The sequence below is a fragment of the Coenobita brevimanus genome, chromosome 40, assembly GCF_032717465.1.
Source record: "Coenobita brevimanus isolate Jiangsu-jjx chromosome 40, ASM3271746v2, whole genome shotgun sequence".
In the NCBI taxonomy this organism is placed as follows: Eukaryota; Metazoa; Arthropoda; class Malacostraca; order Decapoda; family Coenobitidae; genus Coenobita; species Coenobita brevimanus.
The window spans coordinates 45718765-45790853 of NC_136993.1; the positions used below are offsets into that span (position 1 = coordinate 45718765).

At 41.4% G+C, this 72089-nt stretch overlaps 1 protein-coding gene across 1 annotated transcript; it reads left to right on the forward strand.

Moving 5' to 3' along the window:
- The first annotated feature begins 16368 nt into the window (after positions 1-16368).
- Positions 16369-56888, forward strand: LOC145397074 (glutamate receptor-like). Its single transcript, XM_080270282.1, has 6 exons — positions 16369-16520; positions 29752-29990; positions 31604-31788; positions 32127-32367; positions 55120-55131; positions 56722-56888. The coding sequence occupies exons 1-6, from the start codon at positions 16369-16371 to the stop codon at positions 56886-56888; spliced, it is 996 nt and encodes a 331-aa protein (XP_080126408.1).
- The last annotated feature ends 15201 nt before the right edge of the window (positions 56889-72089 follow it).

Below are 72089 nucleotides of genomic sequence, written 5' to 3' on the forward strand. Positions count from 1 at the left end.
GAATAATTTAAATAAAACAGGAGCAAGTTCTATCTATCTATCTATCTATCTATCTATCTATAGCCTGACGCCCTAATCCTGCAAAGGGTGACCGCAGACAAAATGCCTCCAAGTCGCTCTATCACCCACTATTTGACTACCCACCCCCCAACTCACTCCCTCCTTCCTCATATACCTCTCAACTCCATCACTCCACATCATCCTCGGTCTTCCCCTCCCTCTCCCATCCTCCACCTCACCTACATACACCCGCATAGTCAGTCTTTCATTTCCCATTCTCTCCACATGTCCAAACCACCTCAATGTATATCTCCTAATCTTCTCAACCACATCCACATCCACCACACAACGTTTCTTCACTTCCTCATTCGTCATCCTGTCCCTCCATGTCACTCCACATGCTCCTCTCAGGTAACTCATTTCCCCTGCTCTTACTCTTGACTTGTTCCCCTCTTGCAAGGTCCATGCCTCGCTTCCATACGTCAGGATAGGAATCACAACACTATCATGCAGTGACTTCTTAACCTCCAAACTCACCTCCCTATTTCTCATCACTGCTTTCAGTGAACCAACAACCTTCCTTCCCTGCTGTACCCTTTCAAGCACTTCATCTCCCAAATTTCCATCTTCAGCCATAACACTACCTGTGTCGGCTTGTATGAATTCCTCAACTGGTCACTAATATATCAGCTTATTGGAACCCCACAGCTGATCACCAATTTATATATCAGCTTAGACGTGACCTCATTGTTCCATGCAAGGTTAATAATGTTCCGCCTGGACGAAGTCACTTCCGGCTGACAACACTCCACCAAATGTCTTTCTCACACCCTGGAGATGGTGGGAGCTGGTGTAGACCCTATTGAAGGAATTGTAGAGGCAGGTAGCGTGTGCAGGTGAACTGAAAACTGAGCAGATTTATCTCTCTTTATTGGCCACAAAAAGATACGACTGTGAAACAGAGAGCTCAGAGTTAATACGTCCCTCTCGTTTGAATGATAAGTGCGTTCTGCCCTAGCTGGCTGGCATCCCCTCTGGAAGTGGCGCTGAAGTCAACATATTCAGAGGTGCCGAACTCTACAGACAACTGGGATTTATACAAGATTAGAAGCATCACAACTTTGCCATGCACATTATACACCTCAGTAAAGTAGTATTGCTTACATTAAAGTATACCAACAAGATAAATATTTCCCGCAAGACTTTAAACATATATACAATTCATATTTCTCTATCGCCTTCCCTTTACCCTCCTTGCTTATGACAGAGAATGCTGGGCTCTGCAAAATCTAGTGCTCATTTTTTTCCCACACCACACTACACTAAAGTGGTATTTGGTTTCTTATCTCAACGCTACAACACATTTTCTCTAAATATGAATAATATAATGTGTACAGTAGTGAGAGACATGCTCCAATGTGGAAAAAATGTCAGACACTAGAACATTGCTCGGCCACACCTTTTCGACGTCCCCGTCGACGATGTTGTCCTAACTACCGTGTAGCCTAACCAATGTGTAGGGTAGCTAACTATGTAGGCAAGTCCACTTGCGATCTGCGAGTACGGACCCTTGGTTTTAGTGTGTTTCTCATTCGGCCTCGTAGATAGTAGCCCCAAACACAAACAAAGGACAAGACCACAATAAGTAGAAGACCAACACCAGGACCAAAATAGGAAAGAGAAAGGTATGAAGGGAGATAGGACAGTACATATGGTTCTACATCAGTCTTGTTCAGGTGAGCGAGGAACTGTATCTCTTTGAGCACATGAGACAGCCTAGTCACATTCAAGGTAGAAACACTGAATGAAGGTAAAAAGGGTCGTAACTGGGACGAGAAGTTCACCAACAAGGCTAGATGGTGCTTGTTAGGTAGAACTGCTATCTCTTTACTGTGCAACTCACAATAATCGAGTGCAACATGGTAACCATTTACCGTCAGGAACTGGTTTTGTGAGGCACATGTGAGTGTTACATCCTCTGTCTCAGGAAAGAAGAAGTATTGTTTCGCATGTACATGAACATGGAAAACTGACTTCAGTTGAATGGGTTGGAAAGTGCAATGTTGCAGTGCAGAGGAAGTGTTTGTGTCCAACAAGGTCATCTTACACTTCTCTACCCCTGACGGAATGAAGACAAAATGGAAAGCAGGACATACATGGAGATCAAGAAATGAGGCCTTACACTTCTCAAATTCATCCACAGTCGTTTCAGCTATAAACCCTTTGTCATCTGACACAACTAGCACCTCTGGTCCCTCATTCAGAATGACAAGTGTATTGTTTGCAGTAGCAAAAGGGAAAGGAATGAACCGCTATGCATGGTATATTACATCATTCCTCATAGGTACGAATATCAGGATGCTATCATGGGTCAACTGGGCCTCTAACAATGGTAAGAATATTCCAGTTGACTCATACCAAAAAGAGGCGTAAATCCATGCTTCACCATAGCTACGTCAAGAGCATTGATTAAAATGTGAGTAGGAAGCAATAAAGCATTAAACCTATTCAAACTTGCATCGATTAAGCCGTCCACCATATTGGCTGCATGCGACTCTAAAGCAGTGGTTGACTCATTGAGAGCATGTAAGTCCTCAGTGATTAACACTAAGTTAGTCAGGGTTGGTAAGTTGGTTTGGATGTTCACAACTCCTACGAGATGGTTGGTAGTCTTAATTATCTCGTTGGCTTTGTTAGTGAACTCACCTAACTGCTCATAAGTGTGTACGATTAGCCTGTTATTTGCCTTAGCCACCAATGCCAAATCATGCATATGTCTACCCAATTGCACTACGTCCTTGTCTAGCGCTGTACCAAAGAGCTCTTGAGACGATACCTAGGAGATCCACAAGTCCTCTCTTAGTACGTACATGCACGTGCTTGAAAAGATCAGAATTTGCATTAGGTAAAGCGACATGCAATTTAGTGAGCCTGTCCGTGAACCTATCTATATGTCCAGTGTGAAGCTCGGTTACACCATGCAAGGTTTGTACCAAAGCTTCACTGTCCGAGGTCATCAACTGTGGGTGTCGGTTAAATAACTTGCCGCCTTCCGAAAGTTGCTGTATGAGGTGAAACAATCCCTTAGAGACCTCTTTAACAACATCTGGAGCTTGGAGATATCCTTCCATTGGATAGTAGACGCATACTGCATCCTCTACCACCACTACCTCTCCAAATGGGCTCTTCAGTGCTCCTGGCATCAACTCTTCGTGTCCGTGTCCGATGTCGTTCCATAGGTCCACTCCAAGCAACGCAAGAGGAGTCTAAGTGTGAGTCACATGTCTGTAAGAGAAGACACTCCCTTAATCGCTCTTACTTTGGGATCGTAGCTTGCTGTGATACTCTTGGTTAGGGACAGGTACAGATAAAGACAGACTGCGACGAAGACAGAGGGGACAACACATCAGATGATTGGTTACTTAGGTCTAGCTCTTGACTTGCTGGTTTGATCCTGTCAGGATGTACTGCCTCCTGAGTTCCATTAGCATCATTCTTTATTCAATAAGTATGTCCACGCACGTGTTCCACAATGGTATATGGTCCGCAGAACTTAGGTTTGAGCTTGGAAGTTCTCTCAGGATTGTTTATCATAACCCTCTGGCCTATCTCCAACATCTTTTCTTGACTACCTTTGTGTTGTTTCACCATCATCTCCCCTTTTGAGGCTTTTAATCTTTTTCGTACTTCACTATGTATGTGTTGGAACTTTGCAAGCTGGACTTTGGCATAATTCTCTTGATAATACACCGGCATAGGAAGTCCAGCCAGCAAATCGTAGGGTAACACCATCTCCTCTCCATAAAGGATATAATGAGGAGGTATCCCTGTTGAACTTTCTTAGGAGTTGATGGCCACCGCTACATGAGGTAACCAGTCTTGCCAGTCTCCTTGTGTATGTATCGCTGGTCTCAAGATTTCCAGTATCTTCCTGTCTGTCCTCTCCACCAGGCCATTGCTCTTGGGACTGTAAGGCCTAATAAAGACTTGCCTTACCCCATACGTACGACAGATTTCCTCTAACACTTGGTTGCGAAATTCACTGCCATTATCGCTGAGCAATACCTTAGGTGTTGAGTATGGACAAATCACTGAGGTTACAAAAACGTGCGCCACTTCCTCTGCAGTTTTCGTCTCTAAAGGTGCTAAAACAGTGAATCGTGAAAAATGGTCCACTGCCACCAGTACATAGCTGGAGCCTTGATGACTCCTCAGCAAAGCTATGAGATCAATGGAGACTGTATCCCATGGTTTTTCCGGTAGGGGATATTCCAAGATGGGAGTCGGTGGTCCCGTAGTTCCTCTCATTTCCGTGCACTTGACACATTGACTAACGTGGGCTTCTATGTCCTTCTTCATGGCTGGCCAATAGTATGTCTTTCTTGCCTCACATATGCATCTGTCATGTCCGGGATGACCCGCTTGAGGTACGTCATGAACCACCTGTAACACGGCTTGCTGTACTGTAGCAGGAACAACCAACTGATTGACAGTGTCCTTCCCTGGGGGCTGTTTATACAAAAGGTTCCGTTGAAGATGGAAGTGAGTCATCTGTACCGGAAGTTCAGGTAGACAAGACTCGTTGCCAGACTCCAAGGCATAGATGACTTGAGACCACATCGTATCCTTACATTGTTCCGCTTTTACTGTGTTCGAGGAATATCCAGAAAGAAGGATATCCTCAGATATGGCAGCAGCAATGTTTCTACTCAGTGAATCGGCAACAACATCTTGTCAGCCTGGTAAATATCTGACCTCTGGGTCAAACTCCATTACCCTGCTGAACCAAGGTGCGACCTTGCTATGCATGCAAGTTCTTCCCCTTAAACAAGTCGGAGCATGGTCTGTTAAAACAATTATCCGGTACCCGAAGATGATATCCCGGAAATGTCCTAATGCCCATACAACTGCTAATGTCTCCAAATGTGTTGCCGAATAATTCTTCTCTGGGGGTCTTAGTGCCCTACTGGCATATGCAGTGGTGTGCATTTTGCTTTCCTCATCCTTTTGCTGTAACACCGCTCCCGGTCCCAAACCTGACGCATCCATGCACGGGTAAAAAGGTTGAGTATAATCAGGAAACACTAACACGGGTGCCTCTGTCATGGCTTTCTTGAGGTCATTGAAGCATTTCTCTTCCGATGGTCCCCATTGCCTTGCAGCATCCTTCTTAAGTAGCGTCGTCAATGGTGATGCAATAGCAGCATAACTGTGGACAAAGCTCCTGTAGAAACCAGTGAGCCCTAGGAATGAGCGAACATCATCCTTGGACTTGGGTGTAGGGAAATTTACCATGGCTTTAACCTTATCTGGGAGAGCCTTGATGCCATCGCCATCAACTAAGTGTTCAAGAAATCTAACATTTGCCTTTAGAAAATCGCACTTCGATAGCTTGATTTTCAGACCCGTGGATCTTAACGTTTCCATCACTCTTTTTAACTCACTAAAATGAGTCTTTGCTCACAATTATTAAGTCATCTAGATACGCCAGGACGTCCTGCCCAATTATGTCACCAAACAACTGATCTAACCTCCTTTGAAATGTCAAAGGAGCATTACTCAATCCAAAAGGCATCCGGAGAAATTCAAAGTGCCCACGGTGAGTGCTAAAGGCAGTGATGGGACGCGACTCTTCAGTCAGTGCCACCTGCCAACACCCTGATGCTAGATCCAGGTGAACACGGTATTTCATTTACCCAAGGACTGCAGTAAGTATCTGAGATGCGGAATCGGGTAACAATCCGGTAAGGTTACCTTGTTCATTTGCCAAAAATCTACAACAGGTCTCACACCACTGTCCTTTTTAGGCACTAGAAAGAGGGGTGCATTCCACGGTGAGGAAGAAGGCTGAATGACTTCAACATGATGCCTCTTTTCAACTTTGTCTTCCACTGCTTTCCTTTGGCTGTGTGGTAGGCGATATGCAGGCACATATTTCGGATTTGTACCAGGGCACAACCCAATATGATGCTTCACCTTGTCCATCGTACCCAGCGGTTCTCCTGGAAGTGTCACTACGTCGGAGAATTCTTTAAGAAATGCTAGCAACTGCGTTTTATGGGCAACATTATCTGTTACCTTCACGTATTGTTCTAGCAACTTTCCTCTCCCAAACGTGTAGGTTCCGACTGAGTCGTTGTTTGTAATGTGACTATGGGAGAGATCACTGGTACATTTTTTACTTCCTTTTCAGGGGCACCATGGGACATCAAGTCGCCTATATAACAACCATCTCTGAGCTTAACAGTGCCACCAGTCATCTTTGCAATGAAGAGGGGTGTCTTCTGGTCTGGTCCGACAATACTCAGGATGGACTCCAACGACAATGCCTTATGTTTTACGGTCTCTGGTAAACATGCCACATTAGTTCCCTTCGACACATCATGTACTCGGACAGGAATTTTGCAGACAGTTCAACTGGGTAAGTGGTGATTCCCATTCACTATAGCTCTGACCTGCTTCCAATCCATACAGTCTGTTTCGTGTGCGTCCGGGGACTCCCTTGACGCTTCACTTGTCGGGGTCACAAATGGTTGAACGGCTCCTGATTGGATGCCAGTTCCAGCTTGTATTGCTGAGGGATTAAGGCCTACAAACTCCTTTCCATTAAAGAAAATAGAATGTCTCTGAGGGTGTATAATCACGTTATACTCCTCCATGGATTCAAAGCCCAATAACCCATCAGCTGGCAGAGGGAAATCCTCAACCACATAAAATGTAGCACGTAACACAGGAGATCATTTATCTACCCTCAGTGGCAATGGTACCTGGCTTGCGATCTTCATTTTACTCCCTGTCACACCTGTCAAGATAACATCAGGTGCTGACAACGTCCAATTAGCTCGAGGCATTTTATACTTCAGCCTCTCTAGCACTGTACTAGAAATAATATTTGCACATGCCCCGGTGTCCACTATCAAAGACACCTGGCCTTTCCCTATGATCCAAAGTATTGAGAGCAAATCCACCTTTTTAATAGCTGCCACACACGCATCAGTGGACTGTACAATTTTATTTACTTCTGGTTGTGGCACTGAACTTTTCCCGAATTAACATGGTTGCCCAGTTTTTCCCAATTGGCAAGAACAAGTGGGCAATTGTTCATAGAATGAGGACACTGCCCATGGATAACACACCATCGTTGTACCTTTGGCATTTTAGCCTTGGCCTGGTTAAGATAAGTGGTTGCCATATTAGGTTCATGACATGCAGAAGGAAAATTCACGTGAGTTTGCATGCCAATACTGTTGGTACTCATGCCCCATGGATTAGCAGAAGGATCCTGGGTTTGCATGCCAAAACTATTAGTATTCATGCCCCATGGATTAGCAGAAGGAACATTAGCAAATAAATGGTCTTGCCCTTGCTGTCCAAAGGTTAATGGTGTACTGAACATGCCTGAGGTGTAAGTGGGTGTGTGAGTGGTTGCATAGCTAACAGAGATTTTTGGACCTTGAGTATCCTGAGTGACCACAGATACTGTTGTAGCCTGTTCAACATCCACAGTCTCTTCACTAGGAGTACCCTCATTAGCAAGACTAATGGCCATTTTGGACCTAACTGAACTTTCAGGAACTGTAGAATAAGAATAACCAGAATGCAAATGTAAAGTGTTCAAGTCCCCACCATCCAGTTCCTCAGAAGTGTCTTGACTATCTTCAGCCCCAATATGTCCCTCACTACATAAAGTTTGAATGCCCTTGTCTAGAGTTTCAATCCACTCACACAATTCTGAGTCTGATTCACTTTCCGTCGTGGTTGGTTTGTCTGAATCTCCCCTTAATTTTCGTCCCCACTTCATCACTGTATCCATCTAACCTTGTCAGAATTTATTCCCTTCCCAGTCACAGGAAAAATTAAACTGACACAAATAAATTAGTTATGGCTTTTAGCAATACAGAATGGGACACAGACAAGACATACAGAAAATGTATATATTTAGGGGAAACTGAGAAACCTTTATTATTTTACACACATTACCTAACTAACACATGCTGCTTAAAAAGTGTGCCTGAAGGTTCACTGTGCATGCACACTATCTAGATGTCATATGATGCTGAAGTTCGCACCGCACCACACAGCCCACCACACACCACACACTCGCCCTGCCTCACTCCAGCCTCCGGGCCCAAAGTTGCCAGATGTGTCTAGACGATACCACCCTTCACCGCACTGGACTCGGTGAGCCAATATCTCGCACACCAGAGCGAGATAATTGCCAGTTCACACTTGAAGGTAGAGGTATCTCTCTCAGGCAGAGAAAGAGAGAGAACGAGATTAAATACTCAGATATATCTGCTCCACTTACTCGCTCTGCAATTAGTCTCTTTGCAAACAGGAGAGTAAGATTTTCTGTTTCACCTGCAGGATCACGAGCAGTTGCAAGGGTTTTCACTGTACAGATCCCTTTAGCACCTTTTCGTATTCCACCGCTGCCACCAATATTATGTGTCAGCTTGTATGAATTCCTCAACTGGTCACTAACATATCAGCTTATTGGAATCCCACAACTGATCACCGATTTATATATCAGCTTAGACGTGAACTCATTGTTCCAAGCAAGGTTAATAACATTCCGCCTGGTCGAAGTCACTTCTGGCTGACACACTCACACCAAATGTCTTTCTCACACACTGGAGATGATGGGTGTCGGTGTAAATCCTGTTGAAGGAATTGTAGAGGTACGTAGTGTGTCCACGTGAACTGAAAACTGAGCAGATATCTCTCTCTTTATTGGCCACAGAAAGATACAACTGCGACGCAGAGAGCTCAGAGTTAATACTTCCCTCTCGTTTCAATGATAAGTGCGTTCTGCCCTAGCTGACCGGCGTCCCCTCTACGAGTAGCGCTGAGGTCAACATATTCAGAAGTGCCAAACCCCACAGACAACTGGGATTTATACACGAATAGAAGCATAGCAACTTTACCATGCACATTATACACCTCAGTAAAGTAGTATTGATTACATTAAAGTATACCAACAAGGTAAATATTTCCCGCAAGACTTTAAACATATATACAATTCATATTTCTCTATCACCTTCCCTTCACCCTCGTTGTTTATGATAGAGAATGCCGGACTCTGCAAAATCTAGTGCTCATTCTGTTCCCACACCACACTACACTAAAGTGGTATTTGGTTTCTTATCTCAGTGCTACAACACATTTTCGCTAAATATGAATAAAATAATGTGTACAGTAGCGAGAGACATGCTCCAGTGTGGAAAAAATGTCGGACACTAGAGCATACCCAAGTACTTGAATACACTCACATTCTCCATACCCTCACCATCCGACCTCATGTACATTCTGTGACTTCATTCTCCTCAAACACCATAATTTTATTTTTGTTTACATCACAGTAACTTTCAGATTCCTCTTCCTACACACTGTCCCAAATTCATTCACCAAACCTTGCAACTCTCATTATCCTTCACTCAACAATACTGTATCATCGGCAAACAGCAACACTGGAATCTTTCAAATCCCACCCTCATTCATTAGAGCCATCCCCACATCCACTGCCCTACCTTGCACCTCCTTTACAACCCCATCCACGTATATCAATTTCTCCTTTCCCTGAAATCTCCATTTTAGGAGATTTCAATGTTCACCACCACCTTTGGCTCTCCTCTCCTTTCACTGATCCACCTGGTGAACAAGCCTACACCTTTTTTATCTTCAATGACCTAGAGCAGCTTGTGCAGCACCCTACATGTATCCCTGACTGCATTGGAGAGAACTCGAACATACTGGACATCTTCCTTACAACTAATCCTTCTGCTTACACTATTAATCTTTTCTCACCATTAGGCTCCTCCAATCACAACCATATCACCTTAACCTGTCCTATCACTCTGGTACAGCCTTTGTACCTTCCAAAGAAACGTCATCTGTGGCAAGTTGGAGCTGCGGACTGGGAGGCCCTCAGGCAGTACTTCTTTGATTTTCCTTGGAATGATTATTGCATCCATGGCCGGGAGCCATCTTAGTGTGCCTTGTGCATTACGGAGGTTATTCTCTCGGGCATGGAAGCATACATTCCTTTCTCATATCCCGTCGCTAATGCAAGAAAGCCTTGGTTTAATCATGCTTGTTCTAATGCTGTCCGCAAGGAGAGGACCTATAGAAGTTACTGGAGCCAAGCCACACTCGTATCACATCTTTTATACGTTTCTGCCTGGAATCGTGCTAAGGCTGTTCTTTACTCTGCTAAAAATCATTTCATCTGTACTAAAAGCTCTCAACACTCCAACTCGAATTCTTCCCGCTCATTCTGGCACCTTGCCAAAAACCTTTCAAACAACTTTATCTCATCATCCATCCCTCCTCTTTTCTATTCTGATGGCTCTGTAGCTATTTCTTCTACTGATAAAGCATATCACTTCGCTCAGACTTTTTCCTCCAATTCCATCTTAGACGATTCTGGTGCTGTTCCTCCATCACTTCCCCCCTCTGACTTCCTCATGACTGACGTTAAATTTTCTTCAGCTGATGTATTTTCTGCCATCACAGGCCTCAATACTAACAAGGCATATGGGCCTGATGGAGTCCCTCCTGTTGTTCTCAAGAACTGTGCTTCTGTGCTTACACCCTGCCAAGGCAAACTCTTTTGCCTTTGTCTATCAACTTGTATGTTTCCTCCTTTCTGGAAGTTTGCTCTCATTCAGCCAGTCCCAAAGAAGGGTGACCATTCCCAACCCTCTAACTATCGTCCAACTGCTTTAACATCCTGTATCTCAAAAGTTCTCGAGTCAACTCTTAATTGAAAAATTTTAAAGCATCTTTCCTATCACAACCTTCTTTCTGATCGTCAGTATGGGTTCCGTCAGGGATGCTCCACTGGCGATCTTCTCACCTACCTTTCAGACTCCTGGTCATCCTCCTTTCAGGACTTCGGTGAAAGCTTTGCTATTGCACTTGACATCTCAAAGGCTTTCGATCGATTCTAGCATAAATCATTAATTTCCAAACTGCCCTCTTACAGTTTCTATCCTTCTATATGTGCCTTCATCTCTAGCTTACTTTCTGGTCGTTCTATAGCCTCTGTTGTAGACGGCCATCGTTCTTCTCCTAGATCTATCAACAGTGATGTTCCTCAGGGCTCTGTCCTCTCACCAAATCACTTCCTTTTATTCATCAATGACCTTCTAAGATGTACGTCTAACCCTATCCACTCATACACTGATGACTCCACCCTTCACCTTTCTTTTCGGTTCCCGCAACGTCCATCTCAGCAGTTACTTCAACAAACAAGGGATGATGGTATGGCACACCTAATGTCTGACTTGGCTCATATCTCTGACCGTGGTAAAAATAATCTTGTTGTTTTTAATGCATCAAAGAATCATTTCTTACGCCTATCAACCCGACAGAATCTTCCACAGGTGTACCCAGTGATGTTTAATAATATTCAGCTTAATCCTGCATCATCCTTGAACTTGCATGGAGTTTCATTTACTCGGGACTTATCTTGGAAAGATCATATTACATCTCTTGTAAAATCTGCTTCTAAGAGATTAGGTGTGCTAAGCCGACTCCATTCCTTCTTTATCACTGCGCAATTGTTGACTCTATACACGGGTTCTGTCCGCTACTATGTGGAGTACAACTCTCATATATGGGGAGGTTCCCCACATACAGCTCTTCTCAATGGGTTGGAGTCAAAGTCTTTTCGTTTCATTAACTTTCCTCCTCTTACTGACTCCCTTCAACCTGTCTCTTCGCCGCACTGTTGCATGTTTAACTCTTTACTATTGCTACTTCAATGGTCACTGCTCCTCTGAACTGTCTGCATGTATTCCTCCACGACTACGACAGCCGTGGAGCACCCGTCTAGCAGCAAACTCTCATCCCTTTTCTGTCCAACTCTCTAATGCAATAGTTAACCGTTACTCCCAGTCCTTCATTTATGCAACAAGTCAACTCTGGAACTGTCTCCCTTTGTCAGTATTTTCTGTTTCCTATGATCTCCAGTCTTTCAAACGCAGTGTGTCCAGGCATCTCGAAATGATCAAATCTTGAATTTGGCTCTCTTTTGTATTTTGTTTTTCTGTGGGAGGGAACAGTTATTGTGGGCTTGTGGCCTTTGCTTCCTTCTTCCTCACATAAAATATTATATATATATATATATATATATATATATATATATATATATATATATATATATATATATATATATATATAACAGCCATGGAGATATCACACAACCCTGTTTCAGTCTCACATTGAGATAAAAGAACTCACTCAGCTCACGATCCACTCGCACCGTAGCCCTAGATCCTTCGTATATACTCTTCACAGCACTCAACTATTTCCCCTCCACTCCGTATATTCTTAATACCTCCCACATACCTTGCCTATCTATCCTGTCATAAGCTTTCTCCAAGTCCATGAAAGCAACATACACTTTATTTCCCTTCTCTAGATACTTCTCCACTAAACATCTTGGAACAAATATTTGATCTACGCACCCTTTTCCCCTCCTAAAACCCCCTTGTTCTTCTCCAACTAGCTCCTCCGTCATATGTCTAACCCTATCAATGAGTATTCTGCCATATATTTTTCCAGTCACACTTAGAAGGCAAATACCCCTATGGTTACCACAGACTTCTCTCTCCCCTTTCCTTTGTATAAAGGAACAATTATACCTGATTTCCAGTCCTCAGGATCCCTTCCCTCTTCCCAAGCCAATCTACACAACTTCCATACCCACTTCACAACAATCTCACCCCCATACCTCAGCATTTCACCACACACTCCATCAATTCCTGGGGCCTTTCCCATTTTGTTCTTCCTTGCTTCCACTATTTCCCATCTTGATCTTCGTTGCTTCCACTACTTCCGCCCGACTGACCTCCTCCTCCCTCCTCTCATCTATTCTCCCAGCCATTCCCCAACCACTTATACTCGCACTGCTCTCACTCTCTACATTCAACAAACCCTCTAAGTGCTTCCTCCATCTCCTCAATTTCTCTCTCTTCTTCACCAACAATCTGTCATTCCTATCTTTCACTGCCCTATTATTTCCCCTTTCACACTGTCTTACTTTCTTTACCTCCTTCCAAATCAATTTCTTACTCTCCCTCCATTTCACATTCAGATTCCTCCCAAACTCTTCATCCACTTTCTTCTTACTCTCCTTCACCAGTCTCTTCACCTCCATTCTCCTGCTCACATATACCTCTCTCTTCTCTCTCCCATCTTCTCCTCTACCTCTACTCGCTAGCCATTCACTATATGCCTTCTTCTTTTGTTCCACAGCTCGTTTCACCTCATCATTCCACCATGCTGTCTCTTGCACACCCCTGCATCTCCTCCTCACTCCACAAACCACCTTACACGGTGCGCCTATCTCTTCCTTGAATATCATGCATACTTCTTCCACCCCTTCCATCTGCTCTAACTCATACCTTCCCAATCTTTCTTCCACTATGCTCTTATACTCTGCCATTTTCTCACTGTCTTCCAACTTTTCCACTCTCGTCACTGGAGCTGTTTCCTCCTGTCTTCCCCTTCGTCTCTTCAGCCATTTTCTTTGCATGTTTACCTTGGCCATCACTAAGTGATGGTCCGAGATTTCATTTCCCCACTCTCTCCACACTCTTGCATCCAAAACTTGTCTTCTCATTCGCACATCCACACACACGAAGTCTATCATTGCCTTTCGTTCAACAAGTTCACCATCCATCCTCCTCATTACACTCTATGTATACCTGTGGATCACCGTATGCTGAAAATAGGTGCTAGCTATTGCCAACACCCTTACCAGCACAGATGTCCACCAAAGCACCACCATTCCCATCTACTTCAGCTGGCACACCCCACTGACCAACCATTCCATCCACTTGTACATTCCCAACTTTGCTATTCATGCCTTCAATCAAAAACACTCACTTGCTCCTCTCAATTTTGTCCATATATGTTTCTACACTCACCCAAAACTCATCTCTCACTCTTGCCACTGGGTCCTCTGTTGGCGCATGCGCACATAGTCACCCACGCTTTTATACCTACTTTCATCCTCACCCATAGAATCCTTGCACCAACTGTTCAATGCTCTCTTATATTCTCCTTCCACTTCTTGATTATCATCAGACATACTCCCTCTCTTGCCCTCTCATTCTCATTAACTGCCGTACATATTCCTAAACCACATTCCCATTCTCTCTCCCTCTCACCTTCCCATTTAGTTTTAGTCAATCCACATATATCCACTCTTGCATCCTCAAGCACCTGAACAATCTCTCTTTCACTGCATCAGTCACTCCTCTCATATTCCATGTCCCCACCCTCAGAATGTCCTTTGTCCATTCCTTAGTCGTCAATGTATAGTCCGTCCTGGTCCGAGACGCTTTATTTGCTTGTTTAGTTAGTTCTTTTTAAGGGGTGGGGCACTAACCCACCACCAACCCATTTAGTCACTAGTACGACAAGCAGGGATACTGGCGGAGAATTCTTGAAACCCCCCTACCCCCAGGGGTTGGAATGCCATCTGGACATGGTAGCCTTGTTGGTTGGTAGATTCTCTAGGATGGATTATTTTTACGGATCTAGTCTGTATCTTAGGAGTAGCGATTTCGAGAGAGTCAAGTTCTAGTTCGGGGACGTTCTGACTAACTTCCTTTAGGGTAGGATTTTTGCCAAACGCTCTGGCAGGGATGTTCGGTTTTCCACGCAGGTCATTTATAGTGTTTCCATCTGAAGTTTTTAGTGGGGGAATGTGTGATAACTTGCTAAAGTTACTGGAAAAACTAAGAGCTGACCAGAAAATCTATTGTTATTACGATCGTTTAATAGTCTGGATTCTTGGTTGTGATGAAGTTGTCACATCTTATCTTACTTTTGTCAGAACTTTCTATAAATACCTCTCCTTGTTACATCAACCACCTCACTGTTGGTCATAGGCCAACCAAAGTTGTCTCTGGTCATCTACAGATTAAATCCCCTAACTCCCTGTACCGTCTGGTCACTGTACTGTTGTCACAGGGAGTACATCCACATTCACCTATGATTTCTTTTTGGTTAAGGCACCGCCATGGACAAATGTCCAGTGACAATTTTATACCAGCTGTGGTACTGTGAGGTATTGCATGAGTTATTTTTCTGTGAATGTAATACTCTTTGAAGTACACAACTAAAGCATGAGAGGGACATACAGTGTGAGTCTTTTGGAAAATGAGAAGTATGGAGGGCAGGACACAATGCGGACAGTTATGTCGGCGAAGTTTTGTCCATGATTGTCCTTTCTTTCTCATTATCCCTTCAATTTCCATGCATGAAAAACATACTGTTTAACTGTGGCAGCCATTGATTGTAGAATACACTCAAAATATACCAACATATTTTATTTTTCAGGTGTGAGTGAGCCAAGAGAGCTGCAACAGTTGATGGTGTACCGCCGCTGTATGTACTGCAACGCTGGACAAGCGGGCATTCAGTTTCTGTTCAGAAGAAATTTAACTTCACTGAGGAAAAGCACATTTCTTCGGAATGACATCCCCTTGTTCGAATGTATGTTTTCACACATCGTGCAAAAAATCACGTACGAGACAATATGAGAATAAGAACCAGAAGGAGTGGGCGAAAATGTGTGAAACAATGAAGGAATAAAAAACTAAACAGTAGTGTAAAAATTAATGCATGTATAAGATTGAGAGACAAGTTAGATTATCTCCAAATATTACTCACGCTTTAAAAATATGAAAACAGTTTAAAATTACGGTGTAATTCATCTCAAAGTGAGTTCAATTTCAACACCAGATATGTATTAAGGGACAGATTTCACAATTAACTTATTATTACCAGTTTTAAGATAATGATTACCAACTTCATAACCAGAATTATCATTATCATTACATTTCCCACTGCTAAACAGGGTAAACAGTGTATCATTTATCATCATCACCATAACTATTACAAATACAATTCTGGGCAACGTAGTACATCATCACTTCTCACTGATAAAAAGGGTACGCCACCTCTCATCACCATCATCATCACAACTGTTACAACCACAGTTCTGGGCTACATAGTATATCACCATTTCCCACTGATATAAAGGATACGCCATCTCTCATCATCACCATCATAATCATCATAAACATTTACAACTATAGTTCCGGGAAAGGTAGTGCATCATTACTATTTCTCACTCATGTAAAGGGTACGCCATCTCTCATCATCAGAATCATCATCATTATCCTATTTGGTACTGCCATACCTAGTGGGGTAATAAATATATATATATATACATATATATATATATATATATATATATATATATATATATATATATATATATATATATATATATATATATATATATATATATTTTCTTTCTTTTTTTTCACAGATCAGTTCCCTAATATGAACGGTCATGGGATGAAGATAGTGACTGTTCGCTACTTCCCCTACGTGGACTACACTCCGGACACTGATGAACCATACAGCACTGCCACACTCAAAGACTCCATGGATGCCAGACTCATCAAGGAATTCTCAAAAAAGTTGAATTTCACGTAACTAACTCTTTTGTGTATTCGGCAAGAATGTTGACCGTGCTGGTTGTCTACCTGTCCTTTCTCTGTGGAAGTTACTATTCTGACTCTTACCGCACCTGCATTGCTAAATGGTGATTGGATTGTACTGAAGTGAAGTTCTTTTCTTTAAACTATTTACTTACATATACACTGTCTGTTCCTACTGGCAACTTTCTGGCCTGGAGTTTCATAAAAGATAATAGAGCTTAGATAGAGACGGCACAGTTCTTCGTAAATTATCCAGATGTTACATCAACATCTGCACTACCTGTACATTGCTTTTTACTACAGTTCCTTGGTGAAATTCCTTTGCTCTTGACCAAAATAGGTAGCTATTCCACAGTTAAAGCCCCTTCTTGTCTACTGAATTGTGTGTTTCAGTTTTCCTCATATAGAAGCTAGATAGAAACATTAAAAACGAATATTCATTCTCAGAATTAAAAGAAGTTATGCACTGACTTCTCATTCTTTCCTGTTGATCATGTGTCAGTCAAGCAGATCATGTGTCAACCATGCAAGAGCTTGGGGATATTCATATTTCCAGGCAAGTTTACGTCACTGCTGGGTCTTCGAGGCATCAGGGAGAAAACCGGTGCTAAGTAAATGCTGTCTCGGGAATTATGTTTCCCATCTTTACTCTCCCTAGGAACAGAAAAACAGGCAAACATTTTAATTCATCTCTGTCTATTGCCAGACACCTGAATCCCGTATGGGGCGGCCACAGACAAGTCGCCTCCATGTCGCCCTGTCCCCTGCCATTTCACTGCCCTGCTTCCAACTCACACCCTCCTCCCCTCTCTCATATACCTCTCCACTCCATCCCTCCATCTCATCCTTGGCCTCCCCTTCTCTCTCCCCCCCTCCACCTCACTCACACTCCCCTCGTCTAACTCTCACTCTTCATCCTCTCCACATGTCCAAACCACCTTAGTGTGTTTCTCCTAACACTTCCTATCACATCCACATCCACGCCACAACAGTCCTTCACATCCTCATTTGTCACTGTGTCTCCATGTGACTCCACATGCTCCTCTCAAATAACTCATTTCCACTGCACTTATTCTTAACGTTTGTCCCTTCAGGAAGGTCCAAACTTGACTTCCATACGTTAGAGTTGGTATCACAATACTATCAAGTAGTAACTTTTTAACTTCCATGCTTACTTCCCTGTTTCTTATCACTGCTTTCAGAGAACCAGCAACCTTTATTCCTTGTTGTACCCTTTTAAGCACTTCACCCTCCAAACTTCCATCCTTACTCATCACACTCCCCAAGTACTTAAACGCAGTCATATTCTATTTCCTCCTCATCCAACCTCATTGTACAATCATTGATTTACTCCTCTCGAAGACCATAACTTTACTCTTCCCTACATTCACCTTTTAACATATCTGTAACAGAATTTTTTTTTTTTTCATATGCTGGGAAGAAGGTACAAAATGCCAGGAGCCCGCAAGCCATTCCTTCCAAGAGAAAAATAATAAAAGCAGTACAACAGAGAGCCAAATTCAAGATCCGTTCACTTCGAGATGCCTGGACGCACTGCGTTTGAAAGATTGGAGATCATAAGAAGTAGGAAATACAGACAGAAGGAGACAGTTCCAGAGTTGGCCTGTTGCATAAATGATGGACCGGGAGTAACGGTTAACTCTTGCATTAGAGAGTTTAATATAAAAGGGATGAGAGTTTGTTGCTAGACGGGTGCCACGCACCCGTCGTGGAGGTGGAGGGATGCAAGCACAGAGTTCAAAGGAGCAGTGACCAGTAACAAAAAAATTACGTGTGACGTTTCTTCTTAGACTTTAATGCTATTATGTAAACTGGAGTGCAATCCAATGATATCCCAGTGTGTGATTTATTATCATCGTCATCATCATCATCATCATCCAGACCTCCTTTCCCACCCTAGGGCAGAGTGAGGAGTAGTAATGTCCTGACAGCCCAAATTTGCCCAAACCAATGGGCCATGCTTCCATTCACCAATCACTCAAGCCCCCGGAATCATGGCTCTATGGAGACGCCAAAAACATTCACCACTCTCTGGAACTTCACATAAACGTATCCGATTGAGTAAATCCGGACGCTGCAACGTTAAAAATACCTGGAAATATTTTATGAGTTCACCTACACCTTTGTGTACCTGGTTTTAATATTACGGAACTTTGAGTGGGGTATTTGGGGAGGGAATTGACCTAAGCGAACTGCCGCTTATTTCTTCTTCTCAGCTAATGTGATACGGATGATTTATGTCCTAAAAAATATAAAACGGAACCCTTTTGCCATATGCTATATACTCGTAAAATATTCCAGAAAAATAACGATACCAGGATCTTGACTGTAAGTGGAGAGGACTGACCTTTGTCCATGATTATTGTATGTCTCGAATTATGTATGATATTTATGTACTGACAAAGAGAAACAGACAAGCAATGCGGAAAACACTTCTAACCCGCTGTAGCATATTTGATTTCACACATTTGGCTCAGTGTTGTTACTCTTTCACCAACGCAGAAACAATAACCCCTTCAGCATCTCCAGCTACCGCTTTTCACTCGTCTATAAATTTTTAAAAGTTGTCTGCTTTGGAGATAAAATATGCTGTTTCTTATGGATTTGCAGTGCACTGAAATCAAATATGAAAAAAAAAAATACAGCTGATCTGCTAGTGTTTCGAAAATAAGTTTTATATATTACATTTATGTACATAACGCCGACAGTACACTGTTACTCATAAACTTCAAAGCAATATATTTCCATCCGTTTGTGATTCTACATGAATATATTTGACATCCCACGTATATAATACTCTTATTATTTGTCCGTACATAGTTCAACCATTACTCAGCTTCTGAACTGCGCATCTGGGCTTGTTTCATATGTTCATGAAATGGAGCATCCCTAGCAATAGCCCGCAAGCGTCGGTGGGCTTCATTTGCCCTGATACCGCTTCTCCATTGCTGCACTGTCCTGGTGAAATCGCTCGCCATGTTCGTCGCACACTGCTCCACAGTTTTGTGGAAAGAAAACTAAATGAGAGTGCAAATATATAAGTCTTGAATGACTTTTGCAGCCAAGGTTATTGTATGTCGTAAGGAAGTTTTACACCAAATCCCTGTAGTTGTCTGCCATGTCGTTTCCAAGAAATGTTGTTACTAGCTTGAAGGCTTGCCAAGTATCCTTTGCCACACATTGCGCTCTCAAATGGATACTTTTGAAGAAGTTAAGGAATCTGAGGACCAACAAAAACACATTTATTTTTTTTCGTTTGACTTAACCCTGGGAATTTCACACAGACACTTGAAGGCTTCTTTGAGTTTGTCCATGGCTTTGACAAGGTGGTTAATGCTTAACATTCTTCCTCTCTGGCTCCACTGACTATCGAATGAGTAACCAGTCTCTCTTGGTGTAGCGAGACCGTCTTGCATGACTATCCTTTTCACAGAGCAAACAGCAGTACTTTGTGTATCCAATCTACAGACCAAGCAAAATGGTAATAATTCTTCAGGTCACCGCAAAGCTGCCACTGATATAGGTCGTTGTTTATTGACCTCAACAGTTGTTTCATTTTGTCACAACTTTCCATTACATGGACTGCATGACCAACTGGAATGGATGGCAAAACATTATCATTGTGCAGCAAAATACCATTACCACTCGTCTTTGATCAATCAGTGGTAAGTCAATACTCAGCTGGATTATGGACGATGTTGAGTTTTGCCATCGGACCATCGATGTTGTTGCGGGCTACAAGATCATCCTCCATGGAGAAAAGCTGCACAAGATTCCTTTGACGGTCAGGAACATGGAATTCCTAATCATATGCTAGGAGTATCCACTGCTGTAGTTTGTAGCCCGACTACTCTATCTTGTTCTTGTGCATTTCCAAATCCCTAACAAGATCATTCACTTCAACTCCTGTTATGAGGTGGGATTCAGTGGAAGAGGGTGGGGCAAAATCTGAGTCAGGTGACGTTGTTGGTTCTGAGGTAGATGTTTTAAGGTTCCCCTCCTCCTCGTCTGACCAAATAAGAAGGATTCTGGTGCTAAAGGAACAGGCACCAATCCCCGTGGGGTACTGGGCGAATCAATCAATCAATCAATCATTTCCTGTGGCACCCTCGGGGATGCATAGGGCCTCGATGAACTCACACCACCACATCCTATCTTGTGCTAACCCCTCAAGATCTCCCCAACACTCATCTCCAGCTTCCCGTCTCATTGTCCTCACCCACGTCTCTTTTGGCCAAACCTCTACCTCTCCTACCAAGTGCCACCCACCCTGGTGTACCTCGTACTATTCCCTGTCTCCTATACACATGTCCTAGCCACTTCCATCGTGAGAATCTAACATATTCATCGATCGGCTGCACTCCCGTTATTTCTCTAATTCTACTATTTGGTATCCTTTCCCACCACTTAACTCCTAACATTCTTCTAAGTGCTTTATTTTCAAACACCAAGAATTTATTTTCCATAGTCACTGTGCTGTACCAAGACTCGTGTCCATAAATTAAGATACTCCTAACCATTACCTTATAAAGTTTGATTTTTGTATGAACAGAAAAATTTTTATTATTCCAAATATTTTTAAGCATTCCCATTGCCTGATTAGCCTTCTTTAACCTTTCCTCGAATTCAAAGTTCAAAGAACCATCCTTGGCTAAATAAGTACCTAAATATTTAAACCTATCAACTTGCTTTACAACCATACCTCCAATTACACATTCCTGCGCATTTTCCATATTCATATTGATTATTTCAGTTTTTCCACAATTAATAACCAAACCCACCTTGCGACCTTCACTCACCAAACAGTCCAACACTCTCTGCATCTCTTCTGGCCCATCACAAATCAAAACTATATCATCTGCATAATCTAAATCCAAAAGTTTCCTGTTCTCTCCCCAAAGTATACCTGCACCGGTTTCTGTTCCAACACGTTTCATAATGTAATCAATGACCAATATAAATAATAAAGGCGATAGAACACCACCTTGAATTACTCCGGACTTGACTTCAAACGAATCACTCAGACAACCATCAACCATCACTTTACAAAATGTGTCCTCATGCATGTTCATAATGACCCTCACAAACTCCTCTGGTATTCCATAATGTCTCATGATCTTCCCCATAGTCTCTCTCGAAACACTATCAAAAGCCTTTTCAAAATCAACAAAACAAAGACTTAACGGTACTCTCATTTCATTAACTTGCTGCATCAAATGCCTAACTATAAAGATATGATCATTGCAACCACGTCCCTTTCTAAAACCAGCCTGTTCATCCCTCAGAATACCCTCAACCACTGGCTCCAACCTATTTAACAACACTCTACTGAAAACTTTCAAAGCTATCGGTGACAAAGAGATTCCCCTCCAATTACCACATTCACTCAGGCCTCCCTTCTTCGGAACTTTAACAATTACACCATTCTTCCAAACTGATGGTAGTAACCCCGTCACCCATATCTTATTGAATAGTTTGGTCAAGATCATTATTAATCTATCCCCCTCCACTTTAAACATTTCCGGAAATAAACCATCCTCCCCTGGTGCCTTATTATTCTTTAACTGTTTTACTGCTTTCTCCACTTCTGCAAGCCTCAACTCTCCTGTTTCTATATTTAAATCTTCCTGAGCAGACGGTATATCCTCTTCTGGTGGTATTGGTCTATTAAGAACTGTCTCAAAATGTTCTTTCCATCTATTTTTAATATCTCCATCTTTGGTCAATAAATTTCCTTCCCTGTCTCTAACTGGTATTTCCTTGCGTTTACCTGCATTACCACTCAGTTCTCTAATCGATTCATATGCTATTCTTTGACTCTGTCCATCATTTTTGTTTATTAAGATTTCAGTCTCTGCAACCTTTTCATCCACACATTTTCTTTTATCTCTCCTAGCTAACCTTCTTACTTCTGAATTCAAACTCCAGTACGCAGCTCTTGCTAATTCAATCTCTCGTTCATCAACGCATTGCATCTCACTCCTCAATTTAGCCTCACCTCTCCTTTTTATCATATCCCAAGTTTCCTCTGATATCCATTTCTTTCTCCTGAATCTATGTCTCCTTCCAATCGTACATTCAGCAGTCTCATGCAAAACTTTGTTCACATCCTCCCACATCTCATCTACACTTCTCTCCCCCTCTTCCAACGTTTCCAACACCAAAAACCTATTTCTGCATTCTAATCTGAATTCCTCCTTTTCTTCTCCTTCCCTTCTAAGCTTAACAATATCGTATCTACCAACACCAGATTTTTCCTTCTTCTGATTTTTAAGTTTAAACCTTATTTTTGCAATGTTGAGTTGATGGTCACTGCCAATATCCGCTCCCCGTTTAACATGAACATCTAGCAGAGAACTTCTATGCCTCCTACTGATAGCAATGTGATCAATCTGATTTTTATATTTTCCACACCGCGACACCCAAGTTGTCTTGTGTATATTGCAATGCTGAAAGAGTGTGCCCCCGATGACTAAGTCATTTGCTAGACAGAAGCTTCCAAACCTCACTCCGTTTTCACTCATCCTACTACCAACTCCCATCTTACCCATACATGCCTCAAATCCCTCATTTGAGCAGCCCATTACTGCATTAAAATCTCCAACGCAGATCAAAACATCATGTCTAGGTACCCTTCCTACTCCTTCTTGCAACTTTTCATAAAATGTGTCTTTCCTTTCATCGAGTGCATCATTAGTAGGTGCATAACACACAAACGGACTGATGTTGCCATGATTTGATTTAAACCGTGCGTATAACAATCGCTCATCTATAGGATCCCACTCACATAATGCCTTATTTGTCTTACAACCCAGTAACAATCCTACTCCCTGATAATGCATTCCGTCCTGTCGGCCAGATATCAATAAACGTATACCATCCCCAAATCCAACTTATCAACTCCAGTTAATCTAGTTTCTGTCAGAGCACAAATATCAAGTCCATAATTTTGAAAACCTTCACTAACTCATCAATTTTACCATCATGATTTAGCGTTCTCACATTCCAGTTACCAATTTTAATTATATTTTTTGCATTAACAAATGAATTAGATTGTAATTGAGGAAACCGTGAGATTCTTAGCACCCCCTGCCCATTTAAGGGCTGCACGGGACTGGGGGCCATTATTGTTCTTTCAGAGTCCATCAAGGTTTCTTTGGCTAACTTCCTGAACACCTCGCCAATGTGTTGCAGTCGCAGTAGGCAGCTAACTTGCCTGATTGCCCACACCCGAAAGACCCAGCTATGCTGTAGCCAGTCACGTGCCAGCATGCTTCCCAGCCATTTCACTCTCAAGGAGTTCCTCTGCCTGAGAAAGCAACCACCCCCCTGCTCCCGAGGGCTTTTGATCTGTGTAGGTAGAGGGCGATTACTCCCTCACTAGTCATATACAGTGTATATACACTGGCGGAATGTTTGGATATTTTACAGTCCACTTTATCTGCTCTGACAGACCGTTCTTGAATGGGGGGCACCATACTGAAGTAGCAATTGCTTTAAAGATGTGTTGGTTCTCGCCAAATCAGCAAACAGCATAGATTTCCTTTCCATAATTAAATACTGGCGAAGATTTGTTCCACAAGTGTTGCAGCATGTAGCTGGAGCCCGACACTTGTCTTGATCTCCAGTTTTACAGCCACATTACAGGTGGTAGCTTTTCTTAACCTCAGCAGTAATACTGTACTTTTGACTCAAATGTCATTTCGCCACAAATATATAAGAAATTACCTTCGATTGTTAAATCAAGTACGAGGCATCACTGCTTAATTTGTCTAAACAGCAATATGTCCCTTTGCAAAATCAAACAGAATTATACAACGAGGAGTTGACTGTACCACCAGTCGAACAAGGCAGTAGTCCAAAGATGGACGGAAGGCCAATGATAGGGAAAGCTAGAGCTCCCATTTCATCAGCCCATGGAAATAACTTCTGACCATCCCCCATTACTAAATTTTTTTTCCGTCTTTCAATAACACAGAGAATAGACCAGCATAATCTCTTATACAATTTCTTCCAACTCTCGACACCAAACTACTTGCACAATACACACCACACTGCTTTTTTATGTTAAAAAAAAGAATTGCATCTCAACACCCTGTCTTTGAGTCCCCCGGGGTGGCGGGGGGACATAAATTCTCCCACCATCCTCGCCTCTCCCAGTGACGGCCAAGAAAATTGCTTGGAACCACTGTCTGACTCACTTCTTCATTTTCATTAACATTCACTGCCTTTCCTCTAATTTCTTATCTGTTGAACACCACCTCTCTTCCTCTAAACCTCACCTCCTACTCCGTAATGAGACCCAGCTGTCTGAGGCGACTGATAGCAAACCCTTCTCTATATCCTCCTGCTTTCTTTATCTATATACCTAGGCTGCTTCCCCTCCCTTAGCCGAGACAGGACGATACACTCTCAATTTACTCACACACACACACACACACACACACACACACACACACACACACACACACACACACACACACACACACACACACACACACACACACACACACATATCTACTTGTATCTAAGTCACAAGGGCAGAAGGGACAGATTCTCACTGCACCACACTGCACGAGGGTCAACTGTGCAGTGCAATCAGCTACATCCGCTGCAGGGCCCAACAGCAGAGCTGGTTTACCCTGCCACATCATAATGGACTCATCCCCTTACCAACACCTGACCTGATCAGCTGATCAGACCAAATGTAGGAGAATAACCTCTCGGGCACATCACCATTTATCCATTCACAATTTTTCTCCAGTCATCCCTAGCATGCGCAGCCACTCTTCCTTTCTCCACAGACCTCACACTCGCATCTAATGCTCTCTTCACATTGTCTATCCATCCTATTCGTGGTCTTCCTCTCAGCCTTACACCTCTCACATCCGACCCCATTATCTTTTTCACCAATTGCTCTTCATCTATTCTCTCCATATGCTCAAACCATCACAACAATTTCTGTTCAACTCGTTCTCAGTGCCAAAAGTTGCTATTGTTCATATATACGCAACAACATATCTTGCTCTCATATTCCTTAACTTGAATCTTCTGACTTCTCTCCCCTCTGACCTCAGCTATTCTGTCATTATCTGACTAATATGTCTGTGCTGTTTACTTATCTGCTAATTCTGTTGACTATGAAAAATTCTTTGACTATCTTACTTCAAAGATGGAAGACTATCTTACTTCAAAGATGGAACACATCCTCACAATTTCTCCTTTCTCTTAAATCTCTATTCTAGGTCATTTCAATCTTCACCACCACTTTTAACTCTCTTCTTTCACTGGTCCACCTCCTGAACAAGTCTACATCTTCTCTGTCCTTTATGACCTAATGCAGCTTGCTCAATATCCCGCCTGGATCCCTGACTGCCTTGGAGAGAGTTCCAACATACATGACCTTTTCCTTACGACTAATCCATCTTGTTATGCCGTAAATATTTTCTCTGTTAGGCCCCTCCAACCATGACCTCGTCATCTTAACCTGTCCTATCACTCCAATAACGCCTGTGGACCCTACCAAGGAGCGGCAGCTTTGGCACTGTGCAGCTGCTGATTGGGAGGCCCTCAGGCAGTACTTCTTTGATTTTCCCTGAAAGGATTATCGTTTCTATGGCCGTGATCCATCTCAGTATGACTTGCACATTATGGGGGTTATTCTCTTGGGCATGGAAGCATACATTCCTCTCTTATCCTCTGAGTATTGAAAAAAAAAAAAATGGTTTAATCGCATTTGTTCTACTGCTGGCTACAACAAGGAGACAGCCTTCAAAAGTTACCGGAGCCAACCCTACCCTGAAATTCATCTCTTTTATGTTTCTGTCAAGAATCATGCCAAGTCTGTCCTTTGCTCTGAAAAAAAAAAAATTACATTCTTACTAAATGCTCTGAACTCTCTATCTCAGATTCTTCCCGCTCCTCCTGGCATCTTATCAGTATCGTTTCTAACAACTTTACTTCATCATCCTTCCCTCCTTTTTTTCATTCTGATGACTCTGTAACTGTTTCTTCTCCTGATAAAACTGAACTCTTCACTTAGACTTTCCATTCCAATTACACTTTATTTGATTCTGGTGCTGTTCCTCCATCACTTCCCTTCCTCATGGTTGACATTAAAATTTCTTCAAGTATGTGTTTTCTATCTTAAGTTGCCTCAATGCTAACAAGGCATATGGGTTTGAAGGTTTCCCTCCGGTTGTCCTCAAGAGCTGTGCTTCTGTGCTACACGCTGCCTTGGTAAACGCTTTTGCCTCTGCCTGTCAACTTGTACCTTTCCTTCTTGCTGGACCTTTGCCCTCATCCAGCCTGTTCCAAAGAAGGGTGACCATTTCCAACCCTCTAACTATCGTCCAACAGCTTTAACATCTTGTATTTCTATTAGGCTGGCTTGGCGAGCTGTTGGAATGTTGAAATCTGTTTGGAATAATAATACGTTTTCGGTTCATACTAAAGTAAAAATTTACAAGTCCATGGTTAGACCAATTTAAATTTATGGGCATGAGTCATGGTACAGTACAATTGCAACAGATCAGAAAGTATTAGGATTAGAGAATTTAATACTGTGAAGGATTCTTGGGGTAAAGTGGCAAGACAGAGTTATGAATGAAAGAGTACAGGATATTACGAGAGTGGAACCAGTTGATGAACATGTGAGACTGTCTCGCTGGAAGTTACTGTGGCGTATATATAGAAAAGAGGGCAGTTTAATACAGGATGTGCCAGTTGACTGCTAGTGGAAGAAGAGGTAGAGGTAGGCTGAGGGAAACCTGGTTGAGGACAATGAAAAGAGAAGCAGGAGAGGAGTGTTGTGGGGCCTGAAGGAGATGGCAAGAGACAAATTTTGGTGGAGAGAGTTCATCGAGGCCCTATGGTTCCCGTGGGGTACCACAGGAAATGATCGACTGATTGATTGATTTTTAAAGTTGTTGAATCTATTCATTACAAAATAATTTTAAGGTACGTTTTCAATCATAATCTTCTTTATGATTGCCGGTATGGGTTCTGTCAGGGACGCTCCACTGGTGATCATCTCACTTTCCTTTCAGATTCCTGGTCATCTTCCTCTCGGGACCTTGGCGAAAGCTTTGCCATTGCATTTGACGGCTCAAAGGCTTTCTTTTGAGTCTGATGTAAATCATTAATACCCAAACTGCCCTCTTATGTTTCTGTCCATCTGTCTGAGCCTTTATCTCTTGGTTCTTTTCTCGTCGGTCTATAGCTGCTGTTCTAGACGGCCGCTGTTCTTCTCCTAGAGCTATCAATAGTAGTGTTCCTCAGGTATCTGTCCTATCACCAACTCTCTTCTTTCTCTTTATCAAAGATCTTCTAAGCTGAATATCTAACCTTATGATCTAATATGCTGATGACTCCACCCTGCACCTTTCCATCTGCTTCGCACAGAGTCCATCTATGCAGTTGCGTCAACAGACAAGGGATGAGGAGATGGTAAACTTAATGTCTGGCTTGGATCTGATTGGGGTAAAATTAATCTTTTTACTTTTAATGTATCAGAAACGTAGTTCTTACATTTTTCGATTTGTCAAAATCTACTACAGAAATATCCTTGAAATTTAAAAATGTCCAACTCAAATCATCCATCGTCTTTGGTTAGACTTCTCTTGGAATTTGATTCTCTTGAAATTTATCTTGGAGCGATCGTATTAGCTCTCATGTAAAATCTGCTTCCAATTGTTAAGGTATGCTAAGCCAAATCAATGCCTACTTTACCCCTTCACAGTTGTTGACTTTGTACATGGACTTTATTCGCCCCTGTGTGGAGTAAAACTCTCATGCATGAGGAGGATCCCCACGTACAGTAGTACTCAACAAGGCTGAGTCGAAGGCTTTTCGTCTTATTAGCTCTCCTTCTCTTACTGGCTCCCTTCAGCCTGCATCTCCTTGTTGTACTGTTCCATCTGTATCTCTTTTCAGTCGCTACTTCAATGGTCACTACTCCTATGAACCGTCTGGTTGCATCCCTCCACCACTATGACGTTTGCATAACAACCGTCTGCTAGTAATCTCTCATTCTTTTTCTGTCCAGCTCTCTAATGCAAGAGTTAACCGTTGCTCCCGGTTCTTCATGTATGCAACAGCTCAACACTGGTAGTATCTGTCTGTATTTGCTACTACCGCATGACTTACAGTCAAGGTATCTCGAAATTAATGGATCTTGAATATGGCTCTCTGTTATATATCTTGTTTTTATATTTTTCTTGAAGGGAACAGTTTGCGGACTTCTAGTATTTGGTTTCTTTTTCCTTTATATATATATATATATATATATATATATATATATATATATATATATATATATATATATATATATATATATATATATATATATATATATATATATATATATATATAATATAAGAATAACACCATTTGATCCGCAGAGTTTGTGTAGGACAAAATATTGTGTGATGTAACCTGAATAATGATTGTATCATTAGTGACGACTGAGAATGATATGATGCAGTTCATGACACAATAACAATTTCAGGTGGCATCTCGCATTATTTTGACAAAACAGCCAAAGCAGTTCAAACTCAGTAAAACTTTTATTTATACATTCAGTCAAATTCTTGCCCGTGTATGGATAATTTCTTGTTTGAAATAAGATCCAAGTCCAGTTATTACTGAAGTATCTTATGCTATTCAGTTCAGTGATCGTAGATACTCAGCAAGTAGAATATCTTAAAAAGTAGAGCCGTTCAGACATTCTCAGTGACCCCAAAATAGTAAAGTCTGACTATGTTTGTCTAGGAAGCATTTTCCATGTTGAATAAAAACTCATTTCCATCCTGTTCCCACTATCTCCATTCGACATTTCTTAGCTCAGAAGAGACTTTCGAAGTCAAGAGAGGGATTAGATGTGGACCATTACAACTTTCTTACAGTCTAAAAATTATTTAATTTTTAGACTGTTACCACAGGTTGTGATGCCATTTTCCTCACACCAATAGTCAAAGTATTGCTAGTCCTTATCTAATCCCTCCCTTTATTTCGAAAAGTCTCTTCTAAGATAAGGAAGGTAGTTTGGAGATACCAAGAACAAAGTGGACATAAATTTTTATTCAGAACTGAGGAAATAATTTTAAATTCTCTTCAACCCCTTCATTTCTGTCGTACTTTAAAAAATTAATAACTGAGATGTGTCTTGGGTAAACGGTATTAAATCAGTATTTTCTTTTAGTTATGTTGTTCGTGAGGAAATAGACCGCGTGGGGGGTACCCTGAAAAATGGGGTGTATGATGGAATGATGGGCCGACTCCAGAGACACGAGGTAGATTTCTGCACCGTTTTGGCCCCTTTACGAGGGCGGCTGATCATGTTGGATTACCTGAGGACTTACCCATCCGACGTCATGACTTTGGTGTCATTGAAGCCACCTCCTCTACCACAACACCTCGCCCTTGTCGGACCATTTACAGGTAACTCTCACTAAAGCTCTAACTGTCCTTTGCCCGTCACTCATAAGTTTGACTAATTGTCACTGTTTCGCCATGCTGGCAAAACTACCTCTCTGACTTTATGACCACACTCTCATTTATTCCAACACATCTTCCACAGCACGTGAGCATTTACCTTTCACAGCATGTGAACATTTTTATTATCATCGGTGGAGTTTTGGGTGTGGTGGAGAGAAGTGTGTGTGTGGTATGGTGGTGGGTGAGTGGGAGGGGCGGCAGGTGCAAAAGGGAAAGGGAGACAGAGGCAGTGACAGAAGAAGGGACAAAACAATGTTTTAATGTGGAAACAGGTGAGTGGAGGGATTTTCTGCTTGTCAAAAAAGCACATCAGCCAACTCTGCTTGTACAAGGTTACTTAGGGATTTACCTAGTTTAAACACCAGGTAGTGATGCTCGCCATTGTATGAAGTCCTTAATTAAGGCATTTTTTAAAAAATTCTGCAGGGATAAGATAATTTTGAAGAGGCTCGAATTTGTCATCAGAGGCAAAATTAAATGTGGAATAGAGAGATAAAACACGAATTACATTTTTCTACAATGATTAATGTAAATGCCATTGCAAGATATTCTTCTGCTTAATTACTCTAGACCCGATTGTGTCTCTACATTGTGTTATAAGAGAAAGAAGAATTTACCAAAAGTTTTGCACAAAGATTTTTTTTTCTCAGCAGTACAAATAGCTGACAACGTTATTCGTCAGCATAATTTATGGCCAATTAGCATCTTTCCTTTCACGATTAATTTTTTATGCCACCATGTAATTGTAATTCTTGTTATTTTATGCCATTAGCCGAGTACAGTCTGTACAATTTGCAAAATTAAGTTGTTAATAATTGATACAATGTAAAAGTGTTGTATCAAACTCTAACAATGATTACGAACAAGAGAGCAATGTGAGTGAATGATGTTTACTCTCAGGTAAGTTTGGCAATGGGTGGCCTGGCCCAACCCGACCGTCACGCTAAGCAGAAGCCAAAAACTTTACTCCTATGTGAAGTAGAGTTTAAATTCTTTCTGCATGTGATACATTCATTCAATAAATTTTATCAACTAAAAACTCATCCATAAAGGCGTAGGAGCCTCTTGGAATCCCGAGTTCTCCAAGGGAATGTCCGGCTCTAAATGTGAAGGAATCAGTTACGAAATCACATTAAAATAGATCTGCAGTCATAACACTGTTTTTTTTTTTTTTTTAATCAGCTCTAGCAATTAAATATCGCAGATTCCGCGCTCACAAAGTGCACTTTACTGGTATGGTGTATATCAATCCTTCTAATATGGACAGCTACTGGCGTCCCTTCTTTTGCAAGGAGTGTTGGTTCTGGTGTTGCCATGTTGACCTGCTCCTGCAACTACGCTCATTCAGAAATTTAGGATTTTCATTGTGTATATTTATGTTAACGGTATTTCGTTTTTGTTGCTCCATCAGCCCTGAAACCCATCATTTGAGGAAAGAAATCTTCATTATATTGATATGAATTATTATAATTATTATTATTATTATTATTATTATTATTTTTATTATTATTACAGGTATTATTACTAATAAGAAAAGAAATCTCCAAAACTGTCAGCCATGGTGTGGTTGGGCATCCTGGTGAGTCTCCTGGTGTGGGCAGTGGTGTTATGGATGCTGCAGAGGCTGTGGGTGCAGGTGGCAGGAGGTAAGACTGTACAGTTCATCATCACATTCCTGTACGGTTGGGCCATCCTCTTGGAAGAACCGCCCAAGGATCCATCTGTTAATGTCTCTGGACAGGTAATCACTTAAATATTGAAAAATGCATAGTATACCATCCCCATCTGCTGCTCTTGGACATTCCTGACACTTCGAGTATAACGTATTTTGATTTAGAGATCTTTTACAGTAGATCAACTAAATGCAGCTTGTTTTCATGTACTCGTACTTCACTGTAAAAGGCTTTCCCCTCATGTAAAATAGTTTTGTGGTAATATATTTAAGTTAATATTGTTTCATCGTACTGAACGGGTGAACTACTGGTCTATAGTATTTTATAATTGATGCTTAGTACAGGTGGGAAGCAATATGTGCACTGACTCGTTATAATGACTGATTTATAATTGACCATGTTGTAGATGTTGGTTGGCTGGTGGCTGGTGTTCTGCCTCATCATATCAACGGGGTTCAAGTCTGCCCTGATCGCTCACCTCACCGTCCAAGGCAAGAATAAGCCGGTGGAGACATTTCAGGACATGCTAAATATCCCAGGCTGGAAATGGGGTACTGAAGTATGGCTGATGACGGGGGCTCCTCGCCACTATTTTTCAACGCACACTGACCCTACTGTCAAAGCCGTATATGAAGGATTTGAGGCAAGTGAACTAAATCTGATTCAAGCATACAGACTATAGTAGACTATAAATAAAGTTATGAATAGCAATGCATTCTCTGCAGTAAGAAACGAGGTAGTGGACAGTTCTTTTGAACTGTCTACTATCTCGTTTCTTACTGCCATCTTAAACCCCAGCAAACTTTGAATATTAGTGAAAAGTGTTGGTATTATCCATAATTACACAAGTAATAAACCTCTTCAGACAGAGGACGTAGGAGTTTTAGTCTACAATTCTCCAAACTGTTTTCATGAACTTAACTCATTCAGGTAAAGTAATTCTTATCCACTGTATTCTTGTATTAGTAAGGTTAGATGTTACCCCACGGCATTACACATCAACGCATACTGGTCCCATTGAGGAATCAGTATCTGAAACATTTCAGGTCAGTGAACCGAACTTATCAAAAACTTACAGACCAAACTGATTAGGAAACTGCCATTGAAGATATTGAATTTAGGAGATACTGAAATTAGTTTTTGATAGCAAAAGTGGGTTTCATTTAATTTTTTTTCGTTTTGCAGTGCCGTTGATTAACGGTAAATATTAAAATAATACACTTTAATTGTGGTATGACACAGTTCCGTTTGAAATCTCTTTGTCAAACCGAGGTATTTTATTATTGTTATTATTATTATTATTATTATTGTTAATATTATTTTTAATGATAAAAACCCAAACCATGTGAAAATATAAAACAGTCAACACCAAATCATCACACCCTTCTTCAGCCAATGTTCGTCCATCAGTACCACAATCATACACAGGTGTAAGTTGCAAGCAGTATAATCAAAGAAGCAGTCAATACCCTCACAGCACGCCGATCATGGCAGGGTGCAGTCACAGCCGGTGCTAGACTTTTTTAACTGAAATACAGTATATATATATATATATATATATATATATATATATATATAAATATAATATAATATATATATATATATATATATATATATATATATATATATATATATATATATTTGTTACGTCCCCACCAAACACCACAGGCTCCAGCAGCAGTAGCACAGTACAGGAAGGACGGTGCCCAGTGAATTGTTCTTCCTATTGTCAGCCTCTAGGTGCACAGTACGCAGGATCAGCTCAGGCGTAAAAAAAAAAGCACTGGCTTCCGAAGTTCACTGTCTTTATTTTCCAAATAATTACAATGAATGCTTTCAAGCTGCACTGCTCTATGCCAACCATCCCACCCATTCTGATCCGCAAAGTAACTCGAACTGTTCACAGTAAGCTTCCCAAGATACTCTACCATCAAATTCGTGAGGTTTCTTTTTAATTGGACCTCCATTATAGCCATGTACTTCATTGGTTTGGGGCCAAAAATAACTGAGGCTTCATAATTAAGACCAGGACTTAAAACTTCTGCCTTCTGATTATTCATCCCTGTAATGCTACCTTTAGATGCCTGGGATCCGTCAGGATTCACCATACACTGTCCTTTCCTTTTATATGCCCCCTGTACACTAACCTGAGTCTCAGCAGTGCAATATTTCTCTACAGCCTCAATTTTCTCACTAATTAGCTGCACATGGTCAACTACATGCTTCAACTGGTTATCTACATGCTTTCTGCACTTCATCACAATTCCCTCACTAATTGTCTTCATCTGGTCATCTACATGGTGTTTGCACTCTGTCACTATTTCCTCACTAACTGACTTCAACTGGTCATCTACATGTTGTTTACACTCCATCACATTATTGCTTACCTCATACTTCTGCTGCTCTTGCTTGGCACTACTTCTTCCTTAAACTGTTGCTGCTCTTCCTTCATTTCCCCTATGAGAGCATGTAGCTGTCCTTGCATTCTCAGCTGTAAGTCTCTCTGTTGTTCATGTAATGCCTCTTGAAGCTGTTCATAACGTTCTTTCTGTTCTTCGTTCTGTGCCTGCAATTTCCTTTGATTTAATTCCTGAGCTCTTTCTGCTCCTCACTTTTGGCCTGTAATTGTTCTTGGAGTTCTTTCTGTCCATCATTCTGTGCCTATAGTCTTTCATTATGTACTTGTAATGAGATATTTTGTGATTGTAACTGTTCTGTAATTTCTTTCTTTGAAGCTTGTAATAGCTTCATAATTGCAGCCAGGGTTTCCTCCTCCTCCTGCCCAGCTCGGGATCTTTTCTGCAAATCACCTTTCTCCATGCCGAAGATTAGACTCATTGCAGCACCAAAATTATCCACACTCCTGACACCAGTGTTACGTCCCCACCCCTCACTGCCATAGGTTCCAACAGCAATACTACAGTACAGGAAAGATGTTGCCTAGTGAGTTGTTCTTCCTATGGTCAGCCTTCAGGTGTACAGTACACAGGTCAGCTCAGGCATCGTAAATAAACACTGGCTTCCTAAGTTCACTGACTTTATTTTCCAAATAATTACACTGAGTGCTTTCCAACTTCACTTCACTAGTCTCACAAACACTGGAGCTATAGAAACTTTACCAACTGCAATCATTCTTAACCCACCACGTCCCGACCGATTTTGCACCTCCGATACCCCCCAATCCCGAACTATTTTGGAAAAAGTAAATTTTGGGTAAAACCTCCGCTTTAGGTGACAAACATCGAAAATTCATAGAGAAATCGCTCACCTGAGGTTTAAAATACTCGATACAGGTAGCAGTACCTCCTTACCTTACTGGGTTTTCTATCAAGCTGGCTCCAAAGAAAACGAGTTCTATGGGAGGGTAACTATTCCACACCACACAAAAACTGTATTTATTTATTTATCTATTTGGTACAAATTTATATGTAATGTGAGAGTTTATTGGTTTTCAAACAGTAATATAGGCATTATAAGCATTGTTTCACTCAATAACTCATCAACATACCTGATCTTTTTTGGAGACATTACCTAATTATCATTCTGACTGTTTCTTCCTCTAATGCTATGTAAACTTTGTCCTCCACATTGTCATTGATTGGGGAATCACTCTGGCCCTGAATGTCTTTCTTGGCCAGGTCACTGGTAACAGGTGAATTGCCGAGACAATAGCGTGCGGTGGGGGGAGGTTATGTGGTGTAAGGCATTGTCCCTGCATGGCATCTTGTAGAGGAATAGAGGAAGGTGTCCCGTGTAAACGTACCAATAATCACGCACAAAAATTGAAAATTGTGCAAATTATGAACCTTGCAATTGCACAACGTACCAGTTTGTGGTCGGGACTGGCAGTTACATAATGTTCCAATGTACCCATATGTCGACGGGACGCCTTGGGTTAATGCTTAACAACACTTCACTGTTTTTTTCACAAGTACCAATGATGTACAAAGTTCAATAACATTTCACTGTTAGCCTCTGTTTTCACAAGTACCGAAAATATACACACATCACTGACACTGCACTACATTCAAATTGAACTGAAAACCAACTGACTTTGCTCTAGTGTCCTCCCCATCCTTAAGTAAACTTCCATTGTTCTAGAAAATTCCAGCACACACTCGACGAGGCAACAATTAAAACAGTTACCAACTAGGAGACATCAAAACGTGCCAGAGCTCTTCCACACAACACTCTAAATTATTTAGAATACAAACTTAAATTAAATCACATAATTTAACAAACAATCACATAAATAAAACATTATTGAGATAAAGAGTACAAAAATTAATGCATAACTTACGAAACAACACAAACAGCAGGTTAACGGGCAACTCTGACCCATACCGGAGCTGGCTACTGTAAACACTGGGGAATTTCTCGACCACCCAACTGGCAAATCTTGCTTCTTAACAGTATAACCCTGGTATAATGCGTTTTTTCTTGTGTGTGTGCATGTGTGTGTGTGTGTGTGTGTGTGTGTGTGTGTGTGTGTGTGTGTTCAGACAGACTGTGAAATCAATAAATTCGTGAAATACCTAGTACGTTCGTGAAATGAGTGTAAATTGAGTTGGGATAATTTAGACTAGGTTAATTTAGGCTGCGTTTAGGTTAGGCTACGATAATCTAGGTTATATTTAGGTAAGGTTAGGTTACGTAAATTTAGATGAACGCTAACCCTATAGTGACCAACCTGACATAACTTACCGTTTATTTTTATTAACCCAACCTAACATAACGTACTGGGACATCTGTGGTGCGGTGTTATCTACTGGCCAAAACATCCTGTGCTGTCGGCGATTTATTTGTGAACGTGCTTCCCCTAAATACTGTAGCGCAGCAGACGTCCTTTCACCCTTCCCATTATGATCTCATTATGATTAATAAATTGATGGCTTTCATGAGGGAGACTGGTTTGGTCAGAGTACTGTAACCATATTACTGTGTTGATTATTCCTTTTCCGAGTGAACATTTGTATATTTTGTATGATTTAATTAGGGTTGACTCTTGATTTATTTTGAATAGTTCCTGCTTATGATGGTTTTGTTTCTTATACTGATGTTCCCAATATTTAACCATGTACCTCGCCTGAAAGACTCCCGTTGATGAGTGCAAGTGTGTAATACAAGGAGGTACTGGTTACTTACAATTGATGGGGTCCAGTTGGGTGATGTAATTCTATTTTTGTACTGTACATATGTTAATGTTTTGTATCGTTTTTTTTTTTTTTTAATTGATGATGTATATGAAACAGCTCTTGACTTGCTTGGTTCTCTGTCAAATATTGCCGTTTCGTATATTAATGCCTGTGCCTCGCTTGAGAGTCAGTAGGTGATGAGAAGGAGTGTAATGTAGAGAGGCATTACATATTTGCAGTCACTTGTGTTCTGTCAGTCGAGGTATTTCACCCATGTAAGCACATTGGCTATTTAGTTTGGTTTAGGTATTTGCATTTTTAGACCTTTCTATATGGTGGCGATTTGTCTGGTGGGTTTATTGGTACTACGATTATTGAATAGGTGTTTTTCTGTATGAATTAATGAATAACCTCTCAGTATGCGGCAATATATTGGTAATGGACGTGCAGCTCATCCTTAACCTGCGCCGTCCCGGTGACGTGAATTAACGTCCGCACGTGATGTGCACTCATGTCCCAGCGACGTGAATTAACACGGCAACATTGCAAGGTCCCTAATTTGCACAATTTTTAATTTTCGGTAGTGATTTCGCAAGTGATTTTTGGCAGGTATACACGGGACACCTTCCTCTATTCCTCTACAAGATGCCAAGCAGGGACAATGCCTTACACTGCATAACCTCTCCCCCCCCCTGCACGCCATTGTCTCGGCAATTCACCTGTTACCAGTGACCTGGCCAATAAAGACATTCAGGGCCAGAGTGATTCCCCAATCAATGACAATGTGGAGGACAAAGTTTACATAGCATTAGAGGAAGAAACAGTCAGAAATGATGATCAGGTAATGTGGGAAAAAAAAGGCCATGAATGGTGATGAGTTAGTGAGTGAAACAATGCTTATAATGCCTATATTACTGTTTGAAAACCAATATACTCTTGTACTACAAATAAATTCGTACCAAGTAAATAAATAAATACTGTTTATGAGTGGCTAAAATAGTTACCCTCCCATAGAACTCATTTTCTTTGGTGCCAGCCTGTTAGAAAACCCAGTCAGGTAAGGAAGTACTCGTACCTAAATCGAGTATTTTAAACCTCAGGTGAGCGATTTCTCTATGAGTTTTCGATGTTTCTAACCAAAGCGGATGTTTGAGTCAAAAAAAAAAAAAGGTCCAAAAATGTTGGGACTGGGGCGCACCACTGCCCAGAAAACGCCGGGATGGGGCGGGTTAACCACGTCAAAAACGTTTCCCCAAGGCAACTGGGACGATGTTTTTTTTTTTTATGTGAGGAAGAAGGAACCAAAGGCACCAAGCCTGCAAAACTGCTCCTTCCAAGAGAAAAAATACAAGAGAGCCAAAATCAAGATCCATTCATTTCGAGATGCCTGGACACACTGCGTTTGAAAGACTGGAGATCATAGGAAGTAGGAAATACAGACAGAGGGAGACAGTTCCAGAGTTTACCTGTTGCATAAATGAAGGATTGGGAGCAACGGTTAACTCTTGCATTACAGAGTTGGACAGAAAAGGGGTGAGAGTTTGCTGCTAGATGGGTGATACGTGCCCGTTGTAGAAGTGGAAGAATGCATGCACAGTTCAGAGGAAGAGTGACCATTAAAGTAGCGATAGAAAAGAGGTAGAGATGCAACAGTGCGGCGAAGAGACAGAGGTTGAAGGGAGTCAATAAGAAGGGGAGAGTTAATGAAACGAAAAGCCTTAGACTCCACCTTATTGAGAAGAGCTGTATGTGGGGAGCCTCCTCACACATGAGAGTTATACTCCATGCAGGGGCAGATAAAACCCCTGTATAGTCAACAATTGTGCAGGGGTAAAGAAGGAACCGAGTTGGCTTAGCTCACCCAATCTCTTGGAAGCAGATTCTACAAGAGATGTAATACGATTTTTCCAAGATATGTCCCAAGTAAATGAAACCACATGCACGTTCAACGATGATGCAGAATTAAGCTGAATATTATTAAACATTAGTGGGTATACCTGTTGAAGATTTTGTCGGGTTGATAGGTGCAAAACTGAGTCTTTGATGCATTAAAAACAACCAGATTATTTTTACCCCAGTCAGAGATACGAGCCAAGTCAGACATTAGGTGTGCCATAGCCTCATCCCTTGTTTGTTGAAGTAACTGCTGAGATGGACGTTGTGGGACTCGAATGGAAAGGTGAAGGGTAGATTCATCAGCATATGAGTGGTTAGGATTAGATGTACACACAACAAAAAAACTATCGTTACACCTTCTGCGCGATATAAAATGACACTACGAATGAAGGTTTTTGATAACAGCCTCCTCCATTGGTATCCCTGCGTGTGTTTGTTGCATATTTATTATAAGCTATATCCATTGCTTCTCCCATGCATATTTCTACCTCGTCCTATTTGGCAACTCACCCACTGTCAGGCTTACCAACCCTAGCGAGACAGCCAGGTTGTTCATTATGAAACACATCTGACCCCCCCTGTAACGATAGTTTTTTTGCTGTGTGTACAGCTTAGAGGGTCATTGATGAATAAAAGGAAGAGAGTTTGTGATGGAACAGAGCCCTGAGTAACACCACTGTTAATAGATCTAGAAGAACGATAGAGTTTGCCTAGGCAGGGTGTAAGCACAGTTCTTGAGAACAACAGGAGGGACTCCATCAGCCCCATATGCCTTACTAGTATTGAGGCCTGTGATGGCAGAAAATACATCAGCTGCAGAAATTTTAATGAGAGCCATGACGAAGTCAGAGGGGGGAAGTGATGGAGGAACAGCACCGGAATCATCTAAGGTGGAATTGGAGGAGAAAGTCTGAGTAACCAGATCTGCTTTATCAGTAGAAGAAATAGCTACAGAGCCACCAGAGTAGAAAAGAGGAGGGAACAATGATGAGGTAAAGTTGTTAGAAAGGTTTTTGGCAAGGTGCCAGAATGAGCGGGAAAGATTTGAGTTAGAGAGTTGAGAGCATTTTGTACGGATGAAATTATTTTGAGCAGAGCGAAGAACAGACTTAGCACGATTCCGGGCAGAAACGTATAAAAGATGTGATTCAGGGGTGGGTTGGCTCCGGTACCCCTTATAGGCCCTCTCCTTGTTGCATGCTCGGGAGAATAACCTCCGTAATGGGCAAGGCACACCCAGATGGCTCCCCGCCATGGAAGCAATAATCATTCCATGGAAAATCATAAAAGTACTGCCTGAGGGCCTCCCAATCTGCAGCTCCAAAGTGCCAGAGATGACGTTTCTTTGGAGGGTCCGCACGCCATACCGGAGCGATAGGACAGGTTAAGGTGATAAGGTTGTGATCGGAGGAGCCCAACGGAGATAAAAGATTAACAGTGTAAGCAGAAGGATTAGTTGTAAGGAAGAGATCAAGTATGTTGGAGTTCTCTCCAAGGCTGTCAGGGATACGGGCAGGGTGCTGTACAAGCTGCTCTAGGTCATTAAGAATTGAAAAGGTGTAGGCTTGTTCACCAGGTGGATCATTGAAAGGAGAGGAGAGCCAAAGGTGGTGGTGAACTTTGAAATCTCCAAGAATGGAGATTTCAGAGAAAGGAAAAATGGATTGAATGTGTTCCATCGTAGAAGTAAGATAGTCAAAGAATTTTTGATAGTCAATAAAATTAGGAGATAAGTAAACAGCACAGATATATTTAGGCAGAGAATGACAAGAAAGCCAAAGCCAGAGTGTAGAGAATTCAGAAGAATCGAGTTCAGGAACATGAGAGCAAGATAAGTTGATGGTATATATACACAACAGCCACCTTTGGCTTTGAAATGAGTATAGTGAAAGTCGAAGGATACAGAAAAGGGTCTGCTGTCAGTTGCCTCAGACTGCTGAGTCTCAGAAAAAGACGGTGAGGTTTAGAGAAGTAGAGGTGGTGCTCAACGGAGTGAAAGTTAGAAGAAAGGCCACGAATGTTGCAGAAATGAAGAAGAAGAGAGTCAGATAGTGGTTCCAGGCATCTTGAGTCGTCACCGGGAGACGGGCAGCAGGTGGGGGTATTTATGTCCCCCCCCCCCCTGGGGACTCTGAGGCTACGTTATTCGACGCCATTTTTCAAAATTGTGAAAAGGAAGTGTGGTGTGTACTGTGCATGTAGTTTGGTGCTGATAGCTAGAGAAACTTGTATTGGAGAGCATGCTGGCTTACTGTCTGTGTTACTGAGACACTGAAAAAGTTCAGAAAAGAGGGATGGTCGGGACCTAGTCCCAAGGGCTGATTAAATGGGAGTTCCTGCTCTCCCTGTCATCAGCATTCCATCCATCTTGGGAGTACTGCCCTGCTCGACTGGTGCTACAGTATCACAGTTGTCAAGGAGTGGCTTGCTCATTGGAGTATTCAGTCTAGTCCACTGACCTTGTCCCAAAAGATTTAATGATTGCTTTCTGAGGAAGAGACTCGACCGTAGATCATGAGAAACGTTCCAAGTCTCCACGAGTTACACAACTGACTTTGCAAGTAAGTCAGCCTGCTCAGTGTCTTAAACAAGACAATAACCAGTCACCCAGATCAGTGTGAAGGACTTGTTGCATGAATGCAGATTATTAATGATGCGGCCATTCATCTCATGAGAATCAGTAGTGCAAGAAGTATGTCCCCAAATTTTTGATGCAGAGTCTGATTAAATGACAAATGAGTCATAAGGAGAATTTAGAGCGTATTCTATGGTTTTGCTAGTGGCAAACAGTTCAAAGGTAAGCACAGATGTATAAGACGGCAACTAAAACTTGAGGACATATTCATTCAATCACAAATTAGCACCCACACATTCACTCGACTTGAAGTCATCGGTAAACAATTGGTGGGATCCCAGATGACGCCTGATGATATTGTCAATCAAGTAATGAACCTCCGACCCCGGAGCCTTGGTCTTCGATGCTGGGAGGCATGAAAAATCAACACTGAAGTTGGGTGGCTTCCAAGGCGGTATATTTTTAAACAACTAATCACAGTCATTCATGTTCACACCAAGCTTCTGAGTCAGTAAGCAGAGATGAATGGCAAGTGGCAGACGAACACCCTGCATGAGATGGAGGTGTTGATGTCGGGGGGTAGAGGCCACATTGCATATATTATTATGAGAAAAGAAGATGGTCCTGATGAATACTGAGGAGAGGTACAGTCAAAGAAACAATTATCTTCCCACTTCCATCTGAAGAAATAATACAACTGGCGATATAACAGCGCATGTTCCAAATGCTTCAATTTTTCCGTTATGTATTCATCAGACTCTGGGAAGATACTTGTGTCTGTACCTGTGCATTCACCTCACCTCCACTTCCATTATGAGTTTTACCTGTACACCTTAACCCACCCCGTCCCGACCACTTTTTGACCACTGGTACCCCCCAATCCCGACCATTTTTCGACCCTTTTTTTTTTTTTGCTAAAACTTTCGCTTTTGGTGAGAAACATCGAAAATTCATAGAGAAATTGCTCACCTGAGGTTTAAAATACTCATTACAGGTAGGAGAGCCTCCTTACCTTACTGGGTTTTCTATCAGGCTGGCACCAAAGAAAACGAGTTCTATGGGAGGATAACTATTTCACACCACTCATAAACGGTATTTATTTATTTACTGTTACGAATTTATATGTAGTACAAGAGTATATTGGTTTTCAAGCAGTAATATAGGCATTATAAGCATTGTTTCACTCACTAATACCTGACCTTTTTTTGCCACATTACCTGATCATCATTTCTAACTGTTTCTTCCTCTAATGCTATGTAAAGTTTGTCCTCCACATTGTCATTGATTGGGGAATCACTCTGGCCCTGAATTTCGTACCGTGGCATGACATGGCTATACTGGCCAGGTCACTAATAACAGGTGAATTGCTGAGACAATGGCATGCAGGGGGGGGGGAGGAGGTCATGCTGGGTAAGGCATTGTCCCTGCCTGGCATCTTGTTGAGGAAGGTGTCCCGTGTATACGTACCAAAAATGACTCGCGAAAATTGAAAATTGTGGAAATTATGAACCTTGCAATTGCAGGACGTTGAAGTACGTCCTCGGGATTAGCTGTGACGAAACGTGAGGACGTGGAAGTACGTCCTCGGGACGGCGCGGGCTAAGGCTCCAAGAAACATTTGCAAACATTTATTCTGTTTCACATGCTCCTCAGTGTGGCATCAGGTGCTGACCCATGCACCTGAGAGCCATAGTCCGGCTTAAATAAAATTAGGGACTTATACACCCTTCATAGTTTGATGGCTTTGAAGATTGTATGGGTAAGGAGGGTGTTGATATAAGAAACGAAAATGGGGTGCGATTTGGAAGCTTTTGTTTGGTAAATGACCTTATAATTGGTGGAACTCTCTTTGAGCATAGAAGTATACACAAGACTATTTGCATTTCACGATGTTGTAAATATTGTAACCAGACTGACCACACTGCAATTAGCAGAAGGCATAGGAGTTATTTGCAAGATGTTTGCATAAGGAGGGGAGCAGATATAGGTAGTGATCATCAACTTGTTGTGTCAAAGATTAAAATAAAACTTAAGGGAAACGTTAATGGTAATCGTACAGGAGGTAATAACTATGATTTTGATGAGCTGAGAAGTGATGAGAACACGAAGGAAAAGTTTCGGTGTGAATGTAGGAAGAGGTTTCTAGTCCTACAGACTTTTATGGAATCTGAAGACTGATATTAATCAAATGAGGAGATAGGTAAAAGAGGTTTTGGATGAGAGTGCTAAGGTTACTATTAAAAAAAAGGGAAACGCGAGAAGGAAAAAGTGGATGTCAGATGAAACATGGAATGCAATTCAGAAAAGGAAAGAGGCAAAGTTAAGAAGTGAAGAACAACATGTTGATGGGCAGGTAGTTGAAGTACTTAGAGCAAAGTACTGGAGTTTACATTCTGAAGTAAAAAGACTCGTTAGACGTGATAAGAGGAGGCTATATGATGAAAAGGCAACAGAGACAGAAATTAAATTAAGTAAAAATGACGGTAAGGGCACAAAAGCAGCATATCAGGCCATAAAGGAGTTAACTGGGACTGAAAAGAGAAGGAAAGAAATACCTGTACTTGACATAAATGGTAATTTGATGATTAAAGATTTGGATATAAAAGGAAGGTGGAAAGAGCATTTTTAATCTGTTCTAAATAGACCAATCCCAGCTGAAGAGGACATTTTACCAGTCGAGAGAGATTTGCAGATAGAAACAGGGGATATAACCTTGGAAGAGGCAGCAAAATCTATAAAGGAGTAAAAGAATTTATAGGCCACAGGAGAGGATGGCGTATTTCCTGAAATGCTTAAGGTGGAAAATGAGTTGATGAATGAGCTTTTGAAACTTTTTAACTTGGCTTAGGATAATGGTGGAATTCCAGAAGAGTGGAAAACTGGAGTGATTATAAAAATACCAAAAAAGGGAGATTTAAGTGTGTGTGGCAATTGGAGGGGGATAACTTTGACACCTGTAGTTGCAAAAGTCTTTTCCAATATCTTGTTGAACAGAATAAAGCCAGTAATTGATGAAATTTTAAGTGAAGAACAAGCGGGATTTAGAAAGGGTCGAGGTTGTAATGATCAGATTTTTATTGTAAGGCATCTAATGCAACAAGCGAATGAGATGAAAATGCCACTTAGTATGTGTTTTGTGGATTTTGAAAAGGCGTTTGATAGTGTTTCACGTGGAGCTATGTTGAAAATTATGAGATTTTATGGTATACCAGAAAAGTTTGTAAATATTATTAGAAGCCTGCATGAAGGTACTTTTTGTAAGGTAATGGTGGGTGGTTCTTTGAGTGATCCATTTGAAGTTAGGACATGAGTGATTCAAGGAGAAGTTCTCTCGCCATTGTTGTTTGTTTTGGTTACGGATTATGTTATGAGAAAGGTTGTAAGGAGAATAGGTGCAGGAATTAACTGGAAAGAAAATAAGAAGCTGATGGATTTGGACTATGCTGATGATATTGTACTAATTTGCGAAAGCATATACGCGATGCAGAGGGTGCTTGATTGTCTGGTGGAGGAAGTAGAAAAAGTGGGATTTGTAATAAATTGTGGAAAGACTGAAATTATTAATATCAACGTGGAGAACCAAATCGATTGTGTAATTGGGAATAATGTGGTGAAGAATGTAGAAAACTTTAACCCGCCCTGTCTCGGAGAAGTGAATTCACATCCTCACATGATGTGCACTCATATCCCGGAGACGTAAATTAACGCGGCAACATTGCAAGGTCCCTAATTTGCACAAATTTCATTTAATTTGCACAATTTTCAATTTTCACGAGTGATTTTTGGCACGTATACACGGGACACCTTCCTCTACAAGATGCAAGGCAGGAACAATGCCTTACCCAGCATGACCTCCTCCCCCGCCTGCATGCTCTTTTCTCAGCAATTCACCTGTTATCAGTGACCTGGCCAAAGCCATGTCATGCCACGGTACGAAATTCAGGGCCAGAGTGATTCCCCAATTGATGACAATGTGGAGGACAAACATTAGAAGAAGAAACAGTCAGAAATGATGATCAGGTAATGTGGCAAAAAAAGGTCAGGAATGGTGATGAGTTAGTGAATGAAACAATGCTTATAATGCCTATATTACCGTTTGAAAACCAATATACTCTCGTACTACTTATAAATTCGTACCAAATAAATAAATAAATACCATTTATGAGTGGTGTGGAATAGTTATCCTCCCATAGTACTCGTTTTCTTTCCAGCCAGCCTGATAGAAAAACCTGTAAGGTAAGGAGGTACTCCTACCTGGATCGAGTATTTTAAACCTCAGGTGAGGGATTTCTCTATGAATTTTCGATGTTTCTCACCAAAAACTGATGTTTGAGCCAAAAAAAAAAAAAAGGTCCAAAAATGTCGGGACTGGGGCGTACCACTACCCAGAAAACGTCGGGATGGGAGGGATTAAATATCTGGGAACGATTGTATCATCTAATAGATCATTATACAATGAAATTGAGGAGAGGATTAGACAGGCTTGGCGAGCTGTTGGAATGTTGAAATCTGTTCGGAATAATAATATGCTTTTGGTACATACTGAAGTGAAAATTTACAAGTCCATGGTTAGACCAATCTTAATTTATGGGCATGACTCATGGTACAGTACATTTGGAACATATCAGAAAGTATTAGGATTTGAGAATATAATACTGGGAAGGATTCTTTGCGTAAAGTGGCAAGACAGAGTTACAAATGAAAGAGTAAGGGATACTACCAGTGTGGAACCAGTTAATGAATATGTGAGACTGTCTTGCTGGAAGTGGCTGGGCCACATATACAGAGAAGAAGGCAGTTTAATACAGGGTGTGCCAGAGTGGACTGCTAGAGGAAGAAGAGGAAGAGGTAGGCCGAGGGAAACCTGGTTGAGGACAATGAAAAGAGAAGCGGGAGAAGAGTGTTGGTGGGACCTGGAGATGGCAAGAGACAAATATTGGTGGAGAGAGTACATCGAGGCCCTATGCATCCCGTGGGGTGCCACAGGAAATGATTAACTGATTGATTGATTAGTTTTTCAGTCTGCTTCCCAAGTAGTAATTGCTAGGTACTTAAGGGCATTTAATGGTTTGTCACAACGAAGAAATAATTAAAATGAAATTTAATGTTTAATCATCAATCGACATGTATGACCAGAAGTTGTACAGAATTCTGAAAAGGTACTAGCTGATTATCCAAAGTCAAATGCAAGACAGGGACGTTACGAGTGATAAAGCAAGAGCAGCACACTTAAGAACAGAAAACTTAAGTCCCCACTGCAAGGCCCACTGGTGGACGAAATCATGGTCTACTTGAATCTGCCCAGCCAAATATTGTGCATTACAGGAGGAGTGTCACATTGTACAACTGTCAGCATGGTGTAAGTATTTAAGATTCCTCGGGATGGGAGCTCATGACAGAATATCATTAACTCCTTAACCGCGGGGCGTCACTTTCGTGACGCTTGGGAGCAAGGGATCATACCGCGGGGCGTCGCTTTTGTGATTCTGTGTTATTTTGAATTCACCCGGACTTCCAAGTGGGGGCTTGTATCATCTATCAGTACTGCCAATGTCCAACACTAGTCAGCACTCCTAATCTCATCTGTACTCCCATCCATTGTTGACAATTTAGCCATTTCTCCCCGTTCTTGACTCCCCTCCCTACCCCCCCTCCATTACACTATCCTCTCGCCTGCCCGGCCGTACTACGCTAAGTAAATCTTCCCTGGAATTTTTCACTGATTTCATCCATTGAAATAAGCCCTATGCCCTATTCTTATACCAAATAATATATACAAGAAAGAAATAAGGTAAGTGAGAGTGCCATACACCTGGAATTGGCTAATTATCACCTGACAACACCTCACGTGCACTCGTTCGCTAATTTTCGCTGTTTTTTCCCCTTGAAATATGCCATATAATCTATTTTCGTAATAAATATACATATAAGGAGGGAAGGGAGAAGCCTAAGTGATATTTACATTCACCTGGAACTACCTAATTTATAATGTATTGTCTAGATTTCCTGCCAATCATTTCAGTGAAATACATAACTGTTTCAAGAGCTACGTTGGTAGTGCTGAATAACCCTCAAGTAGGCCTCAACCCGGGCCGGCCCTCCTATCAGTTCTCTCTCAGATTCCGAAGAGGAGGTACGGCTCATCCTCTTGCTGACTTCAGGGCCTTTTTTCACCCCCATGCAAGGGCCCTATGACCTTTACCCCCTACTAAACCTCGTGTGGAAAGAGGTAAAGGGCTGACAATTGATAAAAGAGTGACTACGATCTTTCTATTGAGTAAAACAGTGCAAGTGGAATTGTAAATAATGTGTAAATAATGTGTAAACAGCAAGTGAAAGTAATGAATGTAAATACACGTGAACAATGGAAAATAGTTTTATAAGTTACTTCAAGTGACAGTGCATAACACAGTGTAAATAAAATAGAAATGTAAATAACGTAAATAAAATAGAGAACGTAAATAGAAATGTAAATGAGTAGTATTATAAGAATACGAGTATATACCCTAGGAGTAATGAAAGTGAAAGTTTCACTCTAGCATGTCTGAATACTATGAGTTATGAGAGTGAAGATGAAAGTGACATTCACTCTCAATGCCAGTATACAGGACGAGAAAGTGAATGCTACGTATTTTACTGAAAGAAATTGAATCCCTACAGGGGCAATAAACTAATACTACTGAAGGAAACTTATGGATAAAGACTGTAGATATATATAAGTGTTATGTAGTTATAGAAATATAAAGTGTGAGGGGTTTTATGAATAATAAATGACAGAGTACCAAGAGCGAACTAGCGGAAGTGCGACGGTCAGACGCGCTCATAATTTTCATTGCTTTCACAGTGTTTTTTTTTTTGGAGTATGGATCCCAAACTACTTGAAAATCATAGAGTAGTATTTATAGTGTAAATATCTGGCTGTGGTAATCATATTACGGGTTGTCGGGAACTGTAAAGTGGAGACTTCGTTACCCAACTTCAGAGGTCTCCACAAGTCCTACGGTAACTGACGAAGGCTCAACAAACATTCCAGGAGAAAGCTGGAGGTATGTGCCATAAGCATATATAATTTTAATATTCTAGGACTAATAACTGATTTTTGGCAAATATTTTTTGAGAGTCTGTCGGAGCCCGAATAACCCCGCGGCACACGCAAAACATCGGTAAACATGCCCGCGGTGTAGGGGTTAATCGTAATATTAAACGAAGTAGGGAGAAACACGTTGCCCTTAGGCACTCCGTTTTAATGAGTAAAAACATCTGCTATTATGTAATGGGGCAGCTTCCTAGAGAAAGTTCTGCCCCTCAATAATCTGGAAAGAAGAATGGGTAACTTAATTTTTAAATATATATTGTAGAGCTTCATTAGCATACAGTGTCACCACGTCATGTCACAGACTTTATGGATGTCCAAGAACACCTTTGTCATGGATTCCTTATTGACAGATGCTTACAATACACAATGCTCCAAATTCATTAAATGATAGAGTGAACTGATTTTATGGAAGCCACACTGTCGACCATGTAACGAATTTTTCAACTGTAAAGCAAAAAGAGGCCTATTATTAACCACTCTTTCCACGACCTTACACAGACAAAAGGTCAACACAAGAGGAAGAAATTAAGTAGGATTCATAACGCGACCTGCATAAAGTGCCATGCGTTTCGGAACACTAATGACGCCCAAAGCTCACTGTAAAATCCAAGCAGCATAATCAGGGTTTCTGATTAAGATGCTGGATCATACCGTATGTGATTGTACTGTATCTGGTCCGGGAGTGGTGTTTCTACAGAATATTAGAGCAAAGAGGTTCAGATGTTGGAGTGCCCCTATTGAGAGAGGGCAGTGTTTGGACACTCACTGTACTGTTGTTTGCAGATGATACTGTGTTGTTAAGTGAGGACGAAGGGGAGCTGCAAGGCTTGGTGGATGAGTTTGGGAGACTGTGTAAGGAACGGAATCTAAAGGTGAATGTAGGGAACAGTAAACCTGTGGTCTTCGAGAGAAGTGAAATCAGTGAATGTACAGTGAGGATGGATGAGGAGGAAATGAAAAATGTGAGTACGTTTAAGTACTTGGGTAGTGTGATGAGTAAGGATGGAAGTTTGAAGGGTGAAGTGTTTGAGAGGATACAACGAGGAAGAAAGGTTGCTGGTTCCTTGAAAGCAGTGGTAAGAAACAGTGAAGTGAGCCTGGAAGTGAAAAAGTTACTACATGACGGTATTGTGAGACCAACTCTAACGTATGGAAGCGAAACTTGGACCTTGTTAGAGGGACACAAGTCAAGAGAGAGAGCAGTGGAAATGAATTATTTGAAAGGAGCATAAGGAGTCACATGGAGAGATAGACTGACGTGAGGATGCGAAGGAGCTTTGTGGTGTGGATGTGGATGTGATAGGAAGTGTTAGGAGAAACACACTGAGGTGGTCTGGCCATATGGAGAGGATGAAGAGTGAGAGACTGACGAGGAGAGTGTATGTGAATGAGGTGGAGGGGGATAGAGGGAGGGGGAGGCCAGATGAAATGGAGGGATGAGTGGAGAGGTATATGAGAGAAGGGTGTGTGAGTTGGGAGCAGGGCAGTGAAAAGGCAGGAGACAGGGCGACATGGAGGCGATTTGTTTGTGGCCACCCAGTATGGGATTAAGGCGACTGGCAATAGATAGATTGACAGAAGTTCATTCATGCTGGGTTGACGCTCTCTGCTGAAGGGACCTTACTGATAAGCCGGTGGGACCTAGCTATCAAACATTCTCCTTCCTGGTCTGCATTACCATTTGTCCGAAGGATAGCTGTGTTATTTACTATGTTGGCATGAACTGATTTCCATTGATCAACTACTCAACTGCAAAACCGGGGAACTCTAGAGTGAACTGTTATGTGAATGTGGTTGTTGTACTGAGTTGCATACTTGGACTATTGTGCACTAGTAATATTGAATGACATCATTGTTGTGAGAATGAGTATACTGTCTGTTAGTGGCATGTGTATTGAGAGAACTTGTTTTGTTTATCTGCATTATATTTATTAGCTGAATTTCCTTTTATTTCTTTGATATTGGATGAAATCAGAGAATATCAACTGGGCAGATTGTCACTGTTGCTATGAAACATTCAATTCTTTGACATCCTGTACAGTATACCATACACCTCCACATGTCACCACTTCGGCGCTAACACCCTTTGTCCATTCTAGGGCTGTCTTATACAGGAATGGTGTATTAGTATTTGTGAGGGTGTTCTTACGGCATGCTTGCAGGTCTTATGGTAGATCAGGGAAGTTTGTTATTTAACGAAATTTTGGACTCGTATTCTGTTCCTTGCCCCAACCGGGAATCGAACTTGCGTCCTATGGAACCTGAGACCACTTCTTTACCGACTCGACCACCGGCACCACCGTCTAGTCCTAGTAAACTGGCGATATTCAATTGTCCACCAAGTTCTCTCGTCTGTTCCTCTCTGTCCATCTACAGCAGTGGTTCTTAACCTTTTTAGTACCACGCCTCCTCTAGGAGTTGGTCCTTCCCTCCACGCCCCCCCTCAAGTCCTCAACCAACTTGATATCATTCCCTCCCAGATTTTAAAAACTGAAAAGAAGTGGGCGTGTTTAGTCTTTTTTATTGAGCATGAAATCTGTGTAAACAATATACCTAGCATAATTAATGAATTTACTTTCTTACAAATTTAATAAGATACTTGACACTCCTTCTTAGCTACCAGTTCTTGAATGCGTGGTCGAATGCCAGAGAGTGCACAACGTAAGTCCCCTTCAACGTTCAACCGGTTTCTGTACTTGGTCTTGATGGCAATGAGGATGGAAGATGCAGCTTCACAAAGATACGTGGATCCAAACATTGTCAGAATCCGAAGTGCTTGATGTGAGATCAGAGGGTAAACAGGAAGGTACTTGACCCAGAACGTCTCAAGATCCAGTTCTTTGAAGTCTCCCTCGGCTGAGTTGAACTTTAACTCAAGAAACTCTTCTTGCACCTCATCCGAAACATCAGCTACTTCACACTGATATGGGTTCCTGATGAATTTCCAGGCTTCATGCTTCTCATCTATATTTGGGAAGTATCTGATGAATTCTGCCTTCAAGTCAGTCAGATGAGTGATTATTTGTTTCTTTAACTCAAAATCAAGGTAACTGTCAATGAGAGCAGAATCCAAGTTACTACAACTGGCTGTATTTCCATTCTGAAATCGACATATCCAGAGGTCGAGTTTGGTCATGAAGAGTCGAATGGTGTCGTGGTGCATGATGATGTTGATGTTTTTCCCTTGTAGTTTAAGGGCGGCTGTATTCAGCGCTTCGAAGATGCCCACCAGGTATGCTAGAAACAGCAGAAAGCCTTCAGACTGGAATTTGTCATGGAGATCAGCCTTCTGCTGCGATTCTAAAAAATGTTTCTACTTCTCGTAGTTCATAAAGCCGTCCAACCATGTTTCCCTTTGAAAGCCATCGTGCGTTTGTGTGAAAAAGCAAGGCTTGATGTTCAGATTCCATATCCTTACACAAACAGTTTGAAGAGACGACTGTTTAAGGCTCCAGTTTTGATAAAGTTGACTACCTTGATAGCCACTTTCAGGACATCCCTCATTTCAGCAGCAAGAGTTCTGGATGCTAAGGCTTCACGATGCAGTATGCAGTGTGTACCAACAACAGATGGACTTCTTTCTTTCACCCTTGTTATGAAGCCAGACTGCAGACCAAGCATGGCTGGAGCTCCATCAATACACACCCCTACCAGCGAGTCCCAGGAGAGTTGATTTTCCTGAAAGAAGTTTGATACCACATGAATAATAGCTGCTGCTGTTGTACTAGTACATTACAAGTGTATCTTGGGTGTGGCATTTGACTGCCCTGCAACCCGTGATGTACTCACGCGTTTCTTGTGTTAAAGAGGATAATGAATGGGTTACCAATTACTGGTTAAAATTGACACGCATTTACGTTGCATATATTTAGAAGACTATAGTATAAGTAACCATATGGACAGGCGTTTTTCATTAATGTCAAACCTCATTTCGCTGATAGATAAACTTCAACTGCAATGATGATCAATGTGATATTAAGAGATTTTTGTATGATAGACTGATCCAGTATGTGCTCACTCATCTTTAAAATGCTCCCGTCTTACATTGTCAGATGGTGCTGCACACTCTTCATTAATGCTTTAAAACAACAAAAACAAAACAGGTTTCCATTAAATATACAATGGCATTATCTATCTATATGACATACGCAAATGTGGTTACTGGCTAAAATATAATCCTTCCTTTCTCTCTCCTTTCCTGTGAAGTCATTCACTGCTGGAATCTCACTTCCATCTTCCACCCCCTCCCTCCCACCCTCCCCTTGCCCCTCTCAGCATCCAGATCCTATTCTGCCCCCCATCCCTCTTTGACCCAGGGAGGTGAAGGTAGCAGTATCTGCTCTTCTTACATCATACCAACATAGTGGTTATCTGACTTAATGACCGTAAGGCGGAATATAAGCTGTTGTTATTGAGAGTCTCTTTTCCTGTCTCTCTCTTCCTGTCTGTCTGTCTGTCTATCTGTCTGTCATGGCCACATTAACTTAAATTCAATCATCCCAACTGCAAGCGGTTGGGGTGTGGGAATCTTAAGGGGAACACCACCTTATGTAATGCTGTCACACCTTTTAGACTTGGAACAGCGAGGCGGCACCAAGGCCTCGGTCTTTGAGTTGTTTAATGGACCTGATGGTACATATATATATATATATATTAGGGCGGGTCGAAAGGGAACTAACTTAGGGTTGCCAGGTTGAAACATGGTCAGAATGGTGCTCCTTTACAATGATAATATCACTACGAAAAAAATGATTCGATATTTACGTGCCCATTCCAGCAACTTGGATCTAAAAATTGAGTTATTTCTCAAAAAACTTAAAAACAGATGCTATTTTTTCGGATGAACTAAAATGCAGTTTCTGTGTTAAATTTCAGTTTTAAAAATAAAAGTAACAGTTCAAATGAATGTACTCAAATCATATGAAAGGCATTATTTCATGAAAAAGAAAAAAAAAACAGTAGAAATGGCATGAACAGTTGAACAAATCAAAAGTCTTGTTTACTCTCATGCTTCGGGAACAAGCTGCGAGATCGCTTACATTGGACGAGCATACCATGACGTGATTCATGCCCAAATACTTTCCTTGTGGTGGGTGTGACGTCCTTGATGCAGCTTTCCAGTCCTTGGGAATGACAAGGGTACATGTCTGGTATGATGGGTTGACTTTCGTCCATTTGGCCAAGTCTGTTCTTCAGCAATGGAGAAACCGTGGCAGAAGAAAACCCTACCAGCTCAGTGTATTTCATGGCATCCAAGTTTAACTTCAGTGCTGATTTTTCAAATATTTTAACTGAGGCTTGGTCATCAATCTCATTCATCTGTGTTTGTTTCATCAACTTGCTTGCCATCGAGCGTACGGCAACATCTTCATCAGCAACAGCCGACAACAGGGTGTTCTCTAGGTGACAGAAGTAGCTGTTATTGGCAAGCTCAGGGCGAATGATCGCCTGATTCTCCAACGGCAGCTTTTGAAGGAGCTCCACTATGAAGAAGAAATTTTTGGCTCCATCCTGACACTAGCTGTTGGCTTTCACCCTGAACCACACAGGAGCATAGTAGTTCACAGTGAATGAAACGAGACGTTTTAGGGTTGGTAATGATTGCTCCTTTGACATGTAAAGTCGTAGTGTGTGATTAGCTTTCGTAAGCAACCTGGCATGATTTTGCTGTCCTGGTTGTGCAGATGGTCCCACACCTTCATTAGTATCTCTTGGCACTTGCGGAGGCATGGTGGCTCAGTGGTAGAGCATCAAGCTTGTAATCGGGGGATTGTGAACTTGAGTCTCGCCAGGGACTGCCATGCCGGGAGAAGTAGCACACTCCTGTAACCTAGCAGGGCTATATGATCCAATACACGGTCTAGCTCGGAGGAGCGCCATTTCTCCCATTTCTTGGCAATTGCACTGCCAAAGATCAAGGTACAGGTAGCCCTGATATATATATATATATATATATATATATATATATATATATATGGAGCCTCTGTGGTACAGTGTTAGAGTGTGCGTTTCGCACGCTGGTGAGCGCGGGTTCGCCTCCTACCAGAGTTGTAAAAACTTTAGGAAGCGTTTACAAAGCCACTTGCTACTTTGGCGGACACAAGGGGTGCTGTGGTTGAACCAGTGTCACATACTAGTATGCTTGCACCCAATCGGCTTAACCCGCCCCATCCCGACGTTTTCTGGCCAGTGGAACGCCCCAGTCCCGATATTTTTGGACCTTTTTTTTTTTTTGCTCAAACATCCGCTTTTGGTGAGAAACATAGAAAATTCATAAAGAAATAGCTCACCTGAGGTTTAAAATACTCGATCTAGGTACGAGTACCTCCTTACCTGACTGGGTTTTCTAACAGGTTGGCACCAAAGAAAATGAGTTCTATGGGAGGGTAACTATTTTATCCACTCATAAACAGTATTGATTTATTTACTTCGTACGAATTTATATGTAGTACAAATGTATATTTGTTTTCAAACAGTAATATAGGCATTATAGGCATTGTTTCACTCACTAACTCATCACCATTCATGACCTTTTTTTCCCATGTTACCTGACCATCATTTCTGACTGTTTCTTCCTCTAATGCTATGTAAACTTTGTCCTGCACATTGTCATCGATTGGGAAATCACTCTGGCCCTGAATGTCTTTATTAGCCATGACACTGGTAACAGGTGAATTGCCGAGACAATGGCGTGCAGGGGAGGGGAGAGGTTATGCGGTGTAAGGCATTGTCCCTGCTTGGCATCTTGTAGAGGAATAGAGGAAGGTGTCCCGTGTATACGTGCCAAAAATCACTTGCGAAATCACTACCGAAAATTGAAAATTGTGCAAATTAGGGACCTTGCAATGTTGCCGCATTAATTCCTGTCTCCGGGATATGAGTGCACATCATGTGAGGACGTGAATTCACGTCTCCGGGACGCGGCGGATTAAGGCGGGGCGATTACACTTGGTTCACAGACTACACACACATCCAAAGCCACTACAGCACTACAGTCACACTCACAAGCACTTCTCACCCTACATACAGTCTCTATCAGACAGCCTAAGCCACTTGGTAGAGATACATTGGCTGTATCGTCCCCGCTTCAGTAGGGATAGGCTGGTCCTCCTGTGGACCTCAATGGCTGATGATGATGATGATGATATAATATAGGCTGGTCCTCCTGTGGACCTCAATGGCTGATGATGATGATGATGATATAATATATATATATATATATATATATATATATATGAGTGCCAGGTTTTCAAAGTTCGGCTTCGTTTGGAGGGGAAATAAAACAACGAGAACAATGTATTCTCCTATGTTATATTTTGCTTACGAAGCTTTTTCGATTAACTGCATTAAAAGGGTGAAAAAAATGCTATCGTCATTGGGGCAGCCCTTAATGCTGGAGAAGAGAGCACATGAAAACACGTCTTTACTCTCTGCGATCAAGCATGAAAGTCCTATCACCATACACCGCTGCCCTGTTGATAACCACTCACCTGTTCTAAACACTAATGATTGAACCTGCTTCACTGGTTAAGAAAGTCTCGCCATACAAACAACTAAAACTGGCGTTTTAGATCACTGTACTATTTAACAGAGACCGTTCCACCCATACAGATCTGCAAGCAGCTACCTAGATGGTCTCCAACACAAACTCGCACAGATGTAGTCTAAAGTAATCAATCATACACCAATACTTTACCTCCCCTTAACATAACGATTTAACTATTGTGAGTTGAGTCTGGTGATGGATAGTGAAAATTAAATTCCCTCTACTTAACAACGGTCTCCCTCAGTTATTTTGAAAAGTCTGGCTTTATCTAGATGGAATGTGTAACTAAACGGTACAAGAAGAGTGAGAGCGATTCAATTTTTCAAAGTTTCTTTATAATATCGCGATCCCTCATTTCTTTATCCCCATGGCTCGAGGGAAGTCGAAGTCAGGGCTGAAGAAAAGCCAGGTGAGTGGATAAGGGTAGTCTAACAGTCTGATGATTAATGGTTCACTATGATGGGCTGACTCAGTACACATCAAGCCCAACATTGTTGCAGACGCCTACCACATAAGCACAGTCTTGGAATATGACTGAAATTGTCGTGAAAAGTAACTAAAAAGAAAGGTAAGTATATCATACCACATAATGCACCCTTTTGTTATTTCTCCGTTTCCCATGCATTATGTCATCATGCTTCCTGTCTGAACTATCTTTTTCCAGACCGAAACATTTGTATCAGTATAAGGGTACATTCCCCCCCTCCCCATTTTGAAACTATGTCTCTTACTCTCAGTATACCAACTGCGAAGACGCCATAGAGAAGGTGTCTAGAGGAGGCTACACACTAGTTACCTTCGAAAATTATATCACTATAATCATCGAGTCCCTGTACACTGATGAACGTGGTCGCACACCCTACCACATTGGCAAGAAGCCCATCTCTTTCATGGCAACTTTTGGATGGGGACTGAGGTAAGCGACTTGCTTGATTGTGCTTCATGATTATACCCACGTCATTAAATACTGGCTATCAGGATGATAGTGCTTTGGTAATTGTTACAACAGTTGTAATCACAGACTATTATTGATGATGATTATTAACCTAATAATGCTGAAAATCTTGTGCTACATGCAGTATATTGATGACTAACTGCTTCCATCCGAAGAAGGAAGTTTTACGTTCTCGCTCATAAAGCAATGCAATTTATTGAACAGTGTGTGTGTGTGTGTGTGTGTGTGTGAGAGAGAGAGAGAGAGAGAGAGAGAGAGAGAGAGAGAGAGAGAGAGAGAGAGAGAGAGAGAGAGAGAGAGAGAGAGAGAGAGAGAGAGAGAGAGAGAGAGAGAGAGAGAGAGAGACAGACAGACAGACAGACAGACAGACAGACAGACTTTTATCCATTGTTAAGCAAACATGATGGAATGACCTAGCAAGATCAACATAGCCAGTTATAATCCGATTTAGGCTAACTTCTTGGGATAATTAAAGGTATGGCAGAACAACCAGGTGTATTTGAAAACAGTCAGCCAAAAGTCACGGTCACATGACAAGGCCATATTTTAAGCCATGTGTTAGTATGTGAACAAAATGAACAGGTTTAGTTTATCTGGGACAAAACTCGGTAAGAAAAGGTCAGGGGTCACATGGCAAGGTCAACTTAACAGCTTTTATCTGATTTAGATTTGGAAAGATTTATGGTAATGCTACAAAAAATAAAAAGAATTCTATATTGAAACCAATCAAATGTCAAGGTCATAGGGATGTGTCAACAGTCACTGAAGCATGCATGTCATCTTATTCAGTTCAGATAAAATGTAGGCTACACAAAATTTTGGCTGGTAGGTTCTGGGTGGAGCAATAGTGAAGGAACTTTATTTTGAGAACAATCAGAAAAGGTCAGGATCACAGGACAAGGTTATATGTTCGGTCCTATAACTAAAATAGCTTTGACTGTGTTCCGACTTTACATGGTCATAGGTCTCAGGGTCAGAGAAGGATGAAGAAATTTAAATATGAGAACAACACAACAATGACCAGAGTCACAGGACAAGATCAATTCACAAGCTTGATACGATTTTGGTGAAAGATGGTGGAAGGACTGAGGGTAAAGCACAACTGGAGCAATTGGAATTTTAGGGAAATGGGTCGAAGGTCAATGTCACAAAGTAAAATCAAATGTTCGGCCATTGGAACAACTGCAGATGCGAATATTGCACTCTAAGTGTTCCTGCTTGTTCACTATATCGTTGCAGCTACCTGTCATTTTTTTTTAAACTTACGACAGAGCTATAGGTGTGAAGGGGTTAATGAAAGGTATATCTAACCCTTTCTAATTCGGAATGTCTTCAACTAGCTAAAAAAAAAATACAACCATCTATTAGTTAAACGAAAATAAAAGGTGCATAATGGAATCTGATTGTGTAAATACGGTGCTAATGACTGATCACACTCTTAGTGATGATGACAGACGATAATTTAGACACCGAGGGCGATGATGATTATATGATTTCCGTAATAATTAATATCATGCTTATACAGCTGATGCCTAAAACTATGCCAATGTTTATTACACAAAGGATAGGTTCATTCCTTACATTAATCCTCAGGAAAGGGTCACCGTATTACCATCGTTTTATGCAACTTATTCATCGCCTGGAGGACGCTGGGATCATGCAGCTGTGGCTCAAGCATATCATCGCAGGCAGGGTCAGGGAGAACAGAGCGATTTCCAGACAGAATGCTCAGCATACGAGAGCATTAAATTTTGAGGTAACTATCCTAATCCTATAGACCAGTAGTTCTCAGATAGGAGGAAATACCCCTGGAAAGAAATCTGAACATTCCAGGGGATGACAGACTGAATCTTGAGGTTATATTCTCTCGGAATTTATTACAGAAAGGTCATATTACCTAACTTGCAAAGTCTACTTTCAAGAGAATAGGTGTGCTAAGATGACGCCGTGCCTTCTTTACTCCCACAAAGCTGTTGACTCAGAGGTTTTATTCGCCCGTGCTTAGAGTACAATTCTCATGTGTTTGTAGGGGTGAGGTGCTCCAAACATACACATCTTCTTAACAGGGTGAAGTGAAAGGCTTTTCGTCCCTTGAACTCCTCCACCGACTCCCTTCAACATCTGTCTTTTCACCGCACCATTGCAGCTTAAACTCTTTTCTATTGCTACTTAAATGTCACTGCTCTAATGAACTGTCTGCTTACATTTCCCATCCCCCCTCCATTACAGTGGATGTAATGCATTTGTCTAGCAGCAAACTCTCACCCATTTCCTGTCCAGGTCTACTGCAAGAGTTCACCAATATCCCCAGTCCTTCATGTAAGAAATAGGCCAACTATGGAACTATCTTCCTCTGCCTGTATTTCCCTCTGTCTATGACCTCCAGTCTTTTAAAGGCAATGTGACCAAGCATCTCAGTGTGAACTGATCTTCTGAATTTCATTCTTTTTTTTTCTAAGAACAACAATCTTGTGGGCTTCTAACCTATGATTCCTTCTCTCTTGCGTAAAAAAAATAGCGTTTTCGATGTGTTGTCGGATATAAATTGCACATATTGTCAAGTGCTTTTCGTATTTAATTTGACTTTTATTTTTTAGTAAGATCAAAATATTGGTCGTCAAATAAATTCATCATGCTACAAAAAGTATTACAAATTAATTCTCCCTAAACTTTGTAAAAATCTCCCTCATACCGCCGCTAGATTTCTTGCCATTAATGTTAGGAAGAACCGCTAAGTGGCCGCAAATAACTCTGGAATAGAGGCATTTAAAATTCCCAAAAGGGAGATACCTCTTTTTCATTATTGTGTGGAAAGCCTCAATGGGATTCCAGAGAAAAGTGAGGAATGACCAGGAAAAGTATGAGTACCTCTGCTATAAACAAATCATAATGCCCATCTCTTGGATTTATTCTTGAGAAATAATCCAGATCAATACAGGATAGAGGTACTGTCACCACTTGGATCCTCTGACCACGTTCTCATCAAGGCTTCATTAGTTAACCCCCTCACACCTCCCCAGTCTGAACCTGTCAGGGTGACCCAATGGCACTTTGATAGGGCAAACTGGAATGGATTTAGAAATTATCTTGCTGACATTCCATGACAGTCTTTCTTCTCTAGTGATGCCAATTCTTCCCAGTCCTACATTTGCGACTTAATACTAGCTCCCGGTGACGACTCGAGGTGCCTGGAACCACTGTCTGACTCTTCTTCTTCATTTCTGCAACATTCGCGGCCTTTCCTCTAACTTTCGCTCTGTTGAGCACCACCTCTCCTCCTCTAAACCTCACCTTCTTTTTCTAACGGAGACTCAGCTGTCTGAGGCAACTGACAGCAAACCCTTTTCTGTATCCTCCTACTTTCTCTATACTCATTTCAAAGCCAAAGGTGGCTGTTGTGTATACATACGCAACGACTTATCTTGCTCTCGTGTTCCTGAACTTGATTCTTCTGAATTCTCCACTCTCTGGCTTCGGCTTTCCTGTCATTCTCTGACTAAATATATCTGTGCTGTTTACTTATCCCCTAATTCTACTGACTATCAAAAATTCTTCGACTATCTTACTTCTACAATGGAACACATTCTGTCCATTTCTCCTTTCTCTGAAATCTCCATTCTTGGAGATTTCAATGTTCACCACCACCTTTGGCTCTCCTCTCCTTTCATGGATCCACCTGGTGAACAAGCCTACATCTTTTCTATCCTTAATGACCTAGAGCAGCTCGTACAGCACCCTACCCGTATCCCTGACCGCCTTGGAGAGAGCTCCAACATACTTGACCTCTTCCTCACAACTAATCCTTCTGCTTACTCTGTTAATCTTTTCTCTCCATTGGGCTCCTCCGATCACAACCTTATTACCTTAACCTGTCCTATCGCTCCAGTACGGCCTGCGGACCCTCCAGGGAAACGTCGTCTCTGGCATTTTGGAGCCGCGGACTGGGAGGCCCTCAGGCAGTACTTCTTTGATTTTCCCTGGAATGATTATTGCTTCCATGGCCGTGAGCCATCTGAGTGTGCCTTGTGCATTACGGAGGTTATTCTCTCGGGCATGGAAGCATACATTCCTTTCTCATATCCTTTGACTAACGCAAGAAAGCCTTGGTTTAATCACGCTTGTTCTAATGCTGTCCGCAACAAGGAGAAGGCCTACAAAAGGTACCGGAGCCAACCCACCCCTGAATCACATAATCTTTACGTTTCTGCCCGGAATCGTGCTAAGTCTGTTCTTCACTCTACTAAAAATAATTTTATCCATACTAAATGCTCTCAACTCTCCAACTCGAATTCTTCCCGCTCCTTCTGGCACCTTGCCAAAAATCTTTCTAACAACTTTACCCCATCATCCTTCCCTCCTCTTTTCTACTCTGATGGTTCTGTAGCTATTTCTTCTACTGATAAAGCAGATCTCTTCGCACAGACTTTCTCCTCCAATTCCACCTTAGACGATTCCGGTGCTGTTCCTCCATCACTTACCCCCTCCGACTTCCTCATGGCTGACATTAAAATTTCTTCAGTTGATGTATTTTCTGCCATTGCTGGCCTCAGTACTAACAAGGCATATGGGCCTGATGGGGTCCCTCCTGTTGTTCTCAAAAACTGTGCTTCTGTGCTTACACCCTGCCTTGGCAAACTATTTCGCCTTTGTCTGTCAACTTGTACCTTTCCTTCTTGCTGGAAGTTTGCTCTCATTCAGCCAGTCCTAAAGAAGGGTGACCAATCCCAACCCTCCAACTATCGTCCAATTGCTTTAACGTCCTGTATTTCAAAAGTTTTCGAGTCAATTCTTAATAGAAAAATTTTAAGGCATCTTTCCTATCACAACCTTCTTTCCAATCGTCAGTATGGGTTCCGTCAGGGACGCTCCACTGGCGATCTTCTCACCTACCTTTCAGACTCCTGGTCATCCTCCTTTCGGGACTTTGGCGAAAGGTTTGCCATTGCACTTGACATCTCAAAGGCTTTCGATCGAGTCTGGCATAAATCTTTAATTTCCAAACTGCCCTCCTACCGTTTCTGTCCTTCTATCTGTGCCTTCATCGCTAGCTTCCTTTCTGGTCGTTCTATAGCTGCTGTCGTAGACAGCCATCGTTCTTCTCCTAGATCTATCAACAGTGGTGTTCCTCAGGGCTCTGTCCTATCACCAACTCTCTTCCTTTTATTCATCAATGATCTTCTAAGCTGTACATCTAACCCTATCCACTCATACGCTGATGACTCCACCCTTCACCTTTCCATTCGGTTCCCGCAACGCCTATCTCAACAGTTACTTCAAGAAACAAGGGATGAGGCTATGGCACACCTAATGTCTGACTTGGCTCATATCTCTGACTGGGGTAAAAATAATATAGTTGTCTTTAATGCATCTAAGACTCAGTTCTTACACCTATCAACCCGACAAAATCTTCCACAGGTATACCCACTAATGTTTAATAATATTCAGATTAATCCTGCATCATCCTTGAACATGCTTGGGGTTTCATTTACTCGGGACTTATCTTGGAAAGATCATATTACATCTCTTGTAAAATCTGCTTCCAAGAGATTGGGTGTGCTAAGCCGACTCCATTCTTTCTTTACCCCTGCACAATTGTTGACTCTATACAGGGGTTTTATCCGCCCCTGTGTGGAGTACAACTCTCATGTGTGGGGAGGCTCCCCACATACAGCTCTTCTCAATAGGCTTTTCGTCTCATTAACTCTCCTCCTCTTACTGACTCCCTTCAACCTCTGTCTCTTCGCCGCACTGTTGCATCTTTATCTCTTTTCTATCGCTACTTTAATGGTCACTGCTCCTCTGAACTCTCTGCTTGCATTCCTCCACCTCTACGACGGGCGCGTAGCACCCGTCTGGCAGCAAACTCTCATCCCTTTTCTGTTCAACTCTCTAATGCAAGAGTTGGCCGTTACTCCCAGTCTTTCATTTATGCAACAGGTCAGCTCTGGAACTGTCTCCCTCTGTCTGTATTTCCTTCTGCCTATGATCTCCAGTCTTTCAAACGTAGTGTGTCCAGGCATCTCAAAATGATCTGATCTTGAATTTGGCTCTCTATTGTATTTTGTTTTTCTCTTGGAGGGAACTGTTACTGCGGGCTCGTGGCCTTTGGTTCCTTCTTCCTCGTATAAAAAAAAAAAAAAAAATTGTGCCAGAGCAACAGCCCAAAAGTCATTAGTACTGTATATAACTCTTACATAAAATAGAAAACATCTGAATCACTCTCTTAATATAAAATTGCTAGAAATCATGCAAAAGCTGTAATAAATCTAGCTATATCAAACTTTCTTCAAAAGTAAGCATCAAAACTTCTTAACAACCCTAAAGACAATAGAATATTGTGGTCAGCTCTTAATTCTTTCAATATTAACTTTAACAAGTCATCTTTCATTCCCCCACTAAAACCTTCAGATGGCAACATTACAAATAACCCGCATGGGAAAGCACATATTTTGCCAGTACATTTGCCAGAAATTCCACCATAGAGGATGCCAGCCAGAATGTTCCAGTACTAGAACTTGACTCTCCCGTAATTGCCCCACTTAAAATACAGACAAGATACGTAAAATCCATCCTATACAATTTACCTACCAACAAAGCTCGAGGCCCAGATGGAATTCCGCCAGTTGTTTAGAAAAAGTGTTCCCCTGAACTTCTCTCTGTTCTAGCTAAATTATTCAGATTATGCATAGGCACTTCTTCATTCCCAAATTCATGGAAACAAGCCAACATCCACCCAACTCCGAAGAAAGGAAGTTCCTCTGACCCCTCTGATTACAGACCAATATCTGTCACATCTTCTCTTGGTAAGATATTTGAAACTTTAATTAATATGCACATTATTAAACATCTTGAATCCAACAACTTAATTACTGATAGACAATATGGTTTTCGCCACGAAATATCCACCATTGACATACTCAGTCTCCTAACTCATACCATCCATAAATCAGTTGACCTACATGGAGAAATCTATGCAGTAGCCCTTGATATTTCTAAAGCGTTCGACAGAGTTTGGCACCATTCCTTGCTGTTCAAGCTCCCTTGCTATGGTCTAACGTCTTTTGTTCCTTTGATTTCCTCATATCTTAGTAACAAGAAAATAAGAGTAAAAGTAGATGATGTATATTCCAGTTTCCACTCACTTAACACCGGCGTGCCACAGAGATCAGTTCTTGCGCCAACCCTATTCCTAGTTCATATTAATGATCTCTTATCTGTCACCCACAATCCCATCCATTCTTATGCAGATGACTCAACACTTTACAGTTCATTCACACTCAAACATCTATTCACAATATTCAATATCTCTGACTCTCAACCCAGTGCAGCTATCTCCATAAATCAAGAGTTATCTACGATCACTGAGTGGGAACAAAATAACCTTTCTCATTTAATGCTAGTAAAACCAAATATAAACAATTGACTAACAAACAGATATTGCCAGACTCGTTTATTACCTTCAATGTTACTAATATTCCCATCTCCAAAAGTATTGTAATTTTCTTTGTTTCACTTAACAATGCCTTCAGCTGGACCTCTCATGTCCGATCACTTGCTGAAACAGCCTGAAAGAAACTTGGATTATTGTACAGAGTCCATAACTTCTTCACTGACGAGCAGTTTGCTATAATTTACAAGAGGCATGTGCATTCTTAACTAGGATATTGCATACTCTTGTGGAATGGATGTGGAAAGGTTGCACTAAAACAACTAGACAAATTACAGAACAAAGCTGTTTGAAGTTTTAATAACCCTGCTATTACAAGTAAACTACCTCCCCTACAAGTAAGAAGGAATGTTGCCTCCCTTGCATTATTTTACAGATACCTTTATGGCAAATGCCCAGACGAAGTTACATTCATTGTTCTACCTCCCCATGCCTTCCCTCGTGCGACACGGGCATCTGGTAGTGCTCATGACTAGAATGTCACACAGCCATACTGCAGAACTTCTGCCTATCAGAATTCTTTTATTCCCCGAACTGGATCTCTCTGGAACTCGCTTCCCCTGAGCTGTTTCACCCCAAACTTCAACTTCCAGCTGTTCAAGTACTACTGTTACAGATTTTTTATGAATGAAGGACTCCTGGGGGTTGGGTTTTTTTTGAAGAATACTCCCCCAGTATCCCTGCTTGTCGTAAAAGGCGACTAAAAGGGTTGGCGGAGGGTTAGTGCCCCTCCATGGAAAACAACTAACTAAAAAAACAAACAAGAAGCCTCGGACAAGGACTGACCAAACGATGACGACCCTGGACCGGACAAAGGACTTGGTAATGGGAACATGGAATGTAAGAGGAGCGAATGATGAGGTGAAAGAGAGAGAGATTGTCCAGGTGCTTGAGGGTGCGAAAGTGGATGTATGTGGAATAACTGAAACAAAATGGAAGGGAGAAAGTGTGAGAGAATGGGAGTATGGATACGGTATATGTGCAGGAGTAGGTGAGAATGAGAGGGCAAAGGAAGGAGTATGTATCTGTGAGTAAAAGATGAAAGAAGAGCATAAGACAGTATGGATCAGTTGGGTCAAGGATTGTGTAGGTAAAGCTGAAAGTTGGAATACAAATGTGGGCGATTGTGTGTGTGTATGCGCCAACGCAAGATCGTGCTAGAAGAGTGAGAGAAGAGTTCTGGACAAATGTAGAAGTGTGCATGGAAAAGTTTGGAAGGAATGAGAGAGTGTTTTTGATCGGTGATATGAATGGTAAAGTTGGGAATGTGAAGGTGGATGGAATAGTTGGTGAATGGGGTGTGCCTGCTGAGATAGATGAGAATGGGAGTGCGTTAGTGGACATTTGTGCTGGGAGGGGGTTGGTGATAGCCAATACCCTCTTCAGCCATAAAATGATCCACAGGTATACATGGCGAGTGATGAGAAGGGTGGGTGGTAAACTGAATGAAAGGAAGGCAATGATTCATTATGTGTATGTGGACGAAAGGATGCGAAGATTTGTAATGGATTCAAGAGCTTATAGAGGTTGGGGGAGTGGACTTTCTGACCACTACTTGGTGGTGGCCAGAATTAGGATTCAAGTAAGATGGAGGAATATAAGAAGGGAAAGACGAGAGGAAGGAGTAGTTGCAAGGAGAGTGGAAAGGTTACAAGAGGATGAGAAAAAGGCAGAGTATAAGAAAGAAGTAGAGGAACGATTGGGCAAATATGAATTGGAGCAGATGGGAGACGTGGAAGGTGTGTGTGTAGGATATTTACAGAAGAAATATGTGCAGCATGTGATGTGGTGTGTGGAAGGAAGAGAAGACAGAAGGGGGTGCAAGGAAGAGCATGGTGGACTGAAGAGGTGAGACAGGCTGTGGCACAAAAGAAGAAAGCATACAATGAATGGATGAGAAATAGGGGCATGGAAGAAGCTGAGAGGCAGAAGAGAGACTTATTTGTAGAAATAAAGAGAGAGGTGAAATGATTAGTAAGAGAGAGTAAGAAGAGAGTGGATGAGGTTTTTGGAGTGTAAAGTGGAGGGATTGTAAGAAAATGTTCTGGAAAGAGGTGAAAAGAGTAAGACAGGGTGGAAGTGAAGTTAGCAGGGGAGTGAAAGATAAAAATGGTAGATTACTAGTGGAGAAGGGAGAATAAGAGAGCAGATGGAGAGAACACTTTAAGAAATTGTTGAACATAGAGGATGGAAGTGATGCGAGTATAAGTGGCTGGGGAATGGCTGGGAGAAGGAGGGAGGTGAGAAGACAGGAAGAAATCAGTAGGATAGAAGTTGTGGGAGCAATGAGGAAAGTTAAATCGGGGAAAGCCCCAGGAATTGATGGAGTGTGTGGAGAAATGCTGAAGCATGGGGGAGAGATAGTATTAGAATGATTTGGAAGATGTGCAGATTGGCCTGGGAGGAAGGTAGAGTCCCAGAGGATTGGAAGTCAGGTATAATTATTCCCTTGTACAAAGGAAAAGGGGAAAAAGAGGTGTGTGGTAATCATAGGGGCATTTGTCTTCTTAGTATAATACGAAACGTGTATGGTAGGATACTTATTGACAGAGTTAGAGAAAAAACAGAGAAGTTAGTTGGAGAAGAACAGGAAGGCTTTAGGAACGGAAAAGGTTGTGTAGATCAGATATTCATTCTTAGGTCTTTAGTGGAAGTGTTTCTAGAAAAGGGAAAGAAGTTGTATGCGGGTTTCACGGATTTGGAGAAAGCATATGACAGGGTGGATAGAGAAGGATTGTGGAAAGTGTTAAGATATATGGAGCAGATGGGAAGTTGTTGAATGCTGTGAAGAGTATGTACGATGGTGCGAAGGCTGCAGTGCGTGTGGATGGTGAACTAAGTGAATTTTTCTCTTTGAAAGTTGGTTTGAAACAGGGATGTGTCATGTCTCCATGGTTGTTCAATCTGTACATGGATGGGGTAATAAAAGAGGTACAAGGTAGGGTAGTGGATGTTGGAGTGGCCCTGGTGAGAGAGGATAGTGTTTGGAAACTCCCTGTACTGTTGTTTGCAGATGATACTGTGTTGCTGAGTGAAGATGAAGGGGAGCTGCAAGGCTTGGTGGATGAGTTTGGGAAAGTGTGTAAGAAACGGAATCTAAAGGTGAATGTAGGGAAGAGTAAAGTGATGGTCTTTGAGAGAGGTGAAGTCAGGGAATGTACAGCGAGGTTGGATGGTGAGGAATTGGAAAATGTGAGTACGTTTAAGTACTTGGGTGGTGTGATGAGTAAGGATGGAGGTTTGGAGGGTGAAGTGCTTGAAAGGGTACAGCAGGGAAGAACGGTTGCTGGTTCTTTGAAAGCAGTGATAAGAAACAGGGAAGTGAGCATGGAAGTGAAAAAGTTACTACATGACAGTATTGTGATACCAACTCTAACGTATGGAAGTGAAGCTTGGACGTTGTTGGAAGGACACAAGTCAAGAGTGAGAGCAGTGGAAATGAGTTATTTAAGAGGAGCCTGTGGAGTCACATGGAGAGACAGGCTGACGAATGAGGATATAAAGGAGCGTTGTGGTGTGGATGTGGATGTGATAGGAAGCGTTATGAGGATCACACTGAGGTGGTTTGCCCATGTGGAGAGGATGGAGGGTGAAAGACTGACGAAGAGAGTGTATGTGAGTGAGGTGGAGGGGGGAAGAGGGAGAGGGAGGCCAAGGATGAGATGGAGGGATGGGGTCGAGAGGTATATGAGAGAGGGGGGTGTGAGGTGGGAGCAGGGCAGTGAAATGGCGGGGGACAGGGCGACTTGGAGGCGATTTGTTTGTGGCCACCCCAAATGGGATTGAAAGGTCTGGCAATAGATAGATAGATAGAAGAACTCCAATAATCTGGTGTATGGATTATTATTTTTTATCCATTTTTTTCTTACTCTGTTCTGTTTTTTATATAAAAAAAAAAAAACAATATGCATGTTCTCTCTAGTGTTTACAGATCTACCATAATCGTACCCAAAAAAAAAAAAACATTATGTATGTTCTCTCTAGTGTTTTACAGAGCCACCAAAATCATACAAGTAAGACGATTCAACAACATGATGTGAGACAGTAGTATGGCTGTCATAATAAGGAAACTTTATCCTGCATCCGTTTAGCCTAATGCATGACACACACACACTCACACAGGAAAGTAATTTTAAGAGGGATGATATGGCACATACATGCCCACACATATTACCAGATATACAAATGTAAAAAAAAAAGAAGCACAGGAAGAGTTAAGCAAATTAGACAAACAAAAAGCAAATGGTCATTTCTAAATTTCATGTTGGGTGTTATATGAATATGGAAAAGAGTTAACTAGACCAATATATTTAATATTCAAGGAATCCTTAGGTCAAGGTAAACTACCTGGTATTTGGAAGAAAGTACACATTGTTCCCCTATTCAAGAAAGGGAATAGACAAAATCCACTCAACTACCGACCAGTATCACCAACCAGTGTTAGTAGTAAGATACTAGAAAAGCTGATAAGAAAAGTTTCGATAAACCATCTAGAACAACACAATATGATAACAGAAAGGCAGTTTGGTTTTAGAAAGGGAAAATCATGTGTTACTAATCTATTAAGCTACTATAATAAAGCTGCAGAAACATTACAGAAAGGAGAAACATGGGTGGACAGTAACTATCTAGATTTCTTGAAAGCATTGGACAGAGTACCACACTAAAGACTTCTATGGAAACTGTACCATCAAGGAGGAATCCAAGGTATCCTGTACTGTTGGGTGGAAGATTTTCTCAGAAAAAGGGAAATGAGAATTATAATAAAGAGAAATTACTCATCACGGAAAGAAGTGACTAGCGGAGTTCCACAAGGCTCAGTGCTGGCATCAATTGCATTTAGTGTATATAAGCAACACAGATAGTAACACTGGAAATGACAGCTATCTAAATATGTTTGCTAATGATGCAAAAAAACAAAAGAGAATTATCCTTCACAAAGTCTTGTAGAGAGCTACAAGAAGAATTAAATAAACTTCATGAATGGAAAAAATAAACGGCAAATGGAAGTCAATTAGGACAAGTGTCATGTAATTAAAGTTTGGTAAAAGTGGAAAAGAAACAGATTTGGATAATTAGTTAGAAAATAATATTCTACACATATCAGAAGGAGAAAAGGACCTATGAGTAATTATCAGTAACAGAGTATCTCCGGCTGACCAAATCAGTGAGAAGGTACGGAACATGTATACACTACTTACTAATATGAGGACAGCATTCACATACATAAATGAAGACATACTGAGAAAGATAATATCATTCATAAGACAAGCCACGGAGTATGCATCAGTAGTCTGGAACCTCATCTCAAGAAACATATAGATAAGATTGAAAAAGTTGAAAGGGCAGCTACAAGGTGGGTACCAAGCTTAAGGGATCTAAATTACGAAGAAAGACTAGAAAAACTGAATCTACCAACACTACAGGAGAGAGGGAAAAGAGGAGACATGATTATGATATATAAATGCCTCTCAGGGAAAGAGAAAATAGGAAGAAATGAGTAAATAACCTATGGGAATGTATCAGCTAGAGGAAACTGAAAAAAAAAAAAAAAACTGCATAAAAAGGGTGGTGATAAAGACGTAAGGAAATTCAGTTTCCCAAATAGGGTCAGTGGAATGCAGTACCGAATGAAATAGTGTGTGCCAAAACAAATAATAAACGTAAGGATATGTATTATGAAAGTGATTTAATACACGGAACAATACGAGCTTGACTCATTCCTGTTAAGATACAATTAGGTAAGAACAATTAGGTAAGAACACACACACACACACACACACACACACACACACACACACACACACACACACACACACACACACACACACAGAGCACACTTTGTTTGACTCCATATGATTATGATATGAATTTTCAAGTAAACAAGAATCTGATAATACTGTTGGGATATTTTGGGCAGCTCTTTACCTGATGTATTGTTTCAGTGATTTGAACGGTAATCATCGCCAATCATGAACACATCTCCGCAAAAAGATTAAGCCTGGCCAACAGATTCATGAGACTTACTTGCATGTTGTTGCAACACTGAAGTTACGTGATTCTAATTATCATAGAGCATTTTCTAGAGGTAACTACCACTGTTATAATGTAATTAAAGCACCTTTGCACTTAAATATTCCGACAAAAGTGAGCCCACCTCACGACTCACCAGATAATCGCGACCCAGAATGAGAGTCCTCTGAATGTAACTTGAAAAGGAAAATGGCAAGTAGAAAATAACTCACTGGTAAACTGACTAAGCAATCCCTAAGATGTAAGAGTCACCAGCTCGTAGCAAGGAATGTGTAATACATGCTCTCTCTCTCTCTCTCTCTCTCTGAGAATGGCGTTCGGCAACTTTTAACAAGAAAACTGGTCGATTTTGTATTCGTCATAAGCCTAGTGTACAAAATTCTTTCGCAATATGTTGTTTATTTACTTAGTACGAACACTAATATTTAGTTTCCATTACAGGAAAATAAAGAGATACCCCTCAGCCTCAACCACACGCAGGGTGGCTTCTACTTACTCTTCATTACCAGTGCCTTGGCCTCCTTCACGATGCTGGTGGAAATCATCACTTACTCTCGTTCCAAGATGAAATCGTTACTTTAACCTTTACAAAACGATGACGTCTGTTTCTAGTAAATCCTTACAAGCTCGAGGTGTTTATTTATTTTTCTTTATATTTCTTTAATGAAAGGGTGTGAAGCTATCTCGATTATGAATCGCTTCCTTAAAATCAAATTAAATAAATCAAACGATGACAAAAACTGATATTACGTTCTCGAGGGGTTGGGTGTACTGTCGCCTCTGCGATCCAGACTTTTACATGGTCCAAAGGGGGAGAAATCAAGTCACTAGTGATGACCACTGTGTGCTGGAACGGTCGGGAACTCAGACTGACGGAGACTGTCTCCCACTAGCGGCCTCTTCGGTTGCATTTGTTACTTTTCAAGTGGTCAACTTGAGAGTGGTAGCATGCCAAAATCATGGGGTCAGTCAAAACTCGGCCAACCCAAGCCTAACCTTCGCAATTTCCCCAGAATAGTTCTAAGGTTACACATTAACAGAGTACTAGGTAAGCTCTATACCATCAGTTCTCAAGGATTATACAAACAATAAAGTTTGAGCGGGAGGAAATGTATATTAACAAGACCAAACACGAAAAAAAGTAGAATCTTCCTAGCTGCCAGCCTTACAAAATAATCCTGAATCAGTTGGCACGTTATTAAATATATATATATATATATATATATATATATATATATATATATATATATATATATATATATATATATATATATATATATATATATATATATATATATATAGTCCTAATGTCAATTGTCACAAAACTTAGCTCCTTCATCCCGGGTTCAGTCCAGTGTGGCTCTCCATAACCGTCCCTCAGATCTCATAGTTCACTGGTCCAATTTTCTCATATTCTTGACCCTGACTTCCACACTGGACCTTGACCTTGATTCACGCACTGGGACTGACCTCCACACTTCGATCCGCTAGAAGTTAATTTGTACAATGAATAACTATACTCTCTAACGCAATAATCCTTTCGCATGATCAAGAAAGTCTCATATTAACGAAACATGAGTTACGACACTCGATATTTCAATTACAAACAGTATAACACATGGCACTATAGAAACATAGGTCTGCTCAAAATAATTTTTATGGTTGGGTTAAGATAGAAGATAAATA

Bases quoted from the DNA above. Each gene is read 5' to 3' on its own strand.
- LOC145397074 (XM_080270282.1), top strand. From the start codon at position 16,369: ATGAACGGTCATGGGATGAAGATAGTGACTGTTCGCTACTTCCCCTAC. The intron at 29,991-31,603 runs GTAACTCTCACT...CAAAACTGTCAG, and splicing joins CCTTGTCGGACCATTTACAG to CCATGGTGTGGTTGGGCATC. The intron at 31,789-32,126 runs GTAATCACTTAA...ACCATGTTGTAG, and splicing joins CTGTTAATGTCTCTGGACAG to ATGTTGGTTGGCTGGTGGCT.